At 35.3% G+C, this 61,306-nt stretch overlaps 4 protein-coding genes across 9 annotated transcripts; all 4 read right to left on the bottom strand.

Moving 5' to 3' along the window:
- Positions 1-3,042: 3,042 nt before the first annotated feature.
- On the bottom strand, positions 3,043-23,731 carry LOC130985239 (protein unc-13 homolog). Of its 5 annotated transcripts, none has more exons than XM_057908087.1 (26): positions 23,409-23,731; positions 22,910-22,974; positions 21,666-21,921; positions 20,572-20,638; positions 20,267-20,417; positions 18,321-18,488; positions 16,013-16,105; positions 15,727-15,936; positions 15,540-15,641; positions 14,641-14,871; positions 14,439-14,519; positions 14,038-14,124; positions 13,770-13,952; positions 13,525-13,677; positions 12,263-12,355; positions 11,991-12,062; positions 9,553-9,670; positions 8,568-8,740; positions 7,772-7,856; positions 6,831-6,965; positions 5,528-5,634; positions 5,069-5,146; positions 4,888-4,983; positions 4,524-4,619; positions 4,261-4,444; positions 3,043-3,543 (listed from the first exon to the last, which is right to left on the bottom strand). In XM_057908087.1, exons 1-26 carry the CDS (start codon positions 23,566-23,568, stop codon positions 3,392-3,394), a joined length of 3,396 nt encoding a protein of 1,131 aa, XP_057764070.1. In that variant the 5' UTR covers positions 23,569-23,731; the 3' UTR covers positions 3,043-3,391. The 5 variants fall into 5 exon arrangements, with proteins under 5 accessions (XP_057764070.1, XP_057764080.1, XP_057764089.1 ...); XM_057908097.1 differs by having other exon boundaries at positions 13,781-13,960; positions 23,409-23,692; XM_057908106.1 differs by having other exon boundaries at positions 13,781-13,921; positions 23,409-23,692.
- Positions 23,732-35,782: 12,051 nt separating this feature from the next.
- On the bottom strand, positions 35,783-42,446 carry LOC130985231 (phytyl ester synthase 1, chloroplastic-like). Its single transcript, XM_057908075.1, has 14 exons — positions 41,645-42,446; positions 41,429-41,480; positions 40,846-40,901; positions 40,552-40,710; positions 40,343-40,447; positions 39,474-39,580; positions 39,023-39,144; positions 38,453-38,561; positions 37,951-38,081; positions 37,427-37,796; positions 37,165-37,278; positions 36,590-36,681; positions 36,204-36,519; positions 35,783-36,065 (listed from the first exon to the last, which is right to left on the bottom strand). Exons 1-13 carry the CDS (start codon positions 42,063-42,065, stop codon positions 36,219-36,221), a joined length of 2,139 nt encoding a protein of 712 aa, XP_057764058.1. The 5' UTR covers positions 42,066-42,446; the 3' UTR covers positions 35,783-36,065; positions 36,204-36,218.
- A 3,251-nt stretch (positions 42,447-45,697) lies between these two features.
- Positions 45,698-46,629, bottom strand: LOC130985224 (plasma membrane ATPase 4-like). The gene is made up of 2 exons (XM_057908063.1): positions 46,312-46,629; positions 45,698-46,233 (listed from the first exon to the last, which is right to left on the bottom strand). Exon 2 carries the CDS (start codon positions 46,177-46,179, stop codon positions 45,904-45,906), a length of 276 nt encoding a protein of 91 aa, XP_057764046.1. The 5' UTR covers positions 46,180-46,233; positions 46,312-46,629; the 3' UTR covers positions 45,698-45,903.
- Positions 46,630-50,932: 4,303 nt separating this feature from the next.
- Positions 50,933-59,945, bottom strand: LOC130985211 (phytyl ester synthase 1, chloroplastic-like). 2 transcript variants are annotated; one of them, XM_057908046.1, is made up of 14 exons: positions 59,347-59,943; positions 59,130-59,181; positions 58,547-58,602; positions 58,253-58,411; positions 58,044-58,148; positions 56,630-56,736; positions 54,241-54,362; positions 53,328-53,436; positions 52,836-52,966; positions 52,313-52,682; positions 52,051-52,164; positions 51,740-51,834; positions 51,354-51,669; positions 50,933-51,215 (listed from the first exon to the last, which is right to left on the bottom strand). In XM_057908046.1, exons 1-13 carry the CDS (start codon positions 59,765-59,767, stop codon positions 51,369-51,371), a joined length of 2,142 nt encoding a protein of 713 aa, XP_057764029.1. In that variant the 5' UTR covers positions 59,768-59,943; the 3' UTR covers positions 50,933-51,215; positions 51,354-51,368. The 2 variants fall into 2 exon arrangements, with proteins under 2 accessions (XP_057764029.1, XP_057764037.1); XM_057908054.1 differs by lacking the exon at positions 59,130-59,181 and having other exon boundaries at positions 59,347-59,945.
- Positions 59,946-61,306: the final 1,361 nt, after the last annotated feature.

Here is a 61,306-nt window from a genome sequence, read left to right as displayed (position 1 = left end):
TAGTTGCAAACTCTTTTTTCTTCACGCATTGTGGTTGCCTGCATATTGTCGACTGTTGTTGTCTTAACTACGCTTTGCTTTAATGTATTGAATTTTTTTTAAGTAAATGTATTATGTGTGAGCTCCGTATTATTTAAAATATTATTTTATATTATTTTTTTCCTTTAAAATTGCAAATTGAATATATTTGATTCGAATCAAATAGTAGGAAGTTGAATCGAATAATAGAAATTTTCGAATCAAATATTTGATTTACATTGTTTAAAATACACTTATAAAAGATTGTAACCAACAGTCGATTCAATTCGAATATTCGCGAACAGTGCCGAACAAATATAAACGACAAATAAGATTCAATAGATATTTGAATACCGATTTAAATATGCAATTAATTTTACAAATATGATTATATTCACTTCGATTCGTTTCTATTCGATTCTTCATTTATATCCCTAGTTACACTATACTAGCATTTGCACTCGTGCAAAGCACGAAAAATATTTTTATATTTTATTATATATAAAATTGATTATTATTGGATTATTATATAAAAATTCTAAATATAATTAAAAATACTACTTTCTGTGTCCCGCCGAGTTTGAGACGTTTCTTTTGGCCACGAGAATTAAGAAGTTGTAGATTAGTGTTTTAAGTGTATAGTATAAAAGTGATAAACTAGGAAATAGAAGGTAATAAAGTGATAAAGTAATAGATAGAAGGTACTCCTACTTTTTGTACCCCTTATTCCCGTGATATAGTAGGAGATAGAAGATAATAAGGGATGCAGTTAGTTTTGTAAATTAGTGCTTTAAATTGCCTAATTTTTGCCAAAAAAGGAAATGACTCAAGCTCGGTGGGACAGCCCGAAAAAGGAATACGACTCAAGCTCAGTGGGACGGATGGAGTATAATTTAAGATATAAAAATAATAAAGAATAATTCATATTAATAAAAAAATGATATTGTGAAAAAAGAAAACAATATAAGTTAAAAGATAATTGAAAAAAATAGATTTATTCAAAAAAAAAAGAGATGAGAGAGGAGAGAGAATTTTCTTAAGTTTTAATCTTCAAATAAATATAATTTTTATATTTTAAATACAATATTTACATAACATTGATCTTTAATTTGATATACATATCAAATATTTTATAATTAGTCGAATTTCATAATTAAAAAAAAAGAAATAAAATAGAAAAATAAGAAGTTAAAGGCAAAAAAAAAGTGTATAGCTTATATAAATAAACCTTCAATTTTATTCTAACTACAAAATTGCCACTCAATTTTTAAATTGATTTAAAATCAATTTGAAATTGAAAACTCCCTTTTTAATATCAACTGGTCTTGGGTGCGACCGTCGCACACTATGCGACGGGTCCGCCCCTGACCCGCGTCCCAGACCCGAAACCCTGAATCCTAAATTATTACATTTGTTTATAATAATTATTACTTTTAATAGCATGAGATATACATTTTTATTCACACAAATGTATACTTGTATAAATATAAGTACTTACCTTCATTTAATATTCCCTTCGTCCCTGAAATAAGTTCATCTTTGGGGACGGCACGGGTTTTAAGGAAAAGTGGTAAAGTGTATTGATAGTGGAAAAAAATGTGTTATAATTAGTATGAGAATGGTGAAAAGGTGAAAATGTGTTATAATTAGTATTGAGAGTGGTGAAAAAGTGAAAAGTAAGAATAAATAAAGTATTATTAGTGGTGGTGTAGTTGTCCAAAAATGAAAAGAAAGAAAGATGAACTTATTTGGGGGACGTCTCAAAAAGGAAAAAAAGGAACTTATTTCAGGGACGGATGGAGTATAAAGTATTATATTTTCTAAACCCTAAACTCTGTAAACTAAACCCTAAACCTGAACATTAAACCCTAATAGGAGTATTTACTTTTAATAAGCATAAGATATACATTTGGTCGCACAAACATATACTTATGTTAATATAAATATTTACCTTCATTCAATATAAAGCATTATACATATCAATAATTACTTTTTGTTACGATAATAATTAATGTAATTATTTATGCTTATTAAAAGTAATCATTGTTATAATAAAAAATACTTCTTATTTGATATGGAGAAATGTAATGTTTCAAAAATATTATATTAATTGTAATTATTGTCGTAATAAAAATTAATTATTATTATAATAAAAAAGTAATTATTATTATTATTATTATTATAAATAAAGATAATGGTTTTAAAACATTACATTTTTCACAATATTGATATTAGCTACTTGTATTAACATAAATATACATTTATGCGAACAAGTGTATATATTATGCTTATTAAAAGTAACAGTTATTATAAACAAATGTAATAATTAAGAGCACGAGTCAAATCCATGCGGATCAAGGTTCCGGGTTAGAAGCGCGGGTTTGGGGCCAGATCGGATCCGTCGCACGCTGTGCGACCGCCACAAGCAATAAATTGTGTTTTAATATAGTATAGATATGCTTATACTCAATTCTACCAGACCAAACGAAATAAAATGATACAAGCAGGTTTTTTTTTTTTTTTTTTGTTATTTGCCTTATGGAAAGGATTTATTTATTTATTTTTTTTTTTTATGGAAGTCTTAAAATGAGAGAAGCTGCTTTGTTTTTATTTATGAAGAATTGTTACAAGTGATGAGTCGAGCAAGACCTTTATAGCATTGGATTAGCAAACTCCATAAAGTCAAGTATCTATTCAGCTGGTATAAGCTTTATGGATATCACAAATATATTTCTCCTCTCAGAGATTGTGTATACAATAACATTGGTAAATACAAACAGACACTAAACTTACAGCTATTTCCTGAAATAGAGTATCGTTGAATGTGAATCTCTATTTCAAAAAAACAATCTTAATGATCATCGGTCTAGTAAATCGGTAGAGATCTTAATGATCATCAGTCTAGTATATGCAATTGATTTTTCACTGTGTATGTGCGCACAAATATGCATAAACTACTGATTCTCAAATCAAGTACTCCTAAGTCCAAGCCAGCAAGCAAGACAGATGATTTCAGACAAATAGTAATGGAAAATATAAGTGCATCTATATGAGCAACAATGATGAATAGGTTGTTCCTTTACACTAACAGCAATTTGAACTTTTTTGAGCCAAAATCGCTCCACCAGTTCCAACTTTCAAGCATTTGCTCAAAGCAAGGGCTGATTAGAGGCGCGTTTGAATCGGGCTAATTTTATTCTACAAGCGTCACTACACTCTCCTCTTTTGAGTAGAAAGGAATAGATCACCAAACTCTCTGCTACAACTCTATGTTATCTGACGCATGAGTAATTGCAGTTTTCGAAATACTCATGTGATTCAGATGCTTGTTGCTAATGGCCATCTGTAACTGTATTTCACCGTGCCACAAATCTTATTTCCACGTCACTTCTTGAAATTTCTTTGTTATGGACTTGAAGCTGCTATGACCTTTCTCAGACCAACGCAAAGATGCACCGCGCTTCAACATGTCTGCAACAAAAGGAGAACCAAAACTGGAACTCTCCGATGCAGTCTCATCATATTCTGCAATCAATTCAATGGAAAACCTAAGTAGCTGTATTGCTAACACAATAGTTGATAAGAGGACTCAGCAATGAGCTGAGTTTAGCCATGTTTCTTGAATTTCAAAGTGAGTGATAATCAACTAAATGAAATAATATAAACATATGCAAAATGGTAATGAAAAAGGAACATGCAAAGTTTGGCAAGATGAAATACCAAAACTAAGACTTTTTCAGCAGGAGCAGACACTAATGTGGTCACTTGAGAATTTAAATGAATATTAGAATAAAAATACAACCATTTATTGTTTCCAAAAGTCCCCAGAAAAATTCTGGTGACAGAAGTATTTTCTATGAAGAATCCCCAGTCATCTAGTAATTGTTAACAAGTGGACCTGTTACTTTCATGATACATACTCGGCTTAGATGATGCAATCTTAAAGACTTATCCTACACCTTTTTCATACTCCGAACCTTCTTTAGGATTTATAAATCAAGCCTTTTTTCAAATATTAGTTATCTGAACTCCAGTCACATTTCTTTCTTCCTTCTCATTAGTAATTTATTTCTTCTTTTTTCCTAGAATCAATCATCAGTATCGTATCATTAAACTTGAGGTTGAGAAATGATCCTAGATATTGATTGTGACAACCCACTGGCTTTTATATAGTAATTAATTGGACAAGAAGTTGGGTCAAATAAAAATAAGGATCATCTAAGCAATGGAATAAATGATTACCGGAAGAGGCAGGAAACCGATAATGCCTTTTCAAGAACTTTGAAGCTTCCCTATCTTTCTTATGGCATAATACTCGTATCAAAGTGTGAGTATCCCCACGGTATCTTTGACCTTGTTTATATGTATTCCCACCAGCTGAAATGTGTTGGCTGGATGCCATCAGCATCTTGATCAAGGATTGTGTCTGCCACAAATTTTTAGGAAAAGAAGATCAGGGAAATGAAGAACTATGAACTTTGTAGTGGTATGAAAGAATCATCTACCTGAAGGGAAAAGAAGCCAAGAACTTGACGGTAAAATTTTGCTTCCTCTTCAACCAATGAACGAGGGAGGCCTTCCCCATCAGCAATAAATAACTCCTGGAAAATAATGAATAAGCATATTGTTCTGAAAAAATTGTTCAACTATCACAAGTTCACAACCTTCTCAAAACATCACATGTTGTGTGAGGTAAATGTCATAGCAGGTATAAGTCTATAAGGTGCAAGAGAAATTTATCTGACTATTAGGGACCAGAATCAAGTTGGGCACAAACTATTCAAGATGAAAGTTATAGTATTGAAAACTAGATATTAGCACAAAGCATGAATATGGTAAGTCCTTGGATGGTGGCAGTACTGGGATTACCTTTAACATATTGAAGTCTTCTTCAATCAAAACAGTATCTGAATCAGAAAATGCACGTGAAGGGCCTCCATCAAGCAAAACCCACATAAATCCTTCCTGTTGAGTATTGAAATAACATACATATAATCAGAATAAAAGAAGAAAAAAGAAAATGTTACAGATGTTAGAGGTAAGATCATACCAATGATGCCTTCCAAATGCTTGACACTACAAGGTCTCTGATAGTATCGTCAATCACACTACATACATCATTCAGGACCTATAAAGACGGCAGTGAATATTACAGAAAATTTTAAAGTAAAGAAAGAATAAATGTACATTTTTATCCATTATCCTGAATTTGTATTTATTAGAAGTTCATTTAGAATTTACTGACCTCTTCCCATGTTCTATAAGGTAGAGGGAAGCTTCCAGTATAAATTAATAAGACTATCGACACTAAAGAAAAATACATGATTGACCGTTATCAAGTATAATTGTATAAACACTTTAAAGTACTTTAGAGATTAACAAATCATAGGCTGTAATGTTCATTTACTTTAAAAATGGTAGCATTATAGTAAGAAAAGGAAAAAGGGTGACATAGACGACCATAGAGTAGGTGCTAGTATCTAGAAAGATTAGGGAAGAAAAATCTTACCTTATCAAATTGGGGCAGTATAGCATCTAAACGATTTCCTTCGACGCCCCCATAGTATAGATAAGATAAAAATGAATCTCTCATATCCCAGAACACAATTTTGGCGCCTGGAAGTCCAAAACATATTGATACAGCTCAATACTAAAGTATATAAAAGGAAATGCAATATTTATATTTTTAGTTCCCATACACCACATTTCATAGACCTACATAGTTAGTTCCATAACCCACAACATAATTTTGGCTCCTGGAAGACATTAACAAAGACATAGGTGTCTATAAGGATCAGCGTAGAAAGTAATTTAAGGAAAAATGCAACACCCATGCCTTTGATCCATACCCAAAACTTGCTGCTGAGAAAACTGCAAAAATAAAGATCTCTTTTTCTTTCTTTTTTTTTTTTCTTCCCAGGAATAGCTACATACCAGCAACTAACTAATTAGAATGTCATCAACCACATAAGCCAGATAAAATACAATCAATTATTTCATATGAATTTTCATCACAATTTTAAATACCACATCATAAAAAGTAATGTAACTGGTAGCTTAGTTATTATCAATTCAGGCAGATCCTTAAGCATGTCTATAATCAAAACGTAAGCAAACATTGGTACTTTAATACATTTAACAAAGGAAATAAAATATGTCTACATAGTAAGGAAAATGTAATGGATCCTTCATACTAAACTAAGAGAAATTAAAGTTGTAAACTAAAAAGAATTTTCCTTAAAATGCCGAGTCTTTTTTTGCTATGAGAGCTAAATAGTAAAATCAACCCTAAACCCAGAAACAATCAAATGAGAAGAAAAAAAATACATACAAATTTAAGGTAAATTTTGACAAGGTGAAGAGAGAGTAAAGGTGAAATTAGGATATTAGTTTCAAGTTTCAACATTAGGATTGACCGTTGAAGACAGCATTTTTCCATAATTTGGGTAAATAGTAGGAAATTACTAAAATACCCCCTGAATTTCTTGAAATATTTTAGGAGAGAGTGAAGCCCGCTTGGCCCCACTATAGCTTCATCACTGCTTGAAATGGTGATTTTATCCGGAAAAGTGTTTAACCAGAGGTTGGCACAGTGGAAAGCAGTTTACACTAATCATTATTTTGATCAAGACAACAATTTTAAGAGATTAGGAGAAAGAGATGAAACAAATGACACTTATAAGCAGCTTATGCAGGTATGATTTAATTAACCAGATCGAAGAAGCATTTTCTTATAGAACTCAAAGAATTAATACTTTTTGCAAGCAGAAAGAAACCAAATGTTTTATGACATTAGGATCAGCCATGATTACCTAGAAAATCGCTAGTCTTCCTAATACCCTGAGCAGCAGAATCCCTGATGCAATCCAGCGTGGCAACAAAAAGCTCAGAAACTGATTCACCATTAACATCTGTTGGTTCCAAAGTTGCATGAGTTCTCTCTGTTGCTGGAATGAGATGGACAGTGTGTTAGTGTAAGCATCCTTCGCTTATTAATTTTGATACTTTATCACAGACCGGAAGCTCAGCAGTGTTGATCTAGGATGGTGCATATTTTCATACACAACAGAGGTATTAAACATCCCACAAAGATTCTTATAGCATGTCTTTTCATGTAGGACCAAAATGGATCATCATATAAAAAACATAGGTACACAAGAGTTGCTTGCTAATCAGAACAATCAATCATCAATCATAGTCATAAAAAACGCCACAAGTTAATCTTTGAAAAATAAATACAATTATTAGTATCTAGAGGTGAAGCATACGTCTTTTTCAACTAGAGCAAATGGAGTCTTCCTTCAAAGAATCAAAATGTTAAAGCTATATAAGAATGTAAGTCGCAAATAAAGCACCTGGTTTTGAAGCTCAACGAGGCATGACAGTGATGACACAAAAACTTCCAAGTTCAATTGACAAAGAGAAAAAGGACAATAAGCATGAGAAGGGAAAGGCTCATAAAAATTATTTGAAAGAAAAGTCAAGTGAAGAATCCTGAGTCCACCTCCCTATATCATCAGTTCATCACTTAGCTTCTATAGTTTAACCCATATTACAAGGTCAATAAACACAACCATGTTTTTCAAGGAAAAATATAAATGAAGACATAACATGAAACTGATATTTAAAATAGACGATTGCTTTCTGTGCATACGTATACACATAGTGAAATAACAAGAAAATGGCATCTTAAAGATCAAGATACAGAAATTAGATTGAACAATTTGAAGTTGCTTAGCAGTAAAGAACTTACAATATCTGTCTATTCTGTATGATGTCACAGATCCCCAAGACTTCCTAATGCCTTCTTCAAGTATGGCAATTTGTTTTTGAATATACTGCATAAATAAGTATCAGCCTCTTTAGAAGTTATTGCAACAAATTCAGATAGACACGGTTCAGAGATGGTGAGGCGTATATGTCAATCAGCTCCTAGAACTATGGGTGCTGACCTTCTTATGCATCCTTCTTTAAACTAAGAAAATCAATAGAGAAGCCCCTAAGTGACTGTTATATGTGATAGCAGCTGTTTAAGTATTTGGGTTCCATCTCTTGAAAGTGTCCTTACAGCTATTTACAATGCTACCAAGTACTTGGGTACTAACACACAGACACTTCCCCAAAAATTATCATATACTAAATCATCATAAACATGTTCTTTTATTGTTAACAATTAATTCAGAATAACCCCCATCACCATTATTGTTTCTAGGCCAGCTAATGATGCACTTGACATGTTTCTTTGGATGTATTAACATCAGGATCTTAACAGTTTCTTGAAGTGACGTCTTCTACACAGTACTAACAATTAACAAATTAAGGACTGATAATTGAGTTCCTTTCTGATGGATAGAAATGAAAGCTGCCGGCATCATTTCAGTACTCTAAAGTACAACCCTTGAAACAAGTGTTGAACTTATAGAAATCATCAATCTTGCGTTAATACTTCCTAAACCAGCCAAACAAAACAAATGGATCAACTAGAAAGCAAGTAAAAATGGTGGGTTGAATACTTGAATTTAAATGAATCAGAACCAACTTCCACTCACTCGATAAGTGTTCAATCTGATACATAGTTTGGAAGACGTCAATTCATCCAACTGTTTATATATTTCATGATCAGCAATCGAACTCTCAACGACCTTTCTCTTGACAATAGGAAATGTTGCTTCCTTGTAGCGAGTCAATGGAGGAGGAGATGGGTACAGTTTTTGCTTCTCAACTGTACAACAAAAAGTTACACTGTTATATTCTCATGTTGATGGGCAGCTAAAGAAAAAATGAACCATACAATCAAAAGATTGTGAAGAGATTTACTCATAAATAGAATTAGAGGACAAAGAAATTCCATAAAGAAGAGACAAGCCCAATAAGCTTAACTTTTGCATGTATGGAAAAGCACGTGTACATTTATTTTTTCTTTTCTTTTCTTTCCCCCTTTAGTCAGCTGCAGTTTAGGCTCTCTCGCAACCCATTATATTCCATAACAAATTGATTAACCACTAGAATGTGCTCCAATTTTACATCAATTCTAATACACTGAAAGCATCAATTCGAGTATCATGCATTTATGTTTTTCCCCTGTGGAAAAGAAAGCTCAAAAGAGGGGGAAATGTGCAAATCTTATTCTAATAAAGCACATTTCTACCAGATGTAAGTAATCAAAATCCAAAGAAGATAAGTAGGCCCCCAAATGTCAGCATCAAGCTGACTACCGAAATGTAGTATCTATTCTCAGCTACGAGTTAGTAAAAGATATCAACAAAATACTTGTCGTAGCCCTTTCCTTGGCCAATTTCTCAAATTCCCACCAGACTAGTTTTACAGTTTGTTGGTTCTGTTTTATATTAATATAACAAGAAACAAAAGTTTTATTGAGATTTGATGAGTCAACTTGTACGGAGGTAATATTATTATGAACGAAACCATGTGTGTTTTCCAATAAAAGAAGGGTAAGAAACAGAACACGGCAGTTTTCATACTTGCAGCAATACATATATACAGTGAAAATCGGCACTTTCAGAGGATCCATACCTAACTGCCTTATCACTTTTGACAAATAGGTATCCAGGCTGTGGAAAATTATTGATAGTAGAGCTTGTAAATGAGTTATGTCCATTGGGAGGCTCCACTCAAAAAATTGATCTACCGTCTGCGAAATAACTGACATGTTATAACTTTGAAAGAAGTACATTATGAGAGGGAATTATTCCAAGTAGAACAAAATTTCCTTTAGCACAAATAAAAGATAAGATGCAAATAGAAATAAGTAAAGCAGAAAAGTATAGAGACATATATGAGAAAAGTATTGCGTATATTCCACAGGAAGAGAGTCTCCCATACATATAGGGAGTAGAAAACGAGGGTTACAACTAGGTTATATCTAAACCTAAAATAAAAACAGATTGATGCAGGTAGAAGCGTGAAATATATTTGATATTGATAAATATACGAACTCCGTTGATAATCATTGTATACCGGAATACGTACAATAAGGGTTAATCCGTTGATTCACTCATGAATACCGGAAGAACACCGCGAGAAGGGAACAATTCCACCCTCTACATTTTAACTCTCAATTCGACTCTACTAAAACATAAATAAAACTCCTATTTATAATAAAACCCTAGACATCTAAAAGGAAACAAACTAACTTGACCAACAAGACAAATCAATAATTAAAGATATAATATATTATACAATTCTATCTTCATCACAGATGTACAAGGAAACCTAGATACAGAATATTCTACAGCAGAAATTATCAAACACATATAAAAAAGGTTAAGTTAGAAGCAAAAACGGCCAGCAGAAAATTCGGATATTGATGATAACTGCAACATATAACAGAAATCATGTTACAAGCCATGAATATTTTATCTATAGACACTCATTTTCACAGAACATAAGAAACTTTCGGTTTACTTATTAGGATGCAGGACAAGCACACTGTGAAATGTACTGTTTGGTAATGATTGATATAAAAGAAGAGTCAAGAGCAGATGAGCAAGAGTTAGTGGAAAATCAGGGGTGTTCTCTTTATGTGTCACTTAGTGATGAAATTACAAAAATTAAAACTGGAAATTAGAATTAGGAAGCAAGTGGAAGCAACATTTTAAGACGTGTGGTGATTAGGATAGGAAAAAACAGCAATATAAAGAAACTTATCTCATACGGGAATAAGACAGAGTTAATAGTAGAAAATACATTTTGCTTAGTGAAAACTAAAAAGTTTCCACCAACTTAGAAACATAAAAATTATACCCATTTTTAGGGTGAATAAACAAGCTTGCCATCAATGAAAAAAAAAAAAAAAAACAAAAACAAAACAAAACAAAACAAAACAAAAAATTTAAATCCTCATCCACAAACCCGTCAACCCAGCGCAGCCTCCCTCTCCTTCCCTTTCCCAAGACCCGCAACAGCCAGAGGAGCCCAGCAGCGCCACCCCCTCTTCCTATCATCTATCTCTTCCTCCCCTCTTCCCCCTGCACCTCCTATACGCAATACCTCCCATCATGCAGCATTCGACTCACCCTCCCTCACATGTAGAACAGTTGTGCAGTCCCCCACTGTGTCGCCGCCTCCACCTCTAGTCGCAACGGCGGCGACCACCCTCCCATTCTTCTCCCTCCCGTGCGATGAGCGAAATTAGGTGATCAAATGCACAAACGTGCATTCGGGCATTGGAGTGTTCGTGTAGTAGTACATTTTGAACTACTACACAAGTACACAAAGAAATCTGCACGCATTCATGTAGTAGTTCAAAATGAACTGTTACACGAAAGCACGCACATATATGTTTGTGTAACCGTCACAAATCGTATATTGAAGGGAAATTTCGGAATAGTGAGTAGTTTGTAATGTTTTTAAAGGTGTGAGTATATTTTGTCTTCTACAGTTCTACTAATCAAAATGGGTATATCCTATTCTGACTCATAAGATAATCACAGTTCATGTAAAGCCCCAATCCCATGGGGTGGGGGCCCAGTTGGCACTTTGCCAAACATACTACGGAAATAAGATTATTATAAAGCATATAATGAAAAATTACTCCAAGTCATGGCAATCAGCTAAAAACATCAGGGATCACATCTTCTGTATCTATATCAAACATCCATGTTTTTTTATTTGAAAATCGAAAGTGGTGGTTCATTTCTAGCCCATGTAAATGTTGCTTTTCTGTTAGATGGTACCATTTGAAGAATAATTCTATGAAGAACTTTCAAATAATTACAAGGAAATCTGCAGCAACTGGAAGACTAAAAGATTATATGTTGCATCGTAATTGGACACTTCAGTCAGGCATTTGAACAATTTGATAAAAGACTATAGTGAAGCCTGAGAATTGTTACACTTGCATTCAGCAAGCAAAGAGGGCACATTTTGGTTTAGTGGGTCAAGAAAAGAGCCCTACTATTGCCATCACCACCAATCATGCGTATCAGTCACTGTATAGAAACTATGCATACCTCCTCTATAATTCTAAACACTTCAACTGCTGAAGCTGCATGCTTTTGCTGAGCTGACAGAGGTTCCCAGTCCTGTCAATATGACAAAAGAAATTAGATTATGTGCAATCAAGAGATCCAGAATCACACATCATTTACATTGTATTTTCCCGTTAAAAATTTGTCTCGACAATAAGAGCCTCACAAACATGGGCCAATATACATCATTGATTTCTTATGATAATATTGTGTCAACCAAGAATAGCAGTGTCACAACCAAGTATGAGAAAGACCTCAAGATCAAAAGCACGTCCAGTCCATTCCAGAATTCTTTCATGTTGTGCAACTACCCAATCCAAAATGAAAGACTTTGAAATTTCAGCAATCTGCGGAGAGGAGTAAAGAAGAATGAGCATACAGCTTTTTACTGACCCCTTACAAGACAGTCAAAGAAGCACGAGAAAATCATAGTTCAAACTCTATTGTAAGATTCTACGCACAAAATGTTCTCACATATCATAACCCCTCATTTTTGGGTTGGCCTTGCAGCATGATGCAAATAAATATTACTCCCTCCGTCCACGAAAGAACTTCCTATCTTTCCTTTTTGGGACGTCCACAAAAGAACTTCCTACCTATTTTTGGACTATACCCCACCACTTATAATCCTCTTACTTTTCACTTTTCACAACTCCCAATATTAATTATAACACCTTTTCACCACTCCCAATACACTCAACTACCTTTTATCCACTCTCAATACACTCAACAATATTTTTTCTTAAAACCCGTGTCACTCCCTCCTAGGAAGTTCTTTCATGGACGGAGGGAGTATAATGTAAATTATGCAACAATCTTTTTCGCTTTTTCACAAGTTTCATCAGGAAAACGCAAATATTGCAGGATAATTTGTTTCATAAAATTGGGAAACCGACATACTACAAGTAACTCAATAGTAATCGCCCATCTGATCCTTTTTAGAATAAAAAAAAGATAAAACTTTTCAACAGAACCTTTCAAAGAAAAAGCATCCTCAGGATAATTATAGCATTGTGTGACAAAACTAGTACAAAAAAAAGAAGAAACACCGTCTAGCATCAAACCAATTACAATATGTAAGGCTTTATCCACAACTAACATCTGACAGATTGTTCCATGCCAGAAATTTAAATAGAGAAAAAAAAAAAAAAAGCACATTAAGACTATCAGAGAAGAGTTCTTTTACACTTTGGTTCCACACACAAAGGAGAAAATCAGTGGCTGCCTTATGAATTATATTTCATGGACAAAATAATAATGATGTTGTTTATGTTATACGAAGCATAGAGCATCACTAACATACAAGATGCAAAAAACTAATATGCTGTGTATGAATTAAACTAATATGGACTGGAAGTGACTGTTCCCCTATTAGCTATTAGCCTTCTTTGTAAAATATAACAGAAGATCATAAGAAATTCAACAATTAATAATTATTTGTTCAAGATTAAGCTATATTAGAAATAGCCCAATTTAGCACAATCAACAAGTTTGAAGGGTTCCAAAAGAAACCAACCGGATAACGCTCAAATTCTCGGCTATAGTTCAAATTGTTGTCTTTAAAAGCTGAAGAGTAGAATTCAATAAGGCAACACTCAAGTTCATAAGCTGCGGGAAGCACTCTCCTGACATCCTCAGTGACACTTGTAATATCCTTCATAAACGGTTTCTAGAGAAAAAAGAAAGAAGTAGAATACATAAATGACTACTGACAAGGAATATCAAGTTGATAAGACAAATTTAGTTTCACCACAACCAGACCAGTTTTTCACCGTAAAATTGGTGTAACATCTTGACTGGGACCATAGCACATTCAGGATACCAACGACGTAGGACAGGGCTGAATATGGATACATCCTTCTCAGCAATCTGTTTGAGTTCACTTGCAAGAATAGCCAGCGGATGCATCTTACCTTTTGTAGAGCCAATAGTAACATCAATAACCTGAGATACTTGGGGCATAAACTTTCTCATGATAATAATAAAAGAAGTTAATGGTTTCCAACATTACTACAGAGACAAGCCTTACCCTCCTGCAAGCAGTATATAAAGTTTTCTCAACATATACTCTGATCTTTTGAGTAACAACCTCATCAGGAAGGAAATATCCTGTAAACTGCATGGACAACAAGATTAGTTTGTATAGTACTAGCTCTCAGCAGGAAGTTTCAGCAACAAGAGAACAAATTACTGAAAAAGTAAACTCCTGGCTAAGAAATGATGTACAATCTTAAAAGTCTTGCTACCCTAGATCCCAGATGAAAATGGAGAAATATCAGCTGTAGCCCTAATACAAAATTTGACTTCTGTAATCCACATAGAAAAGGGATTACAATAGATGACAGTATGTGGAACATCTTAATTTTGGAAACCTCTTCTTCCACACCATATTGGATCAAATTTATAGCAATTTGTCTGCAGTATTGATACCTGGATATTTCCATGTGGAATAAAATCTCGAGTCCCAGTGGATAATCCCATTGTCAACACCCTCTCAAAGAACGTAGGTTTCTGAAAAATTAAAGATCCTTTCAGAAGAATATTTCAACGAAAACCACTTCAAATATTGCTCGAACATCACAAAAACTAGAAGCAAGATAGGTGGTTCTGACAAGTTATGAAAGCAGATAACCTGACTGAAATATAGATGATAATCCTGCAATTTACTGTCACACCACAAACTGATTGAAAGAAATATGGATTGCAGCAAATCCGATCTAGTTTCACACTCAGTGCGGACGGCAGGACATGTCAAGCTCCTCATGTAGGCCACTTCTTTGTCATCATTAACTTCAGCAGATAAAACATGCTCTACTTCATGAATAGCATGGTCCAATAGTATTGCCTCTTCAGTTGTGACAAACTTCCAGTGAAAACAAAATTTTGTAAGTTTTGATGAGATCAAGCTTGAAGTGATAAAGAGAGTAAAATAAACCCCATAAGTAAAAGCTGTAAGTTCCAACCAGTTGGCTCTGTTCAAAATGGCATAAGATACTCATACACAATGTATTTATTTATTTTCAAATAGGAGCCATATGCATAGGTATTTTTTCAAACCTTCGTGATGAAGAAAGATAGCCAGCACCTGTTCGAAATAATGTTGTTCATACAAGGTGCACTTGGCACCAGTCAGATTTTCCATATCCCAAAAACCCATGATATGGACTATCTGAAGAACACAGGTTGACTTAATTAGCAGGAAGAGAAGTATGTTCAAGAAATTAACTGGAGGACAGCAGGTTGGAGAAATGGAGATTTGGGCTCTAGAAGGACTTGGTATTGCAAGATGCAATATTCTATGCTTTCAAATATAGATATATATAGCATCAGAACTCTAGAGCATATCGGAAAATTCTGGATGCACGATATAATAGCTACCTGGCCATAAAATCAGAAAAGTCACACTGAACAATTTATGGAACAAGTTCCTGAATAATCTAATATCAAAATGCTATGGTGGCCTTTGATGTGTATGAGAAAGCATCTAGCAGTCACTAGTTAAGATATAAAGCTGCATCTGACACTTTATACCTGTTGAAAAAGCACCCAAGCAAATAATGTGTGATGCAGTCTCTCTGTAATGCCCAACATTGACCAAGTCAATTTCACCAACTTCAGGATCTCTTCTGCTTCCTGATACAGATGTAAATTCGAACATAATCATCTACAGAAAATAGATATTTTGGAACAGAACAAGCTCTGCACAAAAAATCCAAACCTCTATGATCTGGCTTTCTTCCAAAACGTCAAATAGACCAAAAAGCAGCTTCTCATACAGTCTAATGTTCAGATGATAACCACTGGTCCAGTAGTATGTTTCACCCTCTACTCCAAAGCGCCCAGGTATAGATGAGAATGCCAAAGCAACTTGTCGAAGAGTTAAAAGAACATCGCTCCGTTGTGAAGAGGACATCTTCATATCCCATTCCTGACCATAAGAAAGAAAACTATCAAGCAGGGATACTGCCAGTGCTGTTGGGAAACAAAGAAAATTCGAGATATACCTTATGATTTCTGATTTTTGCAAGTGACTCCTCGATCATCTCTTTTTCAGTCTTCTTATGGTCAGAACGAACTAGTTCTTCGAAAATATTTGCCTGTGTAAGATGTTAGAGCTAGTCACAAACTGAAAACTACTATGCTAGGCACCAGAAACAATATTACAAACTGTTGAATGCTCATCGAAAAGGATGTTTAGTATTAAAAGATAGACAGTTAATTTCTTGTGAACTACAGATGCTGATCCTATGAAGTTTAGCTTATGCAAGTTAGAAAGGTAATGTTAACTTTTTCACTTTTTAAGTACCAGACTACCATGTGCATGTCTCTTTGTATCATTTGCTTTGTAACAACAAAACAAGTTATGTTACTCTCATATTTACTTACCTTCTCAGCTTTTAGTTACAATAGAGTTTATCAGTTCATAGGATGAAGTCAGCCCAGGTGACTTATCCAGCCCCATTACTTGATAAGTTGACATGACTTGCTAACTCTTCAAATTTTGTTTGAAAAGTCAGTTCTTCAAACACAACCGCTTGTGCAAGGAAACTCATCTTTTCAATACCCATCCCGCCAGTGGCGGAGCCACAGGGGGCGGGGGGGGGGGGGACTGCTAGAGCCCCTCCCAAATTTTGAGATTTTTTTTTAATAATATACATGTCTATACCTATTATAAAAGAGACTTGTTTTACAAAAGTTGATTTGCTTGTTATATCCCCTCATATATACTTAATTTAAGGTTAATTTTATTATTTAAAACTATGTAATCTATGAAAATGTTGTTCGTTATTATTATTATATGCTTGTCTTTTAATAAAAAAATGCCTAAACTGTACGGAATGCCCAAAAAAAATTTGTAATGTATTGAACCTATATAATCTATGAAAATGTTGTTATTATTACTATTATGCTTGTCTGTTAATAAAAAATGCCTAAAATATACAGAATGCCCCAAAATAATTGTAGTGTATTGAAACTATATAATCTATGAAAATATTGTTTGTTATTATTACTATTATGCTTGTCTTTTAATAAAAAAATGCCTAAATTGTACGGAATGCCCAAAAAAAAACCCCCGAACCCCCATACGAGTTCACTCCCCCAAACTAAATTCCTGGCTCCGCCACTGCATCCCGCCAATACAAAAATTAATAATAATAACAATAATAATAAACTAATTAAAGAGGCTGGAAAAACTCATTCTAAACTGCTAGTACAAGCAACCCCTTTCCTTGCATATCTAAAGGTTGAAAGTCCTAACCTCCTTACAACCAACATTTCTGAATATAATCCTCGTGGATAGGTTCTTGACCATCCCATCTGATGGAGTTAAGAGTGAATAAAACAAGTGCAGTAAATTCTAACGAAAGAGGAATGCATCTGCTGATAGTTTAACAGTACACATACAATTCGCAGGAAGATTTCGAGTCCAAGCCAAAGGCTGACAACTTCTTACTAGAACTGACTAACTTCCTAAAAGCACATTTACTTTTATTAATAAGGTTAAGATCATTTTCTAGACTAAAGTTTGCCCATTTTTTAAGAAAATTTACAACTTCAGATTTTGTAAGTCAATATTGAAAGTGTGGTCTATTTCTGGAAAAATGGACAAACTTTGGTATAAAAAATTATAGTAGCCCTTACTAATATCCCTAATAATTAACATATTAATAATTAAAATTGAACTTAAGGAATATTATATTAAACTTCCACCCTTCCTGGTTCTTGTCCATTTTTCTTAGTACGTCTTCTTTAGTACACTTGAATCTGCTCAGTTTCATATCACTATTACCCCCTGCATAAGGAACTATGCAAAATAGATTTCCATCTCAAAACTTTGCTTCAATCATTATTGCCACAGACCCTTCTGCTTAAAATCTCCATAATGGGTCGCTTTACTGCCCAAATCCATCATTCATTGAATCATATGTTATATATAATATAGTAACAACACTCACTTTTATCTCGTCTCTCTAACTCTCGCTCTTCAAAATTTCTACTCAGGCTGAAGTGATTGGCTCACACCAGACAGAATCCTACTCCATTACCTCCAAAGTCAAATCAAGAAGTTCCCTCATTACCCCATCTTCCTTGTTTCCAAAACAATTTACTCAGTCTAAATTCCTCATATAAGTGTAACCAGAGTTTCTTAATAATCAAGTATTTTGTTTCTACACACAGAAGACCTTGAGAAAGTATAAGTCACATTATGCTTGTATACAAAATCATTCCACCAGTCAAGCAGGTATATGTAATGTGAGTAAAAGATGAAACAAAAGAGAATGCTGCAAACCAATAGTGGGAACAAATTACTTGTCTGCTTTTCCAATGGAGGTATGATTTCTCGCTTGGAAAATCAGATCTTAATAAACCAGTCAAGAGAACCAAGGATAATTGTGGAACATCAATTTGAGCGCAAGCTTTCCCCATCACAAACTGCGTCAATCTTCGCCTAATAAAAGCATCTGCAGCTTCAGATATCTGTGTAAGAAATAGACAGTCTCACTTTTAGCGTGTAAATATGTGCCCCCATGTTAAGAAAAGTTCATATGTTAAGGAACTAAACAAATAGAGACAAGGATTATATTCAGCTCAAGCACAGTTAAAATAATTAAGTGCTACGCTCTGGAAAACTGTGCTTTGAAACCCCACAGGAACATGAATGCTCTATTAAATTCCTGATAAGATCCAAGGTTTGCGAACCTATATTAGGTTGCGAGATCAAATAAGAACATCTTTCACAGCCATACTCCTTGTATAGTGGCAGTAATGCATGAGCAAAAAAGAACACATCGATGCAGATGTTTTCTTTTAGCATCAAGGAGAGAATGTAACAAGATGCACCCGAAAAAGCCAGACACAATGGGCATGCAATGTAGATGATTTCCTGTAAACCCTTCTCATATTTACAGTCACTCACTTTGTAACTAGACTTCTACAGTTCTACAGATGAAATCAAACAATGAAAGGAAAAAAAGAAGATTCTAAAACTTTACTTCAAAATCATGGTTATGATAACTCATGTATTTGATTTAAACTAGCCAATTCATTAATCAAATGATATTCATCCTTCAATCAGGCATAGATGAAAACCAGATAGAAAAATATTATGGAGTACAAAAACTGTTTAACCAAATATGCAGGAAGCAACATAAATGATAAGCAACTTCTGAAAAGCTTGTGTTGAGTTATATATGATGTCTCAATGTCTCGACCTTTTTCTGCCTATGCTTATAAGCACAATTAGCATATTTTTAATCAAAATAAATTGTAGGTATATGTGTAAATATATATGTGCATACACATATATTACTTGTATACATATAGAGAGAGAAAGGATCCAGTGAGAATGGCTAAATGTGATGAGAAATGAGAATGAATCTAGAATGTCAGATATTCAAATCCTATGGCTTAATTGTATTATCTCAGGCACATATGTATATGATAATTTATACATAGATACATTAAGTTCTATTTTATCTAATTATATATTCAATTTTTATAAAACCTAAAACATCCATAAATATATTAGATACTTATTTAAGTATAATATCTCTAAATAATATGCACAAATATATAGATTAAAAATAATTAAATAAATTGAATATACTTACATAAATATATAGAATACATGTACAATTACAAATAATATGCATATAGTAGTAACTATATCTATGAATTAATTTTTTTACATTCATGTAAAATATAAATATTTTCATATATAAAATATATGTATTAATGCATGTTATCCTCAAACAATGTGTATCAAGTTAACATTGAATTTGTGAAAAGTTAGCAACTTCAAGATTACTAGAAGCTCCATGTGATGCCTTTTTATTGAAATGGTTAGCTACAATTGTACAGCCACCATGAGGTTGTACCTGTAGCAGCAATGGTTCTTATACTCATTAGTTAAAGGAATGTATACTAATCTAAGGTGTCTCAACGAATTCAAACTTGAGTTTTGTCATGGAATTCGAGTTAATCATAACTCCATCCAGCTATGTCAGTAGTGAATGCTACGTTATTTCAAATTAACAAAATTATAGAAGAAATAAGATAATATATCTGCCAACACAAATGAATTATGTTGCGCTGGACAACTATAAAATCAGATAATATAAGAGATGCGCCAATAGCACAGTACACTTAACTTAAGTGTATAGGTTTGTTAAAGAAAATGTGAAGAACACGAGTTTAATAACAACTGGAACAGAGTGTGGTAAAAAAAAGTAAACAAGTGGAACAGAGTAAAATACCTGCATTTGTAAGCGAATTGTGTCAAGGACCTTCAAATGACTTTCAATAGGTGCAGATTCTATATGCCGTTTATCTTTTCTATTTTTTAACCCAGAAAGGAACTTAGAACTTTTTTCTCTCTTTCTACCCTCAGTTGAATGGATTTCTAACCTATACAAGCAAAAAGCGAAAAGATAATGAGATACATTAGCCAATAGTGAAATGAACAAAAGGGAAAGGGGTGGGACAAAAAATGAGAAAAGGCACCAAAAAAAGTTCTTAAAGTAGAACCTTTATACGATCAGCACAAAGAAGAAAAGATTACCCGGAAAAAAGCATACATGCAAGAAACACTTCGTACGCAGTTTCCCGCAAGTCATCATCCCGTAAACCTTCACAAATCCTAAAACTATGCATCAGTTAACTCAAAACTGGAATTTCTTGTTAAAATAAATAAACAACCAATAAATCAGAAGAAACTATGAATAATCCACGAAAACCTTCAAACGTTCTAACTGTAATCAAGTCTAAGTTACCCTGACACGGGTACGGGTATCGGACTCGGGTGCGGATCCGAGAGTCCGATACTTAATTTTTGAAAATTTTAGATATGGGGACACCGTCCTAGCTTTGGACACGGGTACGGGGATACGGCAAATAGAAATATATATATTATAAATTATAAAGTGCATTCATAATTTAAAAGTCCAAAAACCATCAAGTTATTACGGGAATATTGCGGTTGTTAGTATGTGGCTGTTACTACATAGCAGCTATTACTTTAATTAAGTTAGTGAAGTCAAATAGTCAAAAGTTGCGGCTATAAATGCAAATTGTGGTTGTTAAAAAACTGCAAGAAACCTAATGCCAAAACTCCCGTGTCCGAAATGCAAGTTACGAGTCGGACAAGGATCCAGTGTCCTACTAAGTGTCGTGTCGTGTCGACACGGACACCTTTGCCCAAAGTGCCGTGTCCGAGTAACACAGAATCAAGTTCAATAATCATAGAGATGTCATTCCATGATCAAACTAATACTTCTTTGTCCTGCCTCCTACCCCTCCATAAAATAATGTAGGTGAAGGTAAAATGATTTGGTTTCAAGTTACACCATCATTTAAGTTTCTCTTACTGAATGAGCAGAACCAGACAAGCAAACCTTAAAAGGGGATGCTTATATCCACCAATACAATTTTTAAAGAAGATAGCGAAATAAAAGTATTAAAAGGATCATCAGTAATCAAATAAAGAAAGGCTCATTATTTCATTTCCAATAACATCTTCTATAAATAAAATCAACAAAACAAATGTGTTGGAGATTTAGAGAAAATAATCTAACTGGAGCTTCATTTTCATGATTTGTTCTGTCCTGACTATGTTTAGTTGTTAGGGAATAATTATATAATGAGAAATATCTGTACCTGTTCTTAGATTTGGTAATCCTACTAAACGAACAATCGTATTATGCACACATGGGGCAGTATTTTCTTGACAATTAATCCCAGTCTCCTGACTTGAGATATGCGATCTTTCAGCAGAATTATGTCTTTCAACAAAGTCTCCTTTTTCGTTCACTTTCCGGTTCATGGCGATTGGTGGTGGAACACGACGAGGTGGAGATCCAGCTGATTCTGTTCCCGAGAGAAGGTAAAAAACATCTCCCGATTGCAAGTGCATCTACAAAATTAATATTATTAGTTTCCAAGGCAATAGAAATAGTCTCATAAGTATAACCAAATCTAACTGAGGAGAAAATCAAAGGCACATTTAAACAGTAGCAGGTAGCATATGTGATATCCTCCAAGACCTCAATGCCATTTATACATACTATACTGAAACGTACATACACAGGCAGCTTATACTATATTTTCCTAGAATTAATCTAGTATCGTGAAGGAGTGAAATATATTTCAAACTTTTGAGAATTGCCTTTTTAGCTTTTCCCAATTAAGGAAAGTTTATTAAGGCAAGTCACCGTGCAACATCCAAAGGGCAAGCAGAAGCCAGATACGAAAGTTTAGAAGCATCCCAGCAAATTGGGGGAAAATGTCAAACATGATGCTGGAAAGATTACAATAGTTAAAAGTTGGTTCTGACTTCAACAAACGAACAAATTCTAAGTCTGAGATTATACCAAATAATTTCTTCTGCAACTGCAAAATAGGTATGACAAAAAATTGGTATATATCGTGCTCTTGCATCACAATTCTGGTTTATTCCACATTAGTGTGGCGTTCTTTTCTCAATTCTAATCACCCAAGAAGAAACTTAATTAACGGTCAACATTTACGAGCACCACAACGTTTCTGCTTGGAACGAAACTAGCAGCCAGCATGTATAAAAAAAGAAAAAAAAAATGTCGGATCCGTGAAACAGACAGAGACACTGCAATACTCCTCAAGCTAAAAGATAACCTGGACTTGTAATCACAGAAAGTTCAACAGGCAGTTTGACTTCCTTAGATGGACAAATTCTAATGCCATCCATACAGAAAAGCGGGACTCATACATATAATCTGAATTAGAAAACATATACAAGAATAAGGGTAACAATAATTAATGAAGTCCAGAGCTATGGACTTAAAGTTCCCATAGATCAACCAAAAGAACAAAAATTAGACAAGAAAATGGGAAAGCGGGAAACAATCTTTCTCTGGATTTCTTACCGCTATTGGATGTGAAGACTCATCATGATACCTCCTTGTTGCTTGAGAAACGTCAAGCACGCCACCTAACCAACACCAATAACCATCATCATTCTACCGAATTAACAACACACCACCAATATAAATAAATGAACAATAGAAATTTACACAATCCAGAAAATCATACAAATAAAACATAACGGAAGAATCATAATCAGCCAAGTACCATAAATGTACTACTCCACAAGCAAATTCATAAATGAGACCCCGGTCATCTAAAAGCTCAAAAATCAGAACCATAAATTCCCGACGCATCTCTTCGCGCCAAAAGAAGAAGGGGAAAAAAAGAACTGTAATATTTGGTCCCGAAATAGCTGCTAGCTTCAGCTCATACAAAATTTATCACACAGAAGTAACAACAGCTAGCTGTTCTGCGCATGCCTCAGCTCAAAATTATACACCGACATACATCAATAACACGACCACGGAGACGCGCGCGCACACACATATGTATATATACCGGAGTGAATGCATTCGAGAACGTAATCAGCGCTGAGATGATCGAATTCGATATCCGCCGGAGTGGTGATTTCTTTGATGAGGCCGGACGACAAGAGGAACTCCAGTAGCTTGCGGCGATCGTCGCGATAGCGCCGCAATAAACCATTCGAGAACTCCATCGAAATTCCAGTTTTCACATAGCAGAGAAATTTGCTTCGGTTTGAACAATGAGAAAGCACAAAGTCTCAGTGTGTCAATTATTAGTTTATTGCAACGAAGACATTTTCGTATTTTGCCTTTTACTTTTTTTCTATTTTTCGAGTAGCGCGAAAAGGCGACCATAAAGCAGCAAAAGTGTTTTTCCTCTTTATTTGCTTTTGTTCGGGTTTGGGCCTTTATTGGGATATAAGCCCAAACAAGTACGGCCTGCTCCAATGTTGGGTGCCTAAGATTTTAATACCAGTTTCAAAATTTATATTTATGATTTTATATACTCCCTCCATCCCACGAATCTTGAGTCACTTTCCTTTTTCGACCGTCCCACGAATCTTGAGTCATTTCCTTATATAGCAGAAAAAATTTCCTTTATTCACATTTTCACTTTTTCACCTACCACATTTAACACACTAAATACTACGTATTTTCTTAATTTTTGTGTCGAAAAGAAGTGATTTAAGATTCGTGGAACGGAGGGAGTACATCCCTCAATCCTACAAGACTGTGCGTCACTTTTGATGACACGAGTTTTAATATGTTAGATTAGTGTGCTTATGAGTGGAGGAATAAATTTATTTTTATCGTAGTATTATTATAGTAAGATAAATATATATATATATATATATAGGGTAGCGCTATTCAATGAACTGCCCTTAGTCTATAAAATAAGAACTAATCCTTGCCACATATTTGTCTTAATCAACGGTGTTGATTAAAAGTTTGAGGGACATTTGGTTGGTAACTGAATAACTTGCGGTTCACACGCAATTTTCATATAAGGGTAAATCAGGCAGTTGACTCATCAGCAATTCACGTATTTCCAAGATTTGAGCCGATTTATTATGGTAATAAAGATTTCATCCTATTGCTTATTGATTATCTCAACAAATGTCAATATTATTTCAAATATAATTCATCCCATATGAAATTTGAAAAAGCTCTGGGTATAATTTTTATAGATCGACATGAATATAATCCAATGTTTGTGTGAATCATTCAATGTTTGCGCATGAATTTAATTATAGAAAAAGCTCCATGTATAATCTTTATAGATCGACATGAATATGATGTAATCGTGTGTGAATCATTTTATGTCTGTTGCATGAATTATTTTTGGTTTATATATGAATTTTTGTATGTTGCACGAATTATTTTTGGTTTATGTATGATTTTTTACGTTTTGAAAAAATATCTGATTGCATGAATTATTTTTGTTTATTGTATGAATTATGGAATCTTTTTTTCTGGACAAATCTTTCACGCGTAGAGTATAATAAGAATTGTAGTTATGGAATGATAAATTATGGCAGAAACGTGATCCCATGATTTATGGAGAATGTAGTTATTAAAATAAATTACTTTTCTATCCTTATACAAGATTGTGCGTTGATTATATCTCCAAAAGGAGGACAAGATCTGAACGTTTAATCAATAAAAATCGATGGATAAGAATGGTTCTTATTTTATAGACTAAGATTGGTTTTTATTTTAGCGTCCCTCTATATATATATATATATATAAAGAGTTTGTGGTGAGCATATGTAGTAAGTTATGAATAAGTTGATATAGTAGGGGTAAAAAATAAAAGGTTTGTGTTAAGATAATGTCTAAAAATAATATATATACATATATGTATATATATGTGACGTATAAAATAATAAAAATGATAAAAAAAAAGTGCATTCTTGTGGAATTCTATCAATGTGCATGCATTATTTAATAAATTAATATCCACATGCACTTTTGTACGAAATTGAGCTTCAAGAATGGAATTACTATCTATATTAATTACTTTCTATTTAAATAATAATTACTAAGGTCATATATAAATGAGCAAAATCTCAATATTTATGTAAATTAGCTTCTTAGAAAATGCTTAAATAAAAGACTATATTAATATATAAAAAAAATCAGCTATAATACTCTATAAAATGAGTTTTTACATATTGAATATAGAAAGTCAAATGTCATTAATCCCACCTATTATGCATAATAATAATTATTAATATTACACGTAAATGAGTAAAAATTATTGCATAACTTAAATAAAGGACTTACCTAATATAAAAAAGTTAGCTAGAAAGTCAAATGTCATCAATCTCATTTATTGTACACAATAATAACTAGTATTATACGTAAATGAGCAAAAACTATTCATTATTACACATAAAATGGAGTATGTGTCTTGCTAATACATACAATACCGCACTTCTACACTATAGCTTTTTTTAACCCATATAGTTCATCGTTTTTTCACTACACAATTAATATAACTCCATTTTACAACTTGATAAAACATTCAAAACACTAGTGAAACTATGATCAATTTTCGTTCGTTCCATAAGAAATGTGCACATTTTTCATTTTCCACTCACAATAAATAATATGAGCCCCTTTCAACATTCACAATACACTTGTGCCTGAAAAAAATGTGTGCCACTCTTTCGAGACGAAAAGAGTATATTACTCCTCGCTTAGGCTCGACTAGTTAAGTCTCGTACAAATTTGATCCGTTTAAAAAAAATTAAAGCTCTCATAGATCACTTACCGTTGATGGAGCAGCGCCGGATGGATTAAAGGTGGATACCCGGAGCCGCTTTAAGAAGACAGCAGCATAGCAGGAATATTTTATTTATTCAGTTTTTATTTTTTTTTGGGTTGTACGGGCTTTATGCCTTATGCATGGGCCCTTAGTATGAATTAAGTAGTATTTATTTCCTTCTTCTCAGTAAATTAGGGCATCCAGAATATTATTATTGTTAGCGTTTACGCTGTGACAGAGTTTCACTCCGTGGCCTCTTTGAGGATTATCATTCAATCGCAGACTCGCAGTTCTTATTCTCATTACTAGTGCGTAACCCGTCGAAATTCGACGGGAAATCATTTTAAATTATTATTTAAATTATATGATACTCCTTTCGTCCTCTAAAATTATGCATATCTTTTTTTTTTTTTGTACGACCTCCAAAATTATGCATACCCTATTTTTAGACACTACCTCACATATAATTTTTACAATTTTACCCTTAACTTACACTATTTACTCATAATCTATTTAACAATACTCTCACTTGTAGAACCCTTTCTCCACTATCATTACTACAAACTTCCATGCATAATGTTGGGGGACGGGAGAGTATTATTTTTGTATAAATAATTATTTTTAAATTTATTTAATTTAAGATAATATAGTTGAAATTATATTAATCTGAATCATATTCCTCAATTAAATGTTAACCTTTTGTTAGAATAATAAAAATTCTTTTTATATAAATTTTTATTTAATACTAATATTTTAGAAAAATGTCAATATTGAAGATTTTATTTCATCTGAGCATCATCTCGTCTGAACCACCCTATAGGATCATATCATCTAAAGCCCGAAAGACGACATCTAATGTTTGAACACCAGACTTTTGAGCATCATCTCATCTAGACCTTAAAATACAAAAAATAAACTTTTATGCTTTAATTTTTTTAACATCACTATGTGGAGGTTTAAAAATCAAATTTGACTTGTGAGATTGTATGATTTGGAGCTTCTAATATCATAACTAACTTGTAAGCATCATTTTGTATGGAACTTGAAAAAATCTTGACAAACTTTTATGCATTATTATTATAATTAAGTTCCAAGAATCATCTTGTTTGGAGTTTGAAATAACAAATTTAACTTGTGAGTATCATCATTTAATTGGGTTTCGAGAATCATCTCGCTTGGAGCAATTCAAATTGTATTAGTCTCAATCATTCCGCCAATTAAATATAGATTTTTAATTTGGAGAGCAAGAGCTTCTTCTTGTACAAGTTTTATTTTAGTGAAACCTTATAAAAAAAAAATAAAAAATCAATGTGAAATGAGGTGATTTATATGAATTCTTCACTCGATTGAGATTATTATAAATTTAATACATAATTAAAGATTTTTAATGTATTTTAACATCATATCCTCTATTGTTCTTTATCTAAATTCTTCTGCTGAAATAAGATTTTATTAAAAAGAAAAAAAGAAACAACAACGGAAAACCGAAAACCCTTGAAAGCACAAAGTTGCAGACTAAGGGCCGAGCCTCGTTAAAACCTCATAACAGAAGAGGAAAAAGAGTACTCGTCAAGGACCAAGGTTGACAGAGCTGAGTTAGGAGGTCTCAAGGATTCCGGCCGAACCATTACCCTTAGGCCTCCCGGCTCAAAACCGATCCAGAACGAAGAGAAAAAAAACCCAAAAAAATTAAGCGAAGCGAGTAAAATATGGAATAGAAACATCCTCTTTGACAAAATCATTTAAACCATCAATGGCATGAGGCCAAAAACCCTCTTCCCTAGCTTGAGAAGCCAAAAAATCCGCAGATCTGTTGCCCTCACGAAAAATGTGAGAAATGCGCCATGTGAAAGTATGGAGTTTGGAGAGAGCGAGCTGCCACCGAGGCTTGAATCTCCAAGGAACCGTTTGAGAGAGCGACTGAAGGAGCTGAACCACGTAAGAAGAATCCGACTCAAACCAAACTCTCTCCCATTTGGCACGATGCACAGATTCAATCGCAATAATAATAGCTAAGAGCTCAGCTTCGAACGCGACCCCCTGGCCGCCTGAGAAATGATAACAACCAAGAACGTCATTGAAGGCATTCCTAAATACGCCCCCCGCATGAATCCTCCCTTCACGAACCGAACCATCAGTATTAATTTTAATCCAAGACGGCGGTGGAAGGTGCCAAGCAACGTAAATATAGGAGAAAGGCTTCCTGGGTTGTCCAGCGATGGAGATATTCTTAAGAATGAGAAGATCAGAAACCGAGTTGGCCATAGTACCAAGGACAAAATTGTTGGCAGCTTCAGAAAGAAAAACCCGAACCTGCTTGAGAATCAAATGGCGCGAAGGTGCTAAATTTTTGTGAATGACGTTGTTGCGGTGAGACCAGAGACTCCAGAGGAGAGAGACCACCCCAGCTTTCCACAAATTGCCAACTTGTTTGCTGTTCTTCTGGTGGATAGAGAAGCGAATCATGCTGCCCACGTCCAACGGCAAAGGTTGCTCAATCAAAAACCAACGAAAGACATCCGCCCAAATAGAAGCCGAGAAGGGACAGTTCAACAGAATGTGATCCATCGTCTCTTCCGCTGCCGAGCATAAAGTGCAGCGGTTAGGCCCCTGAATACCAAAGAGGCGATTCATATCAAAGGTAGGAAGCTTGCCAACAATAGTGCGCCAGACAAAGAGAGATCGCCTAGCGGGGATAAAAGGGGCCCAAATCCAGGAGCCCCAGTCAACCTTAGGGAAATGTGGTCGAATGTGAGCAAAGGCCGAAGCAGCTGTAATGTTCCCGAAACCCGAGTGTACCCAGGATCTGTCGTCCGCCAATCCAGGAATGGGGGTAGATATGATGTCTAGAGAAATGCGCGGGAAAGACTGAATAAAACTAGAAGTGAGGTGTCATTTATTATCAAAGTAGTAGTCTGAAATTTTCTGAGAGTAATATGGTGTCATGAAATCCGGAATTTGAATTTTGTCGATCAGCCGATACCCGAGCCAATTATCTCTCCAAAAATAAATCGTATCTCCAGTGCCAATCGTGCAGAAGGTATTCGAAACAATCTCCCGAATCGTCCTTCTCACACCAGTCCAAATCGACGAACTCGCCCATTGGGAAGCCCAATCCATGGTCTGAGTGAGATATTTCTGACGAAGCAGCCGATATCCGAAGCTGTTCATGTTCATAATATGCCAACCCAGCCGAAACATGAAACTATTATTGATGTCAGAGAAAGATTTGACTCCAATGCCGCCATGTTCCTTCAGAGCACGAGCTCTGTTCCAACTCACAGAAAAAGAAGGTTTCTTCAGAGTACTTCCGGTCCAGATGAATGCTTTACAAGCTCTGTCAAGGGCATGCAGAAGTTTCGCTGGCCATTTATAAACAAGCATGCTATGTACCGCAGCACTGTTGATAACAGAAGAAACTAAGCAGAGCCTGCCTGCCATAGAGAGTTGACCACCTTGCCACCTAGGGAAATGGGTTAGAATCCGATCATAGATAGGTCGAAGCTTAGCCGAAGAAGGTCGACCCGAGAAAATAGGCACTCCCAAGTATGTGAAAGGCATGGACCCAATGTTGAAGTCCAAAGTCCGTTGAAGCCGAGAACGTCGCCCAGGAGACACCCCTTTCCCGAAGTAAAGAGTAGACTTCTGCTTGTTGCAGTATTGACCAGAGACCGTGGCATATAGCTGAAGAATTGAGTCAATCATAATGCAGTTGCGCTTTGAGGCCTGACAGAACAGGAGGATATCGTCAGCGTAAAGCAAATGAGAAGGGAAACTCAAAGATCTCGAGAAACGCATGCCGGCGATTAAACCCCGATTAGCAGCATCCAGAAAAATACGGCTAATAACATCTTCCGCCAAGGCAAAAAGAATGGGAGACAAGGGATCTCCTTGTCTTACCCCCCTGCCGCATTCGAAATAGCCATAGAGAGCACCATTGAACCGAATAGAGATGCGAGCCGAGCTGAGAAAAGTTTTGATCCAAGAGCAGAAAATATTGGGGAAGCCGAACTCTTGGAGTACGAACAGAAGAAAATCCCATCTAAGCGTATCAAAGGCCTTATGAATGTCGACTTTAAGAGCCATGTTTTTTCCGTGAAAAGACCTCTCCATGCAGTTCGCCCCTTCCGAGGCAAGAGTGATACATTCATGAATAGAACGTCCCAAAATAAAGCCAAACTGATTGTTGGAGACGATGGTGGCAGCAACAGCATTTAGTCGGATCGCCAGAATCTTGGCAATAACTTTGAAAAAGAAATTGCCTAGAACGATGGGCCGATAATCAGATAAAACCTTGGCATCAACTTTTTTGGGAAGAAGGCTGAGAGTATTGGAATTGAGACCCGAAGGGAGATAATGATGAGTGAAGAATCTTCTGATGGCGGAAGTGAAATCATGCTCAATAATGTCCCAGGCGGAACGATAAAAAGTACCTCCAAAGCCATCCGGGCCGGGAGCGCTATCTTTGTTCATAGCAAAGACCACCGCTTTGATCTCCGTGGAAGTCGGACAAGTAACCAAAGCCGACTTCTGGTCCAAAGTGAGGCTACTGGTGATATAATTAGTAATCCACGAAAGATCGGCCCCAGGATTTGAATCCGCCGCAAAAAGAGATTTATAAAAGTTTTCCACATGAGAAGCCAAAGTGTAATGATTTTCAACCAGGACGTCGTTAATCTCAAGATGCTTGATGGTATGGCTAGCGCGCTTCATTTTCACCATGTTATGATAAAACTGAGTATTTCGATCTCCATCCTGGAGCCATCGAATTCTACTTTTCTGGCGAAGCAGGTCCTCTTTCCGAGAGAGCATGACCGAGATAGATGCTTCAAGCTCAACTTCTTGATCAAAGAGCGCCTCAGAATAGCCAGCATTATCGATGTGTGCCTGAAGAGAAGAGAGCTTATTATAGAGCTCCTCAAGCGAAGTGTTGAAGTTTCCAAAAGTGGATTTATTCCAAATTTTAAGGTCCTTCCTCAAACGTTTCAACTTGTGCATCATACGCACCATGGGGCAGTTCGAATCAACAACAGGGGCCCAAGAACGTTGAACCATTGGGATAAAATCAGAGTGAGAACTCCACATGTTGAGGAAACGAAAAGGACGAGCGCCAGAGGTATTGGTAGGAGTGGAACATTTAAGCAAAATAGGAGCATGGTCAGAGCCTAGACGAGGCAAAACCAGGCTCTCAGAAGAGTGCCATTGCGCAGCAAAATCCTCGGAGAAAAGAGTGCGGTCCAGCACAGACTCAGTAGTCATAGGAAATTTACGCCTGTCCGTCCAAGTAAAAAAAGGCCCAGAGGTGGGAGCTTGAATGAGAGTATGACGATCAATGAAAGCTTGAAAATCTCTAGTGGAAACACGACTGGGAAGCCGGCGTCCACGCCGCTCATGAGCTCCAAGCACAGCGTTAAAGTCTCCAAGAATCACCATTTGAGGGACCATACAAGAAGAGATATCATCCCAAAGAATCCTGCGAGTGATATAATTACAACTCCCGTGAACAATAGCCACTCTGAAAGAATAGCTAGAAAACAAGATGTCAAAAATAACCATCTGCTCCGTGGACATAATCAACGAGCAGGTAACCCCGGTGGCGATGAGAATCCAGATGTTGGAAGCATGAGGGGTGCGATCATTTTGATGGAAAGGAGTCAAATTGATAGATTTCCAGAATGAGGTCGGAATATGAAGAAAGTTAGTCTTAGGTTCAATAATGCCGAGAATAATAGGATGATGAACATGACAGTAATCGTGAAGCAAATGACGTGCTGTGTCCGTCATACCACGAATATTCCAAGAGAGAATATTCATTGAGAAAGGTCGATATTTTCGTCCTCCTCCTGAGGATCATAATCATCATCCACTAAATCACCCCATTTGCGTGAAGAAGCGGTGTCCATACTTTTACCAGCATCAGAAGAAGTTTGATAGATAAGGAACTCTGAAATTTGGACGCCTTTATCCACCGCTTCCTTAACCAAAGAGTTAAATTCCGTGGTGGTCCCCTGAAGTTGTCCTACCTGCTCCCCAATAGGAGCGGCCTGGTTTTGTCGTAGACGATCTTTGATAGTCGGAGTAGCCGTTCGCACCAACTGTTCGACAGTTTGCTTGGGCGGTCTACCCCGCCCTCGTTTGATTGGCACGGCTTCAATCATGTCATTTGTAGTACGACTAATGGCACCATCTGTTCGACAGGTAGTCTCTTGTTCTGGCCTTTCACTAGCATTATCTTCCCTTTGATTTTGAGTAAATGTTGTTTCTAAAATCTGCACTTTCATCATGTTTCCCAAGGCCACCTCCTTATCAGCAAAAGTATCTGTCTCAGTGCTCTTGTTATTAATTTCATCTTCGGGTATTATATGTGGTACGGTGTTCGAATCAGGAACGGGTCTGCACGCAGCTGCAAGCAAATCAGGTCCGGACAAACCTTCTTTAGTCTGGGGCAAATTCTGTGCAACATCTGTCTGACGAAACTGCTCAGTGGTAGTGTGATTAAAATGTTCCGAAGCGCTGATAATAGTAGTCCTCTCATTCTCAATTACAGGCTCCTGGTTGACGTCCGCATCTCCAGAAGGCTCTTGAGATAGAGCATCGAAAGAATTACCTATAGGAATCTCTTTATTTTCCCTCCATTCTTTCCCCATAGTTTTTGTTTTGAGAGAAGGTTGATCCGAGCTTGTAGGATTCGTGATGTAAGTGTTGTTGTCCTGCTGTTTCTTGCGGCGGCATTGAGCAATGTTATGACCTGCAAGATTGCAAAAGCCACAAAAATGCGGCAAATTTTCATAAACGAATTCAACCTCGAACGAGCGCGTCCCCTTATCCACCGTGAGAGTTTCGGGAATAGGCTTAGAGACATCCATGTCGACAAGAACACGAGCAAAGTGACCCACTTGCCCAGAATACGCAAAACCATCAAGTTTAATAGGAAGACCGACATATCTGGCGATGCCGATTATCACTTCCGGATGCCAGTATTCGTGAGGAAGATAATAGATTCTCAGCCAGACTTGGGAGAGAGCAGATGATTCTTTGTATGGGTCAAAATCCGGAACCCATTCCCTGATTCGAATAATACCTTTGCTCAATTTCCAAGTAACCCTATATTTTGCCGTAGCAAGCTCAGATTCATTCGCGAAAATAATCGAAAAGAAACCTTTCCCAAGTGGCACCACACGGATCGCATCCGAGGTTTTCCATAAAGCCATGAGTTCTTGTTTAATGTCAGAAGCAAATCTGGGGGCGTCTCCCTTATTCAGCAAAAGCCTGGCGTGAACAGCGAACTCAAACTCCTTGAGTTTACTTTGATACAGGGCTTCTGGAATCCGAAGAATAGATTTGTTGCCAATGTTAACCGGGTGAAGAGCGTTGAAGTCCTGGGCGAAAACATCTGCTGGTTTAGGATTTGATCGCTGGACCGTTCGCGCAAAAGAGAGTTTGTTCCTTTTCGTCTCAGCGCTATGGCTAGATATTCCATGCCGCGTCGAGTTGACAAGAGCCTCGGAATGACTCTTGTTGTTCTCAGAAGCGGGTTTGAGAGTGGAACTCGAGGGAACCTCCGAGGGCCGAGTTTGGTTCTTACCGGAAGAAGCAGGCAAAGGCCTGACAAAGTTGTTTGAGATCGGAGGAAAATCTGAATCCATGGATTTCTCTGACACAAATCGTCGAACACTTTATGTGCACAGTGGATACATTCGCTCCAAAACCAGCCCCAATCTAATATGCTATTTTTCCTTGTGAATTGATTATGGAGTTGGCGATAAAAGCAAATGACGGAAAATCAAAGAAACAAATCGTATGAAAAGAAGAAAAAGAATCACCACCGTGCAAAAATCTGCCTTTCAAAGGTGCTCGAACTGATACCGAAGAAAACACTCAATCGAGAACTAAGATTCACTAACCTCTCATCAAGAGCAAAACTTGCCGTTCAGATCGATGTGTCGTAGAGAGACGCCGTCCTGCAGGCAATCTGAAGCTGCTGGTGCATCTGCTGCAAGGGACGTCGTGCAGAAGCTGACCCTGCTGACTGGAGCTTGTGGGTTGCTCGGTGAGTGAGCCGGACCCTTCTGCAACACTGCTGAAGAAGGCGGTGGCTGAAGCAGCTCAAGAGGATTGGTCGTGCTGAGCTCTAGAGCTGTGATGTTGCTCGGGTGATGCGAAACAGCGGCGTCCTTTTACGAATCTAAGGATCTCAGTCGGAGCTCGGGGACCGTCGTTCTCCGCGGCGATCGGCGAAGCGCTCGGCCCCGCGGGGAAGGCGCGGGCGCGGCGCACGGCGAGGATGAACGAGTTATATTCAGGCGATGATTTCTGATCTAACGCCGGTCCGGCGAACCCCCGATAAAGGGTGGATCAGTAACTGTTCAGAGCATGACTTTTTCGAGCAGAGAGAGTTTTTCAAAGTTTTTCGAAGAAACATAAATTTACAATTCACAATAATTTGGAAGATTATTAAAAAATAAATTGCTCTTTATCTAAATTCTTCATTTATGCATTACTAATTTCATAATTTATCTATCTATCTATCTATCTATCTATCTATCTATCTATCTATTATTATTATTATTATTATTATTATTATTATTATTATTATTATTATTATTATTATTATTATTATTATTATTATTATTATTATTATTATTATTATTATTATTATTATTATTATTATTATTATTATTATTATTATTATTATTATTATTATTATTATTGACGAAACTGAAACAAATAAAGTTTTTAGATATGAAAAATATATTTTTCTTCCCTATACAAATAAAATGTACGGATATATTTTATAAAAAATAAAAATAAAATTTTAATTATTTTGATAGACATAAAATAAGATTTTGTTTTAAAGTAATCAGGTTATAGAATTTGTGCCTTATTATTCAACCATGTAAATCAATGACCGAACCCATTTATAATTTACATACACGTGCAGTCTCAATTCAAACTCAATTTAAAATTGATTTTATTGAAAATTAAGAAGATAAATATTATATATATATATATATATATATATATATATATATATAAATTCATACAGTATAATATATTGCAACATATACATATAATATATATGCTTTTGAGAAATATAAAATTAATAACAAATATACATCTAATGATCTAATAACTAACATTTAATTAAAATCATGTAAAGTTAATAATATTATTATATATATACATTTATAATTAATTATATTTATTAAGATTAATGAATCTTTATATGGAATGGTGAGATTCTAGATATGCCACATAGGTTAAGGCTTAATCCTATTATAAAGAAATATACATTTATAATTAATTATATTTATTAAGATTAATGAATCTTTATATGGAATGTATTAGTTAATTAATTAATAAATGATGAAGATTATATATGGTAAATTTTGAAATGGTGAGATTCTAGATATGCCACATAGGTTAAGGCTTAATCCTATTATAAAGAAGATTCCGTCTTCACTCTATCAACCGTCAACGAGCATTTTTTTCAAAAATTTGCTGAAAGTTCAAGTGTTCAATGCAGTGAATGAGATCTTTATTTTTTATTTTACCCAAAATCTATAAAATATCAGGAACATGCTGATATAGTGCAAAATAGCTTGCAAACCATTCGACCTAAATGATAGTATTGGTGAATTTTGAACTTGATATCTTTGATTTCAAGAATATCACTCCACCACTGACCCCAATGTTCAGAGGGAAGGGTGGTTCTTGTATAAAAAATCAACCACATTTTACTAATAAATTATAATAAATATAACTGGTAAAAAATTACTATTTGCTATTATAGAATTGTAATGAATATACACTATTTTGAACATAACAAACCAATTATGCATCTTCAACAGCTTCACCTTCTTTTATACCCGTACAACATGAACTCCTCATGCCATTCTAGTCTCAAAGCCCTTTTCCCTGCAAAACGAAGACAATGTAGACTATGATCCAGCATCGGCGGACACGAGTTTCACCAAAAGAATACGACAACACCACGATCAAACCTCGAGAAAAAGCAAGAGTCGATGTAGATATAACTCATGATCAGTTAGTTACCTTGGAACCAGTCATCTATGGTTCAAAAGTCGGGACCTGATCCATGGGAGCACGAAAGGCTCGATACATGGTCCTATCAACGATACTCCTGTATGGATCCTGCTCTCTCTTCTTGAGCAGGTACGACATGCTCGTCTCAACTTCAGATTTGATCTCCAGGTAGAGTTCTCGCGCTTTTTCTCTGTCCTTCAGCATCTCCTTCTTCCCCTTGGTCTGAATTGGCTTCCCAAATAGGTAGTACAGCCGGCCAGGAATCTTCGGTAAGAGTCCCGGAAAATACAGGTTTTGATTCGCAACCTCACCACTCATTCCAGCCCTACAGCGATGGCCTTAGACTCTCAGCACATGTTACAACAGCAAGCTCAGCATAAGGTGGATATATATACCTTATGTTAAATTCTTGGCCCTTCTCGTCATTGCTTAGTATTAGGTCACTCAAAAATGGGATTTTCATCAGGTCATCATAGTCCAGGACTAACTGCCAATAATAAAATGTAAGGCTGATGATAATCGTAAGGAGTCAATAGTCAAGTTTATACATAAGCATATAACTACAAAACTAAGAGACGATATTTAGAATCTAACCTAATAAATAACTATTTACAAAAATATACATGCTATATTGAACAATTTTTCAAATCTAGCCCGAGGTAAACTTTCCGGTGCCAAAATGTGGAGCTCGGAACTGGAATCACACATGGCTTTTTTACTCGTACTGGTGATGTGGATAACCCCATTTCCCCTCATCATTAAGTTTATTTGAGCAAAAATCCACGATATTTATTGGGTTAGAAAATTAGATTTGAAAATTGTGCATACAATTAGGTTAAAAATTATAATAGTGCAACTGAAAGACTTGGGACTGTTCAATGGACAAAAGCATAGAGGCGATCTCCATCATCATTAATAGGCAAGTTTGTTTACTAATATATTTTTATCATAAACAGAGGTACAACAATACCTCAGTAAGGTCGTCCTCTCCGACTACTCCAAAAGGTACGATTGTGGCTTCAAATCTTGCAGCCATCCTCACGAATTCTGGCTGTTCGGGCCAGAACAATTTATACTCTTCACCCTGATCACACAGACACTTCCATTTAGTTCAAATAATTTATTCCTAATCATCAAAGTTCCATATTGAGACTGTTACAAACATGTTTCTGATCATCTTTCTAGCTTCATGAGATGAAGAAAAATATGAAACAGAATGCATACATACGAACCTTCTTGTGCAGAGCCTCTCGAGCACCACCAGGATACAACAGCACATGAGATTTCGTTTTGAACAGCTTGAAAAGATTGTTCGCGCTCACAGGTAGTGCGCCATATAATCTTATATAGTCGTAAAATGAAAACTCCTTACTTCCATTTTCAACAAGATGCGAAAACAAAGTCGGATGTGCGATACCACGAACCAAGATCTTCTTCTCTTGCAGAAATTGTTCGACTAGTGGTGAGAGTTCTAAACCCATAAGCATGTGATAACCAACTAACAAGACTGGACCTTCCTCCGGGACTCCAGCTAGGCCTCTCACTGTCTTCCCATCTTCCATAGTCGAGAAGAATACCGGACCTCCAAAATTCCGAAGGAATCTGTATTTGTATTCGATCACAGGCAATCTCATTAGTAAGAGTTCACATATAAAAGAATATGAAATATGCACGACTCAATCTTCTCGGTGAAGTTCTTAGGCAAAGAATTCACTCTGAAAAAATACAAGGATAAAGAATTGCGTTGGTAATTTACCCATTCCCCTCGATTGCTAACTTGAACTCGGATATACTAGGAGGTACAAAATCCATCACATAATCACGGCTTCTGGACCGACGATATGTGCTAGTAGCTTTGATAATAGTCAATAAATTAATACCATCCTCCTGCAAAAATAAAATTTGATATGGTTCAATATGTAAGAAGTAGACAGTGGCAAAAAATGAAATGGTGTTTCAAAACGCTCCAGTTATGTGGCAATGGTTTCACATCCTTAGTCAAGAAATATAATTTCCTTAGTCTAGGCATCTAGATCGATCCTCTAAACATAACAAATGGAGAAACCAAAACCAATATTGGCACCACAGTCCACTTCAATGCGAGGACAATAGGACCATGAAATATAGTACAAAATTTGAGGAACTAACTCGTGTGAAGCAAAACAGTCCCAGCATTTTCAAAAGCAAGGAAATGCCTAACATGTTATCCCAACATTCTTGAACATCTCTGAAGAAACCAGGATAATATCCTCGCCTACCATTAATATGGTATGCCCATTGTCTTTGAAGTATCGTATGTTGCAATTTTTCAGTGACTTTGAGAGCCTCCAAGCTTCATCTCTACTGGGAAGCATGTTATCCTTGCCACTGAGATGCATGACCATCATTAATATAACAAATCCAAATTATAACTCTCTTATCCCACCGTGCGACAAGAACAAAACACAATTAATATAACGTAGACAGATCTTAACAATATAAAGTACACAATTGAAAAATTAGTTAAGCTTTAGGATATGAAACAGCTAGATCAGATTCAATGGTCAATATATGTGATAATTCCCTATACAATAATGGTTTCTTGCCTCCCAAAAAAAAAAATGAAATAGCAAAACTAATTTACGAGAACAAAGGTTCAGAGAGTCAATCATTCATAGGTTTTATCCTTAATGAATCTGTTTCCCATTACCCGTACCACTATAGTCTCCCATCACTTGCCACCTTCCTATTGTCTTTCGCAAGAAGAAGAAGAAGAAGATTGCCTTTCTATTGTATCCTTTTTTATACAAATTATAATATTGAACCATAGAGAAAGATAGAGAAGGAACCTAGCAAGAATAAGTACTTCAGCTTTAATGGCATGAAGACGAGAATTAGCATAAGCAGCACCAGCTTTCAACAGCTTCAGTTTCCAAAGCAGCGCTTCTTTTGGTAGGATATTAGCCAAGCCCTATCCATATTTCAGTGAAAATAGTTAGTATTCTCACTGAATCCATTCTCTCTCTCTCTCACGAAAAATAAGGGTCTCATTGGAGCGCTCCCCTATATATATATATATGTGTGTGTGTGTGTGTGTTGCTCCATAACATTTGTGCAATTACATGTGATATAAAAGGTTCCATTGTTGAGCATCTTTTTGCTTCATTTGTTTCTTCTGCCATTCTTTTATAGGCAGGTTATGAAAAGCTAAAACCAAATCACAATCTCCTTTTCTTAGTAATAACTTATGAATAAATAAGTGCAGATAAGATCAAGCAAGAGCAACGAAAATGTCCTTACAGAAAGACGTGGCAGCAAAGCAGTAAGGTTGTTCGCTAACTGTTCAAAATATTGGGTAGGAGGGCTCGCTTTATCAATATTCACCGTAGCCAGCTTCACTGGATCACCTGGTTTCGGAAAGGTAGAATGTTTACAATTGAGAAAATCAAGTGGCCAAAAAGCCCTATCCACTCAGATCACATACTTGTAGCTTAAATAAAGTTGAGAAAAATCTTTGTTTCCAGACAAAAGCTTGTCCCCAAGATGGAGATCAGAGGTCTATTATTGCTGCATTGCACACTTAAAATCCCTAAATGAGGTGCATACAAAAAAGGATCTTCCATGTAGTGATCATTCATGATGAGATGCTAGAATGCTAGATAGGATGTCTGAAAGAAATATCCAAAATATGTATGCAGCGTTGCAACTAGAAAACTCCATGCACCTAAGAATTATTCATATCTACTCTTAATTTAAAGTTCTGGTAAAGGAGCAAATGAGATGGATTTATGGAATCAAATACAGATATATGCATCCCTGTTCTTCAAGAAAAACAAGACCACAGGAAAAAGGAGCAACAGAAACAGAGTGACAGAAATAACAATGTTCTCGTGTTATAATGGATAAAATGCTGTTATCAACAAAAACCGCAGAGACTTGACATATCTTGCAGATGGAATTATTGCCAGGAGACTAGATCCTAACAACAATTTCTAGAAACATATCACAGCAGCTAAATCACATGGAATCGTCTCCAGAAATTCAGATCATTAATGTTTAGATGGCAATGGCATAATATTTATGACTATGGCAGATAAACTTAATAAGCTGCCTTGAATCAACTACTCATTCCAATAGAGTAAAGATATCAAAAAGCACTGAGTATATACCCATAACAAAGCTTAGGAGATAAGGAACTGCATTATGAAGTTCATTAGGCAATGCTTCCAACAAAGGTAGAAAAGGCTGCAGCTGTGACCTGCCAAACGAAGTTGCTGAAAAAATGAATAATCAGTTAAACTTCCCTGCCAGCCAAAGTTGTCAAACGATATATCTGTAATAATTAGAATAAGTTACTCGGCATGTTTCTGAAACAAACCTGGATTCGCTAGTATCACTACAAGATCAATATCAGGATTTCGTGCTGCAACTGCAAGAGCCAAGCACCCACCGAAGGAATCTCCAACCAGATAGATGGGCTTATTAGGACATGAAGAGTGTTCGGCTCTCAAAGATCCTTCAACCCACACTACCAACTCTAAAATTTAAGAATATGATAGTGTCACTCATATGAAACCAAGAAAATTTTCAGCTCATAGAAAGCATGATAGAGCAATAAATTGTAGAATAATATATAGTTTAACTTTGAAGACAATTTCATAAGAATGGATACCTTCAAACGGGGTTCGGTCTTGCACCGGGATATGCATGCACCGAACATCAAAGACCCTGAGACCAAAGAAAAGAACCATTATAATGAATGCCTATGACAAACTAAAGGAGCGAGATACATACTGCTAGCACATATGTTTTTATTCATAAAGCATTCCATTTTCCAATCACGATAGGCTTTCTTGCATGGAATAGATGTATAAGAATACTAGAAGAAAGAACAACAATTCTTCAACGTAAAGATCGTGAAAATTGAACGTCAAATGAACTCATATACTCTCTTTCCACACCGAAGGCAGAGCAAGTTGCATTTGATTGGAAAGTATTTACCAAAACTCTTACGGGGAATATACTTTTATGAGCGACAAGATACATGATTGAGTATTTTTATCCACATTACTAGGATTTCTCCAATCTAACCCTTTGAATGGGATATAAATAAAGGAAAATTAGCTCAAATGATAGAAATTATGGAGGGTCTTGGGATATCCCAAAGTTCCAATCCATCTTAGTAAACAATACATTAGCCTATATTAATTTTATGTATTTAGGCTAATCCTCAAAAGCAAACGCTCCCTACTTACTTCCCAAGAGATTTGTGGTGCAGGATAAGGCCAAGTCCTAGACCATCTAGTCCTGCATTAAAAAAAAAAAGAGAGAACTTTAATACTATACTTTTCAAGTAGAAGAACAACAATCAACTTTACACATGCCTATAAAAAAGAGAGTCACTTTCTCCAACCTCATGATTTCAAATGCATCAGAAATTAATGAACAGCATTAAAGAATCAATGGTTTACCAGACAAGAAAAATAACACAGGTGAGCCTCTCAAATGAGGGCCACATGAGATTGGGGTGAACCACCGCACCGGCCCACCGTCCGGCTTGATTATATCTCCGGCATAATCAAGATAATCTCGCACAGTTTCAGTCCCATATCCATCATCCCACAATGCTTCCAACTTTACCTCCTGAGACTCCTTCTCTCTCCTCTTTCCCTCAACAACTGAGCTCACATGATCAACCTTCTCTCTCTCCTCCTTCACAGCAGAGGACACTCCACTCGCTGCACCATTAACTTTCACAGAATCAAAAGATAATGCAGCAGTGGAATCCTTACTAGATAAACACCTGACTGAGTATCTAGAATGAGCCCTTCTCTCTAAATTCGAAGCAAAATGAGGTGGTGATAGAGAAAAACTCTTCACAGTTGAAGCCATGGAAGCTGCAAGATTCTCAAAGACTTGAGAAACTATCTCAAAATGAAGCACATAGAAAAGGGCCCTCCCGCTAGGAACTCATTTATATATCCTAAAATCTAGGAAAATTACAACAGAGGAAGAAAAAGAGAAAATGAGAAGAGACAAGAAAGAAATAGAGGCCACACAAAATTTAGTCTGCGGGTGTGTGAGTTTCGTGTCACTATAAACAACCAAGAAACCAACACTAGAATGAGAATTCACATGGCCAGTCGCGATTACTTCCATTGAAGAACAAAAAACGACAAAAGCAACTCGGAAAGTTTGCAAGCGTTTAAGCCAGAAATGGAATCAGGGGGACGCTTTGAGAATCATAATGGCACCATCTCCACATATTATTCCGTTCTAAATAAATGAGATAAAGTGGATTTCCTCATAATTAAAGCAATTTTTGCCGAAAATGGACACAAGCATGTGTATTAATTTATTACTTATGTCCAAATTTTGGATTGATATATTTCATCAGTATCACACTCATCGTTTGAGACCATTTCGCCTCAGCATACTTGACAATTAATCTATATTAGTACTATTTTTTACTATTTATTTCATTTTATAATTAAAACAAATTGTGCAAAAACAAAAGGATACACGCATTATTAATTTACTACGTAATACATATGTCGAAATCTCGAAATTTTCAACTCAATACATTTCTTTTCTTGAGGATCAATCACACTCACTATTTGAAGCCACATTATATGAGCATACTTGCCAATCAATCTATATTAGTAATTTTATTTATGTTTTTTTTACAGATTATTACGTAATACATAAATCGAAATGTCGAAATTTTTGAATCAATACACTTTTTCTTGTTGAGGATCGATCACACGCACCGTTTGAGATCACATTCTGTGAGCATAGTTAACAATTAATCTATATTAGAATTGTTGTTTTTTTTTTAAAGTGAAGGGCATAAGTTTTAATAAAATGATTGGAAAATGTGATTTTAATATTGAAAAGGTCCCACAAATGATAGTATTTAGAGGTTGAACCATCAAAATATAAAAGTAAGAAGTGAGTATTTTGTAAATATTGTCATGAATGAAGTTTAAAATATAAGAAGTAATTTCTAAAAAAAGAAAACACACATTCTTTGTGGATGGACAAAAGCATACACTCTTTATGGACGAGAGAGTATTATATTACTATTATAATTAATGCAAATGTTATAGAAAAATGATGCACTCATATTATTAATTTATTAAAGAAACACATATATTGTTATTAATTTATTAAAGAAACATATAATCGAAGGAGTGGATTTTTAAAATGGCCACTTTCATATTGTAAAGACAAAAAATGACCACTAAAATAAAAAACTTAAAAAATGTCCACTGTTACCAAAATACCCTTCACATTAAAAATTAAAAAAATGTCCACTTTACATCACCCCTTTAAAAAATCCCGCAATTCACAACCAAAATTTTTTGGTTGTGAATTCACACTGGTTGTGAATTGAGAATTCACAACTAGTCGAATTCACAACCAGAATTTTTTGTTTGTGAATTCACAACTAGTCGAATTCACAGCCAAAATTTAATTCACAATCAGTCGAATTCACAACTAGAATTTTTTGGTTGTGAATTCACAACAAACGAATTCACAACCAAAATTTAATTCACAACCAGATTTATGTTGGTTGTGAATTCACAACCTGAATTTAATTCACAACTAGAATTTATTTTGGTTGTGAATTCAAGTAGTTGTGAATTTGTGTTTTTAAAGTTTGAATTCACAACTAAAACTAGAATTTATTTTGATTGTGAATTCGAATTTTAGTTGTGAATTAATAGATCTGATTGTGAATTCAAGAATATTAAGTTGTGAATTCATAAATGTGATCGTGAATTCAAAAACATTAAGCAGCTGTGAATTCATAAATTTGGTTGTGAATTTAAGAACATTAAAAAAATAATTATACAGCTCAATCAAATTGTTGTACAACAACTAAAATACAACAACTCAATCTACCATCAAAATACATCAATTCCTCTAAATCAACAATCAAAATACAACAAAAATATTATTCGAATCAATTCAATCTACAATTAAAATACAACAATTCCTTCGAATCAACAATCTCAACATTCAATCTCCGAACAATCTCAACAGATCTTAGAACGAAAATCATTCACACAATCTCCACACAATCTCCATAAATCTCCATAAATAAAAGCTCAATCATCAACTCATGATCTCCATCCTCTAAACGAAGCCATACACAGACATGACAAAATCAATAATCACAATTCAGACTTCTGCAAATTAGCATCAAAATCCCATCATAGCAGAATTTCTGCAGAATTCCAGACTTGGAATCCAATTCCTACGGACACAAATAGTAGAAACCTTCTTAAGGTTTGCTCTCTCCATCACTGTTACAGATCTTGATCTGTTGAAACATTCCTAACATTAAATCAAGAAGCCATTTTTCGCATAACCAAATGTCACCAACACAGCAACATCAACACATCACTATTATCTTCGCTACAACTATAGAGATACATCATCTTGCATAATATGTTTGCTTTCTACATTTCTAATAATGTTATTAAAGAACTGGAAAAAAACACAAACTTGGGGCTGTATGTGTGCGCGTGAGTCTGGGGAGGGGGAGGGCTCCGGCTGGTTTTATGAGGGCGGCATAAGGAGGGGGAGGACCGGCGGCGGCGGTGGAGGCGGCCTGTGACTCCTGCTGTCCGTCGGTCAAGAGAGAAAGAGATGGGTGGTGCTACTGTCGTTCGGAGAGGAGTCAGCAGAGCTGCTGCTGCTATTGACGGCGGCGGTCCGGTTGGCTGTGGCTGCCGTTCAAAGAATCAGAAGAGGAGGAAGGCGGCGGTCCGGCTGACTGCTGCTGTCGGCTGGAGCAGAGGGGGGCGAGATTGGTAAGAGAGGCCATTTTTTTCGGCGATGGACTGCTCGGCCTCAAGCGACCCAGAATCGCGGTGGTGGCAGCCTTGTAACCGCTGCTCGCCGAGAATCAGAGGGCGGCGACGGGGCGGCAGAGAGCTGAGAGAGAAAAGAGAGATGAAAGAAAGAGAGAGAGAATCCACAGATTTAGAGAGAGAGAGAGAGAGAGAGAGAGAGGGAGAAGAAGGGAGAGAGAGAGAGTATCCGACGATTGAGAGAAATTTTTATTTTTAGGGGAGGGGTATTTTTGTCTTTTCAATCAAAAAGTGGACAGTTTTTATTATTTTTATCTTAGTGGACAATTTTTATCTTTACAATATGAAAGTGAATAGTTTTATATATTTACTCTAATCGAAGTGTCCAAATTTTTGGATCGACACACTTCTTTTCTTGTGGATTAATCAATCACACTCACCGTTTGAGACCAAATTCCTTAGCATAGTTGACAATTAATCTATATTAGTATTTTTATTTTAAATATTAGAATATTTCAAAAGTTATTATTAAATTTATTGAATTTATAAATTACATAAAAATTAAAATTCTAAATAATTAGAGAAACTTTGGTTAATGGCTGCAATTAACAATTAGATAATTGTTATTATTAATTAATAATCATAATCAATTAGAGTTTTAATTAGAGTTAATATATAAATATGGCCACTTTCATATTATAAAATTAAAATTTGTCCACTAACATAAAAACTTTAAAATTTGGCCAGATTTTATGTAAAAATACAATTTTACCCTTAACATAAAAACTAAAAAAATGGCCACCCACCCTCACTGCCTCCCTCTCTCACGCTCTGTCCATCATCTCTCTCTCTCTCTCTCACGCAAGTCACGCATCCTCTCCTCTTCTCTCTCTCTCTCTCTCCACCGATCACCATCGACGTTGCCGTCTATCTCCACCGCCTTCATCTCCATCGACGTCGTTGTCTATCTCCACTGCCTTCATCACCATCGATGCCGCCGCCGCCTTCATCTGCATCTCCGCCGCCATCAGCGCCGCCGCGGCGTTGCCGGCGTTGTTCTCCTCGAAGAAACTGATGGCGGAGTTGATCACCAGCAGGCACACGATTCCGATGAAATCCTGCCAGTCCGGGGGCTTCCCCTGCCCGTTCGCCAAGACGATCGCCATCAGCGCCGCCGCTTCCATCACCCATCACAGAGGGTTCCACATAAACCCTAGAAATTTCAGGAATTTGCTTTCCTGCATCGATTCATCACTTCCATTACATCACAATTCTAATTCTAAATGATGAGAGAGAGAGAGGAGAGAGAGAGAGACCTTCTTCTCTTCCAATTTGTTGAGGCCGAAGATGAGAACCCTGTTTTCTCCTTCGGTGGAGCTCAGCCCATCGCGGCCGCATTTCAGCTGCTCGAACACTTCCTCTATCGGAACTTTCTCATGTTATATACGTTTAAATTTCTTCATATTCATGAATTCACATTTAATTTTTTTTTATCGGATTTAGTGAATTTTTAAGATACCAACTTTGAAATTATTGCCCATAAATGTTCGTTTGTTTTGGTTGTTGGCAAAATTTAGGAGTTCATGATTTTGATTGTATTGTAATGATAATTAATTAATATATTTAACTGATATTTTGAGAGTGTATAGATCGATTGAAAGATAAAGAGATTTTGGACAATTGATTAAAGTTCTTGAATTCACAACTAGATTTATGAATTCACAACTTAAATGTTCTTGAATTCACAACCAGCTCGATGAATTCACAACTTAATATTCTTGAATTCACAACGAGATCTATGAATTTATAACAAAAACTTGAATTCACAACCAAAATAAATTCTAGTTTTAATTGTGAATTCAAACTTTAAAAACCCCAAATTCACAACTACTTGAATTCACAACCAAAATAAATTTTAGTTGTGAATTAAATTCAGGTTGTGAGACTGATTGTGAATTCACAACCAACATAAATCTGGTTGTGAATTCACAACCAAAAAATTGTGGTTGTGAATTAAATTTTGGTTGTGAATTCGACTGGTTGTGAATTAAATTTTGGCTGTGAATTCGACTAGTTGTGAATTCACAAACAAAAAATTCTGGTTGTGAATTATACTGGTTGTGAATTCTCAATTCACAACCACTGTGAATTCACAACAAAAAAATTTTGGTTGTGAATTGCGGGATTTTTTAAAGGGGTGATGTAAAGTGGACATTTTTTTAATTTTTAATGTGGAAGGGTATTTTGGTAACAGTGGCCATTTTTTAATATTTTTATCTTAGTGGACATTTTTTAATTTTACAATATGAAAGTGGCCATTTTAAAAATCCACTCTTTTAATTACTCCATCCATCCAACTAAAAGTGGTCTATATTTCATTTTGAGCCGTCCTATTATAAGTGGCATGTTTCCATAAATGAAAAAATTTAATCCTTCAAAAAGTGGGGGCCCTACCACTTTTAACAAATTTACACCTTCTCCTTAATTTTCGTGCTCGGTGTGCGTCGGCGTCTGCGCCCCCGTGATAAACAAAAGACAGTGCAACTGATGTCATTCTAACTAAAGCATCGTGAGACATTCCCTGACTGAAGACTGAATGCAAATACCAGTCAGAAATTACTCAAATGATTCATGTCATCGTAGAACTGAAGTAAAGTAAAAGCGCTAACAACCTTTCTACTCTCGACTGAACCAAGGAGTATCAGACATGCAGCATTAAATGCTATGTACGGAGCATTAAATGCGAAGGATTTGACAACCGTCCTTGCAAGGATCAAAGTTCTTCTTTTCGTGTAAAGCTGCAGAAGTAACAAGCTCCAAGACTACTCCGATTTAAATTCAAGTTTGAATGAGCTTGCAATGATTGCCACCTCAGCCCATGAAGTGACAACATCTTACAACGACAGGAATTTTGAAGACCTTTTCTCTAACGAAACTATTCAGAACTCCACCTATAAATAGCGCCGAGGATCAACCGCAAATCTTCACCGATTCAATTAATAACAAATGTACATCTAATCACTAACATTCAATTAAAATAATTTATCGTATATAGATTATAATTTTTTTCTTATCAGACATGTAAATCTAATTTTTATCTAGAAAAAATAAATAATAAAATTTATTAATTTAGATTATATGTAAGGTTAATATTATTATATATATATATATATATATATATATTTATTTATTATTAATTATACTCCCTCCGTCCACGAAAGAACTTCCTATCTTTCCTTTTTGGGACGTCCACAAAAGAACTTCCTACCTATTTATGGACTATACCCCACCACTTATAATCCCCTTACTTTTCACTTTTCACAACTCTCAATATTAATTATAACACTTTTTCACCACTCTCAATACACTCAACTACTTTTTATCCACTCTCAATACACTCAACAATATTTTTTCTTAAAACCCGTGCCACTCCCTCCTAGGAAGTTCTTTCATGGACGGAGGGAGTATTTATTATGATTAATGAATCTTTATATAGAATGTAATAGTTAATTAATTAATAAATGATGAAGATTATATATGGTAAATTTTGAAATGGTGAGATTTTAGATATGCCACATAGGTTAAGGCTTAATCCTATTATTATTATTATTATTATTATTATTATTATTATTATTATTATTATTATTATTATTATTATTATTATTATTATTATTATTATTATTATTATTATTATTATTGTAGTAATGGACGAACAGAAACAAATAAAGTTTGCAGAAATGAAAAATATATTTTTCTTCCGTATATAAATAAAATGTATGGATTTATTTTATAAAAAATAAAAATAAAATTTTAATTATTTTGATAGACATAAAATAAGATTTTGTTTTAAAGTAATCAGTTTATAGAATTTGTGCCTTATTATGCAAACATGTAAATCAATGACCGGACCCGTTTATAATTTACATATACGTGCATGTCTCAATTCAAACTTAATTTAAAATTAATTTTATTGAAAATTAAGAATATAAATATTATATATATATATATATACATACAATATAATATATTGCAACATATACATATAATATGTACGCTATTGAGTAATATAAAATTAATAACAAATATACATCTAATCACTAACATTCAATTAAAATAATTTATCGTATATAGATTATAATTTTTTTCTTATCAGACATGTAAATCTAATTTTTATCTAGAAAAAATAAATAATAAAATTTATTAATTTAGATTATATGTAATGTTAATATTATTATTATTATTATTATTATATATATATATATTATGATTAATGAATCTTTATATAAAATGTAATAGTTAATTAATTAATAAATGATGAAGATTATATATGGTAAATTTTGAAATTGTGAGATTTTAGATATGCCACATAGGTTAAGGCTTAATCCTATTATATAATAGATAATTAATTAATAAATGATGAAGATTACCTATGGTAAATTTTGAAATGGTGAGATTTTAGATATGCCACATAGGTTAAGGCTTAATCCTATTATATAATAAATAGATGTCTAAAAATAATATATATATATATATGTGTGTGTGTGTGTGTGACGTATAAAATAATAAAAATGATAAAAAAAAGTGCACTATTGTGGAATTCTATCAATGTGCATGCATTATTTAATTTAATAAATTAATATCCACATGCACTTTTGTACGAAATTGAGCTTCAAGAATGGAATTACTATCTATATTAATTACTTTCTATTTAAATACTAATTATTAAGGTCATATATAAATTAGCAAAATCTCAATATTTATATAAATTAGCTTCTTAGAAAATGCTTAAATAAAAGACTAGATTAATATATAAAAAAAAAATCAGCTATAATACTCTATAAAATGAGTTTTTACATATTGAATATAGAAAGTCAAATGTCATTAATCCCACCTATTATGCATAATAATAATTATTAATATTACACGTAAATGAGTAAAAATTATTGCATAACTTAAATAAAGGACTTACCTAATATAAAAAAGTTAGCTAGAAAGTCAAATGTCATCAATCTCATTTATTGTACACAATAATAACTAGTATTATACGTAAATGAGCAAAAACTATTCAGTATTATGTATTATGTGTCTTGCTAATACGTACATACAATACCGCACTTCTACACTACAGCTTTTTTTTAACCCATTGTTCATCGTTTTTTCACTACACAATTAATATAACTCCATTTTACAACTTGATAAAACATTCAAAACACCAGTGAAACTATGATCAATTTTCGTTCGTTCCATAAGAAATGTGCACATTTTTCATTTTCCACTCACAATAAATAATATGAGCCCCTTTCAACATTCACAATACACTTGTGCCTGAAAAAAATGTGTGCTACTCTTTCGAGACGAAAAGAGTATATTACTCCTCGCTTAGGCTCGACTAGTTAAGTCTCGTACAAATTTGATCCGTTTAAAAAAAATTAAAGCTCTCATAGATCACTTACCGTTGATGGAGCAGCGCCGGATGGATTAAAGGTGGATACCCGGAGCCGCTTTAAGAAGACAGCAGCATAGCATAACATGACGCAAGAATATTTTATTTATTCAGTTTTTATTTCTTTTTGGGTTGTACGGGCTTTATGCCTTATGCATGGGCCCTTAGTAGGAACTAAGTATTTATTTCCTTCTTCTCAGTAAATTAGGGCATCCAAAATATTATTATTGTTAGCGTTTACGCTGTGACAGAGTTTCACTCCGTGGCCTCTTTGAGGATTATCATTCAATCACAGTTCTTATTCTCATTATTCCGTCTTCACTCTATCAACCGTCAACGAGCATTTTTTTCAAAAAATTGCTGAAAGTTCAAGTGTTCAATGCAGTGAATGAGATCTTTATTTTTTATTTTACCCAAAATCTATAAAATATCAGGAACATGCTGATATAGTGCAAAATAGCTTGCAAACCATTCGACCTAAATGATAGTATTGGTGAATTTTGAACTTGATATCTTTGATTTCAAGAATATCACTCCACCACTGACCCCAATGTTCAGAGGGAAGGGTGGTTCTTGTATAAAAAATCAACCACATTTTACTAATAAATTATAATAAATATAACTGGTAAAAAATTACTATTTGCTATTATAGAATTGTAATGAATATACACTATTTTGAACATAACAAACCAATTATGCATCTTCAACAGCTTCACCTTCTTTTATACCCGTACAACATGAACTCCTCATGCCATTCTAGTCTCAAAGCCCTTTTCCCTGCAAAACGAAGACAATGTAGACTATGATCCAGCATCGGCGGACACGAGTTTCACCAAAAGAATACGACAACACCACGATCAAATCTCGAGAAAAAGCAAGAGTCGATGTAGATATAACTCATGATCAGTTAGTTACCTTGGAACCAGTCATCTATGGTTCAAAAGTCGGGACCTGATCCATGGGAGCACGAAAGGCTCGATACATGGTCCTATCAACGATACTCCTGTATGGATCCTGCTCTCTCTTCTTGAGCAGGTACGACATGCTCGTCTCAACTTCAGATTTGATCTCCAGGTAGAGTTCTCGCGCTTTTTCTCTGTCCTTCAGCATCTCCTTCTTCCCCTTGGTCTGAATTGGCTTCCCAAATAGGTAGTACAGCCGGCCAGGAATCTTCGGTAAGAGTCCCGGAAAATACAGGTTTTGATTCGCAACCTCACCACTCATTCCAGCCCTACAGCGATGGCCTTAGACTCTCAGCACATGTTACAACAGCAAGCTCAGCATAAGGTGGATATATATACCTTATGTTAAATTCTTGGCCCTTCTCGTCATTGCTTAGTATTATTAGGTCACTCAAAAATGGGATTTTCATTAGGTCATCATAGTCCAGGACTAACTGCCAATAATAAAATGTAAGGCTGATGATATTTATTGGGTTAGAAAATTAGATTTGAAAATTGTGCATACAATTAGGTTAAAAATTATAATAGTGCAACAACTGAAAGACTTGGGACTGTTCAATGGACAAAAGCATAGAGGCGATCTCCATCATCATTAATAGGCAAGTTTGTTTACTAATACATTTTTATCATAAACAGAGGTACAACAATACCTCAGTAAGGTCGTCCTCTCCGACTACTCCAAAAGGTACGATTGTGGCTTCAAATCTTGCAGCCATCCTCACGAATTCTGGCTGCTCGGGCCAGAACAATTTATACTCTTCACCCTGATCACACAGACACTTCCATTTAGTTCAAATAATTTATTCCTAATCATCAAAGTTCCATATTGAGACTGTTACAAACATGTTTCTGATCATCTTTCTAGCTTCATGAGATGAAGAAAAATATGAAACAGAATGCATACATACGAACCTTCTTGTGCAGAGCCTCTCGAGCACCACCAGGATACAACAGCACATGAGATTTCGTTTTGAACAGCTTGAAAAGATTGTTCGCGCTCACAGGTAGCGCGCCATATAATCTTATATAGTCGTAAGACGAAAACTCCTTACTTTCATTTTCAACAAGATGCGAAAAGAAAGTCGGATGTGCGATACCACGAACCAAAATCTTCTTCTCTTGCAGAAATTGTTCGATTAGTGGTGCGAGTTCTAAACCCATAAGCATGTGATAACCAACTATCAAGACTGGACCTTCCTCCGGGACCCCAGCTAGGCCTTTCACTATCTTGCCATCTTCCATAGTCGAGAAGAATACTGGACCCCCAAAATTCCGAAGTAATCTGTATTTGTATTCGATCACAGGCAATCTCATTAGTAAGAGTTCACATATAAAAGAATATGAAATATGCACGACTCAATCTTCTCGGTCAAGTTCTTAGGCAAATAATTTACTCTGACAAATACAAGGATAAAGAATCACGTTTGTAATTTACCCATTTCCCTCGATTAATAACTTGAACTCAGATATACTAGGAGGTACAAAATCCATCACATAATCATGGCTTCTGGACCGACGGTATGTGCTAGTAGCTTTGATGATAGTCAATAAATTCATACCATCCTCCTGCAAAAATTGATATAGTTCAATATGTAAGAAATGGACAGTAGCAAAAAATGAAATGGTGTTTCAAAACACTCCAATTATGTGGCAATGGTTTCACATCCTTAGTCAAGAAATATAATTTCCCTCGTCAAGGCATCTAGATCGATCCTCTAAACATAATAAATGGAGAAACCAAAACCAATATGGCACCACAGTCCACTTCAATGCGAGGACAATAGGACCATGAAATATACAAAATTTGAGGAACTAACTGGTGTGACGCAAAACAGTCCCAGCATTTTCAAAAGCAAGGAAATGCCTAACATGTTATCCCAACATTCATAAACATCTCTGAAGAAACCAGGATAATATCCTCACCTACCATTAATATGGTATGCCCATTGTCTTTGAAGTATCGTATGTTGCAATTTTTCAGTGACTTTGAGAGCCTCCAAGCTTCATCTCTACTGGGAAGCATGTTATCCTTGCCACTGAGATGCATGACCATCATTAATATAACAAATCCAAATTATAACTCTCTTATCCCACCGTGCGACAAGAACAAAACACAATAAATATAATGTAGACAGATCTTAACAATATAAAGTACACAATTGAAAAATTAGTTAAGCTTTAGGATGTGAAACATCTAGAACAGATGCAATGGTTAATAATTAATATATGTGATAATTCCCTAGACAATAATGGTTTCTTGCCTCCCAAAAAAAATGAAATAGCAAAACTAATTTATGAGAACAAAGGATCAGAGAGTCCATCATTCATATGTTTTTTCCTTAGGATGCGTTCTCTTTGGTTGTAAATTTATCATTAGAAAATGTATGATAAGTAAAATCTCACCCTTTAAATCATTCATTTCTTCTCTCATTTCCTACAAAATAGAATTTGGCCCTTACTCATTCCTTCTTTTCACTATAAAGGAGGGATAATATTATCACACCAAAAATGGATGGATAATATTATCCCTCATTTACAGTGAAAAGGAGGAATGAGTAAAGGTTAATTTTTATTTTGTAGGAAATGATGGAAAATGAATGAAAAAGTTAAAGGGTGAAATTTTATTTTATCCCTCATTTTCTCATGATAAATTTACAACCAAAGAGAACGCAGCCTTAAGAATCTTTTTCACATTACCCGTACCACTATAGTCTCCCATCACTTGCCACCTTCCTATTGTCTTTCGCAAGAAGAAGAAGAAAAAGAACATTGTCTTTCTATTGTATCATTTTCTTATACAAATTATAATACTGAACCATAGAGAAAGATAGAGAAGGAACCTAGCAAGAATAAGTACTTCAGCTTTAATGGCATGAAGACGAGAATTAGCATAAGCAGCACCAGCTTTCAACAGCTTCAGTTTCCAAAGCAGCGCTTCTTTTGGTAGGATATCAGCCAAGCCCTATCCATATTTCAGTGAAAATAGTTACTAGTATATTCTCACCGGATCCATTCTCCTCTCTCTCTCTCTCTATATATATATATATAGGAAGATGTTCTAATAAAAACATCTGTTAAAATGAGAAGTATGAACCTAATCTTGACATTTTAAATATTAGATCTAATGGTTAGGATTTAGTCAACAAAAGAAACTGTGCATCTATTATATTTTACTGTGCACTTAAAAAATATGCAATTTATGCAATTGAAACCAACAATGCAAAATACTCAAGCAAATCGAAATTGTGCATCTATGCAATTGATGAAACTGTGCATCTATGCAATCCAAATTTTGCATCTGTACTTTAATCTCAGCCCTCTATTTTATTTAAATCAATGGATTTAAATTGGAGGGGTTTTTATATTAACCCTACCATATATATATATATATATATATATATATATATATATATATATATATATATATATATATATATATATATAGGGTTGAGTTCCGGTAGTATCCAATCTTATAATAGATCCGTAGATCCAAATCTAGACCACACATTTATGACATGTGGCGCATCAAGATGATGACACGTGGCTAGTCATTTCAAGGCAAAATCTGGAGAGGGGTAAAATTGGAATGTAATTTTCGAAATTAAAAAAAAAAAATTAGATTTTCTCAATATAGGTATATTTTAGATGCATAAAGTTTCATACGAGAATACATGAATTTTCATATAAAAATGCATAAAGTTTCATATAAAAATGCATAAGATTTCACCCAACCCCACCCCCACACCCCACCTCTGAACCCCACCCACCCCCCAAAAAAAAAAAAATTTATTTTTTTAAAAACTGATTTTCTAACCACTAACTCACCCCTACCCCCCATCGCCCACCCCCCACCAATTTTTTTTTTCTCAAAAACTGATTTTTTGACCACTGACCCCACCACCCACCCACCCCCCCAATTTTTTTTTTTTTTTTTGAAAAACTGATTTTTACATGCATAAAAATTACATGTTTTACATGCATATAGTTTCACACAAAAATGCATTACATTTTTTGAAAAAATATAATTTTTTTTTGGGCTGGAGGGTGGGTGGGGGGTTAGCGGTCAGAAAATCAGTTTTTAAAAAAAATAAAAAAAAAAGAAATTTTTTTGGTGGGGGTGCGGGGCGTGGGTGGGTCAGCGACTCAACAATCAAAAAATCAGTTTTGAAAAAAAAAAATTTGGGGGGGTGAGTGGCGGGTCAGTGGTCAGAAAATCAGTTTTTTTTTTTAAAAAAAAATTTGGGTGGGGGGTGGGGCGGCGAAAATACCAGATTTATTAAAATGAAATGCATTTTTTGTATAATTTAATGCATTTTTATGTAAAATCTTTATGCACTTTTGTTTGATTTTATATGCATGTGAAACATGACTATTTTGGGGGATGGTAATGGGGATGGTTGGGGGGTGGTGTGGTGAAAATACCAAAATTGTAAAAATTAAATGCATTTTTCTATTCAAAGTTATGCATTTCATGTGAAAACTTTATGCATCTTCGTGTGAAACTATATGCACCTAAAATATATCTATTTTGAGAAAATCTAAAAAAAATATATTTTTTTAATTATTAAATCCGAAAATTACATTCCAATTTTATCTCTCTCCATATTTTGCCTTGAAATGCCTTTATGCATCTTGATGCGCCACATGTCATAAATGTGTGGTCTAGATTTGGATCTACGGATCTATTATAAGCATTGGATACTACATGATCTCATTCATATATATATATATATATATATATATATATATATATATATATATAGGGTTAGGATCAATGGAGAATTCTATATTATTCGTTCTGAATAAGTCAATAACTTTACCGAATAAATCAAGAGACCGCATGAATATATATTTATTCATAAAAACGCCGCCTTCGCGATTTGAACCCCAGGCGGCCTTCAGTAAATTTATTATGTTCAGTAAAATTGTTGGTGTATTCAGTAAATTTATTGACTTATTCAGACTGCCTTTCTCTTTCTCTCTATATTTAGCATTCTTTATTGATCTCTTTCCTATATGTGTGTGTGTTGCTCCATAACATCTGTTCAATTACACGTGATGTAAAAGGTTCCATTGTTGAGCATCTTTTTGCTTCGTTTGTTTCTTCTGCCATTCTTTTATAGGCAGGTTATGAAAAGCTAAAACCAAATCACAATCTCCTTTTCTTAGTAATAACTTCTGAAAAAATAAGTGCATATAAGATCAAGCAAGAGCAACGAATGTCCTTACAGAAAGACGTGGCAGCATAGCAGTAAGGTTGTTCGCTAAGTGTTCAAAATATTGGGTAGGGGGGCTTGCTTTATCAATATTCACCGTAGCCAGCTTCACTGGATCACCTGGTTTCCGAAAGGTAGACTGTTTACAATTGACAAAATCAAATGGCCAAAAAGCCCTATCCACTCAGATCACATACTTGTAGCTTAAATAAAGTTGAGAAAAATCTTTGTTTCCAGACAAAAGCTTGTCCCCAAGATGGAGATCAGAGGTCTATTATAGGGTTGTAAATGAATCGAATATTTTTGCTCGATTCGAGATTCGATTCGAAATTGCCAAAAAGCCCTATCCACTCAGATCACATATTTGGTTTGCAATTTACATTTGGGATCTGCAATTTTCGATTTGGGGTTTATTTTTCAGTTTTCGTGTGTGCGATTTTGGGCTCTGTTTTTCGTCGATGTCGCCGGCAGCGTCGCTGTTGCCAGAGAAGAAACAGTATCACGAATCGAATAATATAGAATACTCGAATCGAATCGAATATTTTCGAATCGAATAATAAAGAATACAAGTCGAATACTCGAATCGAATATTCGAATCGAGTATTCGAAAAAAATTAAGATACTTTTATAAGACGAATCGAATACTCGAATCGAATCGAATAATTCGAAAATATCAACGAATCGAATACCGAATCGAATTTAATATTCGAAATCGAATCGAATCACGAATCGAATATTAGTCTCATTTCACGAATACGAATCGAATATGTTGATATTCGCTTCGATTCGATTACAACCCTAGTCTATTATCGCTGCATTGCAAACTTAAAATCCCCAAACAAGGTGCATATAAAAAAGGATCTTCCATGTAGTGATCATTCATGATGAGATGCTACAATGCTAGATAAGATGTCTGAAAGAAATATCAAAAATATGTATGCAGCGTTGCAACTAGAAAACTCCATGCACCTAAGAATTATTCATATCTACTCTTAATTTAAAGTTCTGTTAAAAGATCAAATGAGATGGATTTATGGAATAAAATACAGATATATGCATCCATGTTCTTCAAGAAAAACAAGACACCGGGAAAAAGGAGCAACAGACACAGAGTGACAGAAATAACAGTTCTCGTGTTATAATGGATAAAATGCTGTTATCAACAAAAACCGCAGAGACTTGACATATCTTGCAGATGGAATTATTGCCAGGAGACTAGATCCTAACAACAATTTCTAGAAACATTTTTACATATGTGCAATCACGGCAGCTAAATCACATGGAATCGTCTCCAGAAATTCAGATCATTAATGTTTAGATGGCAATGGCATAATATTTATGACTATGGCAGATAAACTTAATAAGCTGCCTTGAATCAACTACTCATTCCAATAGAGTAAAGATATCAAAAAGCACTGAGTATATACCCATAACAAAGCTTAGGAGATAAGGAACTGCATTATGAAGTTCATTAGGCAATGCTTCCAACAAAGGTAGAAAAGACTGCAGCTGCGACCTGCCAAACGAAGTTGCTGAAAAAATGAATAATCAGTTAAACTTCCCTGCCAGCCAAAGTTGTCAAACGATATATCTGAAATAATTAGAATAAGTTACTCGGCATATTTCTGAAACAGACCTGGATTCGCTAGTATCACTACAAGATCAATATCAGGATTTCGTGCTGCAACTGCAAGAGCCAAGCATCCACCGAAGGAATCTCCAACCAGATAGATGGGCTTATTAGGACATGAAGAGTGTTCGGCTCTCAAAGATCCTTCAACCCACACTACCAACTCTAAAATTTAAGAATATGATAGTGTTACTCATATGAAACCAAGAAAATTTTCAGCTCATAGAAAGCATGATAGAGCAATAAATTGAAGAATAATACATAGTTTAACTTTGAAGACAATTTCATAAGAATGGATACCTTCAAACGGGGTTCGGTCTTGCACCGGGATATGCATGCACCGAACATCAAAGACCCTGAGACCAAAGAAAAGAACCATTATAATGAACGCCTATGACAAACTAAAGGAGCGAGATACATACTGCTAGCACATATGTTTTTATTCATAAAGCATTCCATTTTCCAATCACGATAGGCTTTCTTGCATGGAATAGATGTATAACAATACTAGAAGAAAGAACAACAATTCTTCAACGTAAAGATCATGAAAATTGAACGTCAAATGAACTCATATACTCTCTTTCCACACCGAAGGCAGAGCAAGTTGCATTTGATTGGAAAGTATACATCAAAACTCTTACGGGGAATATACTTTTATGAGCGACAAGATACATGATTGAGTATTTTTATCCACATTACTAGGATTTCTCCAATCTAACCCTTTGAATGGGATATAAATAAAGGAAAATTAGCTCAAATGATAGAAATTATGGAGGGTCTTGGGATATCCCAAAGTTCCAATCCATCTTAGTAAACAATACATTAGCCTATATTAATTTTATGTATTTAGGCTAATCCTCGAAAGCAAACGCTCCCTACTTACTTCCCAAGAGATTTGTGGTGCAGGATAAGGCCAAGTCCTACACCATCTAGTCCTGCATTAAAAAAAAAAAAGAGAGAACTTTAATACTATACTTTTCAAGTAGAAGAACAACAATCAACTTTACACATGCCTATAAAAAAGAGAGTCACTTTCTCCAACCTCATGATTTCAAATGCATCAGAAATTAATGAACAGCATTCAAGAATCAATGGTTTACCAGACAAGAAAAATAACACAGGTGAGCCTCTCAAATGAGGGCCACATGAGATTGGGGTGAACCACCGCACCGGCCCACCGTCCGGCTTGATTATATCTCCGGCATAATCAAGATAATCTCGCACAGTTTCAGTCCCATATCCATCATCCCACAATGCTTCCAACTTTACCTCCTGAGACTCCTTCTCTCTCCTCTTTCCCTCAACAACTGAGCTCACATGATCAACCTTCTCTCTCTCCTCCTTCACAGCAGAGGACACTCCACTCGCTGCACCATTAACTTTCACAGAATCAAAAGATAATGCAGCAGTGGAATCCTTACTAGATAAACACCTGACTGAGTATCTAGAATGAGCCCTTCTCTCTAAATTCGAAGCAAAATGAGGTGGTGATAGAGAAAAACTCTTCACAGTTGAAGCCATGGAAGCTGCAAGATTCTCAAAGACTTGAGAAACTATCTCAAAATGAAGCACATAGAAAAGGGCCCTCCCGCTAGGAACTCATTTATATATCCTAAAATCTAGGAAAATTACAACAGAGGAAGAAAAAGAGAAAATGAGAAGAGACAAGAAAGAAATAGAGGCCACACAAAATTTAGTATGCGGGTGTGTGAGTTTCGTGTCACTATAAACAACCAAGAAACCAACACTAGAATGAGAATTCACATGGCCAGTCGCGATTACTTCCATTGAAGAACAAAAAACGACAAAAGCAACTCGGAAAGTTTGCAAGCGTTTAAGCCAGAAATGGAAATCAGGGAGCAAGCGTTTAAGCCAGAAATGGAAATCAGGGGGACGCTTTGAGAATCATAATGGCACCATCTCCACATATTATTCCGTTCTAAATAAATGAGATAAAGTGGATTTCCTCATAATTAAAGCAATTTTTGCCGAAAATGGACACAAGCATGTGTATTAATTTATTACTTACGTCCAAATTTTGGATTGATATATTTCATATCACACTCATCGTTTGAGACCATTTCGCCTCAGCATACTTGACAATTAGGCCTAGTTTGGTTCGAAAGAATGGTTTATACAGCATACATTAAATGTTGGATGCCTTTCACTGATTAACAAGATTAATAAAAAAAATGAGTATTTGGTATTGTAGTTAGATGCGTCTTAATTGTGTTTGGTATACATTGCATTCTTTACCTCTATTGTTAAAATGACATTTCTATCCCTCTATTATTTATGAATATACGAGATTGCCCCCAATTTCAAGAGAATGGTATATGTCTGCGAAGGTGAAGCATCAGAGTACATTTCGCGCGCCAAAAATCAGGGCTTGCAGAATACTGATCGTCGTTCACCATTTCTTCGAAGCGCAAGGAGAATCGAACTGTGCAGCACCATGAGTTCTGCAAATCAAGGTTTGCTATCTCAAAATCCCTAACTTTTCCCAAAAAAATTCATGGACCTGAATGATCTTTGGATGCTACTCTAATGACGCCATAGCATGAATGAAACTTGAATGCAAAAAATCTCAACGCGTGCATATATATACATATTCTATTTGAATTCATCTGGGTGATTCATCGAGCGAGGAATGTTATGTGCGCCTCTCGTTCTTTATTTGTGGGTTTATGCAATATAGTGAATGCAGTTTTTTTGTTTTTGATGAGAAGCATGTTGTTGATGTTCGTCATGAATGTGGAGCTATTTGTCTCATATTTGCTTGGGTGAGCATTGTTTCACGCGCGTTATTGTTGGTTGCTATGGATGTTTAGATATGGTAGGTAGCTGCGGTTTCGTGCGGGGCGGGCACGTGAACAAGACCGATAAGACACGACGCACTTGGTCTACACGGGAAGAGGGGGTGCTCTTGGTTGCTTTGAAAGAACTAGTAGCCCAAGGCTGGAAATCCGACAACGGATTTCGCGCTGGATACTTAAAAAAATTGGAGGATGCTATGAAAAAGGATTTCCCTACAACGGATTTGAAGGGTATGCCACATAT

This window comes from Salvia miltiorrhiza, chromosome 1, assembly GCF_028751815.1.
Source record: "Salvia miltiorrhiza cultivar Shanhuang (shh) chromosome 1, IMPLAD_Smil_shh, whole genome shotgun sequence".
In the NCBI taxonomy this organism is placed as follows: domain Eukaryota; kingdom Viridiplantae; phylum Streptophyta; class Magnoliopsida; order Lamiales; family Lamiaceae; genus Salvia; species Salvia miltiorrhiza.
Note: the sequence above shows the minus strand (reverse complement) of the source record. Positions and strands in the feature narration are given on the sequence as shown.

Coding starts and splice junctions, on each gene's coding strand:
- LOC130985239 (XM_057908087.1), bottom strand. CDS start 23,568: ATGGAGTTCTCGAATGGTTTATTGCGGCGCTATCGCGACGATCGCCGC. Junction 18,489..20,266: donor CAATTCGCTTACAAATGCAG/GTATTTTACTCT, acceptor TTTCTTACACAG/ATATCTGAAGCTGCAGATGC. Junction 12,063..12,262: donor GACGTGCTTTTGATCTTGAG/GTCTTTCTCATA, acceptor TCATATTGACAG/GACTGGGAACCTCTGTCAGC.
- LOC130985231 (XM_057908075.1), bottom strand. CDS start 42,065: ATGGCTTCAACTGTGAAGAGTTTTTCTCTATCACCACCTCATTTTGCT. Junction 40,902..41,428: donor CACCACAAATCTCTTGGGAA/GTAAGTAGGGAG, acceptor CTTTGGTCTCAG/GGTCTTTGATGTTCGGTGCA. Junction 39,145..39,473: donor CTTTGCTGCCACGTCTTTCT/GTAAGGACATTT, acceptor AAATATGGATAG/GGCTTGGCTAATATCCTACC.
- LOC130985224 (XM_057908063.1), bottom strand. CDS start 46,179: ATGGAAGCGGCGGCGCTGATGGCGATCGTCTTGGCGAACGGGCAGGGG.
- LOC130985211 (XM_057908046.1), bottom strand. CDS start 59,767: ATGGCTTCAACTGTGAAGAGTTTTTCTCTATCACCACCTCATTTTGCT. Junction 58,149..58,252: donor AGTGATACTAGCGAATCCAG/GTCTGTTTCAGA, acceptor TCATTTTTTCAG/CAACTTCGTTTGGCAGGTCG. Junction 54,363..56,629: donor CTATGCTGCCACGTCTTTCT/GTAAGGACATTC, acceptor AAATATGGATAG/GGCTTGGCTGATATCCTACC.